Source organism: Anolis sagrei, chromosome 4, assembly GCF_037176765.1.
Source record: "Anolis sagrei isolate rAnoSag1 chromosome 4, rAnoSag1.mat, whole genome shotgun sequence".
Taxonomy (NCBI): domain Eukaryota; kingdom Metazoa; phylum Chordata; class Lepidosauria; order Squamata; family Dactyloidae; genus Anolis; species Anolis sagrei.
Genome location: NC_090024.1, coordinates 228096854 through 228168942, shown reverse-complemented (window position 1 = coordinate 228168942; position 72089 = coordinate 228096854). Strand labels below are relative to the sequence as shown.

Below are 72089 nucleotides of genomic sequence, written 5' to 3'. Positions count from 1 at the left end.
TTATTATATTAAGTCATTCAAAGTGATCATAATGTGCTCCTGAAAACTGGAAAGAACTCAGAAAACGTGACTCCATCTTTACAACACCCCCAAACAACACAATTGTCTTGTTAGAGAAATAGTATTTTGGGGGCTTTCCCCGCAAAGTAGATGGTTGTTTTTCCTTCAACAGAGGGTTTCGTATTACGAATGCATGATATGGCACAGGTTGGGTGTTTATGTTTCATTAATGAAACATCATAGTGGATTTTTTTTTAAAAAAATCGCCCGCTGTTAATTAATCGCCTTTTCCACTGAGGATGTGATGTCTAATCCTGTAAACACATTCTCAAGCTACTTACTTCAGAAATAGTACATACGGTGTATTGGGTCTACTCTATAATAATACGGTCTCCTAGTTTTCAGTACTGGATTGTTAGTGTTCAGTAATGCAATATGACTGAGATTTGTTCTAAATTCTTGTTTCTATTTGGGAAATATAAATTGCACTTGAGAATGTAAATTCCCCAAGAATACATCAAGTCTTTTTACTTAAATATGTGGAGCCCCTGGTGGTGCAATGCATTAAATCCTTGTGCCAGTAGGACTGCTGACCAACAGGTTGGCGGTTCGAATCCAGGGAGCGTGGGTTGAGCTCCCTCTGTCAGCTCCAGCTCCCCATGCAGAGACATGAGAGAAGCCTCCCACAGGATGGTAAAACATCAAACATCTGGGTGTCCCCTGGGCAGCATCCTTGCAGATAGCCTATTCTCACACACCAGAAGCAACTTGCAGTTTCTCAAGTCACCCCTGACATGAAAAAAACAAAACCTTAAATATTGTATCAAGTGTGGCATCCAGTCCTGATGGTGCACACCTGCTCCCAAACCTCCATTTGATTGTATTCCCAAATCATTCTCCAAAACATATTTAATTAGGTGTGGGAGGCCACACATGGAAAAGAGAGTCAGCAGCGAGCCATACAGCAGGGTTTACTTTCTTTTATGTACATACAGTAGAAATGTATTGCATATGTTCACAGACTATTCTTGATCCCTGATGTTTGGATTTATTGCTGAAGGCTATGACGACAGTAACAAAAATCTGGGCTTCTTTTTTGTCTTGGATAGGATTTACAATACAAATATCGCAAATTTAAATAAGTGAAAATATAAGTGGGAAAATGGATGACCAATGTGATCTGAATATTATGCTGTTAAGTACTACGATGCACAAAAGGGTCTTAGGAAAAAATAGTGAAACTGAAGACTGATAAATCTATCTATGGTTATCCGTGAAAAGTTGGCATGTACAAGAGTGCAATTCATACAAGCACTGTAGGAACTTGAGATTATGTGTGGTGTCAAAGGCTTTCATGGCCGGACTTACTTGGTTGCTGTGAGTTTTCCAGGCTGTATGGCTATGTTCCAGAAGCATTCTCTCCTGATGTTTCACCCACATCCATGGCAGGTATTCTTAGAGGTTGTGAGGTCTGTTGGAAACTAGGCAAGTAGGGTTTATATATCTGTGAAATGTTCTGGGTGGGAGAGAGAACACTTGTCTGTTTGAGGCAAGTGTGAATAAACCCCCACATGCCTAGTTTCCACAGATATATAAACCCGACTTGCTTAGTTTCCAACAAACTTCACAACCTCTGAGGATGTCTGCCATAGATGTGGGTGAAAGGTCAGGAGAGAATGCTTCTAGAACATGGCCATACAGCCCGGAAAACTCACAGCAACTCAGATTATGTGGTTTGCACATAAGAAAATGATGTAAATAATGTAAGTGTTCAGCATAATAGTTCATGGGTGTGATCACTGCTGGAAGTAAATATTGTGAATCGAAGCATAAATATAACAGTTTTACAGAAGGGCCGTAACAGTTATGAAACAATGTTCTTTTCAGGTTTTTTTTAAATTGAATAAGTAGCCATTAGAGATGGAAGTACAGAAAGTGTCAGAGGGAACATTAACTGTATTTGCTGGATATTTTTTAAAAACATGTAGCAAAAGAAGTCTCATTTAATAGCAAATTAAATTGTTCCATTCAGTATTTGTCTTTTAGCTAAATAGGCCACAATTGTGTTCTCTTCAGCATCTTTGGATCATTAAGTGGTTGCCTTGTCTGGATTCTCAGTCTACTTCCTGGTATGTTTCCTCACTTTTAAATAATGGTTTAATTTGCCACAATTGCCTACGAAACTCTGGACATAATCTCATGAAAGATTCTGTTCCAGACGACAATACAGTGTTTAGCGTTCGTAAGGACATTATGTGCTTTGCAAGATCCTCAAATGGCTTTTAGAAACCATCTAGACATGTGTCGTCGCTACAACATTGTAACATGCCTAAACTCTGTGTTTCTGCAAGGTGGTTCTACATTTAAAGTGTTTTAATAAGTTTAAAGCAAAATGCCTCTTCAATGCAAGTGATTTTTTACAACCGCAGTTTCTCAACAAAATGTCATTTTTTGTAGTTTTAATATCTTTTTCTAATGCTAACATTGTACAAGTATTTTTAAACAGTTCAGATTTTTCTAAAGTTGTTCTAATTCTCTCTGTTTTTTTTGTTTTTGTTTATGTTGACCTTAATGGGTAGGTCATTAATTTTTTTCAGCACTGAACCATTTTTAAGTGTACATAGAAATGTTTGTGAAGAATTGTATATAGTTTGCTGTTTGGACATTAAAACAATCCAGTTTGGGCTACCATGTTAGTTTTAAATTGATAGGTACCCCATTGTTACACCTACTAGCCTACTAGATATTATGAACTCTCTTGTGTCCTTAGAAAGCTGGAGTAGTTTTCATGAAGGTATTGTTTGGTTACTATCACATATGCATGAGGAAATCAATTTTACCAAAATGGCAGATCAAAATTTTCATTAAAAATTTGCACCTTTTCCTATATCCAAAATTTACCCCCTTTATCTGGTGGCACAATGGGTTAAACCCTTGTGCTGGCAGGACTGAAGACTGACAGGTTGGGAGGTTCGAATCTGGGGAGAGTGCTGATGAGCTCCCTCTGTCAGCTCCAGCTCCCCATGCGGGGACATGAGAGAAGCCTCCCACAAGGATGGTAGAACATCAAAATATCTAGGTGTCCCCCGACAACGTCCTTGCAGATGGCCAATTTTCTCACACCAGAAGCAACTTGCAGTTTCTCAAGTAGCTCCTGACATAAAACATTTTAAAAATGTGTTTTTTGTTAAAAGGTTTTAAAAATATGTTTATTATAGTTGCATGCACTAGTGGAGAAGATAATCCTGGGTAATTTGACTCAGTCTTTCTTCTTCTTCTTCCCTTGCTTTCCCCACCTTGCACTCCTTTCTCCTGTCTTTTTGTGTTTCCACATTCAAATTATATTTGCAATGGGTCTAAATAGCAAGAAAAGCACTGGCACAGAGACAATTCATTTCACAAAGGCTTGTCTATAGATTCTTCATAAATACCACTGAAATGATGGAAATGTATTCTGCAGCTACCTTATAGCTCCTTCACTAAAACAAAGAGACAAAATTAGGCAAAGGAGTCAAAATAAATATTTTTTTAATCCTTTAAATTAAGGGAAAGAAATGTAAAACATTTTGAGCAAAAGTTGGTATGCACTCTTCCCACAAATACACACACAGAGACACACACAGAAATGCAACAATTTCACTTTAAAATGTTTGGTTGAGACAAACATTAGTGCTGCAATACTGAAATAGTGGGCCTTAAATAGGTTAGTTGCTTTTGCGTAGAAATGCTCGTGTCTGATGCACATGATTATAAATTTGGCATCTCCTGGAATTTGTCCAAGTGGCAGTTGTATGCCTGTAAAGTAAGGTGTTTAGGGACACTCTGGAAGTGCTACTGATTTTGTCAGAAAAATAGTCTATGTAACTTTCTGTTCATATTTATCTCAATAAATCCCATGATTGTTTTATCAAATGTTGTTTTCTTTTGTTGACTGAGCGTACACAAAACTTTTGAGCATAGTATTTATTCCACTCATTCGCTGGCATGTAAACAGCACAGTATCGACCAATGTTTCATGTATCCCAGCAACATATTGGACAAAGAAGAGGAGATCGGATAGAAAGGCTGTTCTTCCACTCAGGTGTCACACCCTCTCTCTCTGCTTATCAGAAATCTGTGTTAGTGGGCTTTCTTTGATGGATCCTGCAAGGAGTTGTGATCTCTCAACCAACATTTAGAAGCTTTGCAAAGTTGTGTCCTAGCTGTAATGCAATATGACATCACACTGGCTGTGTTCTGATGCTTCTGTTAGTCATGTATTGTTCCTGCGTCGTGACATCATTACTGTGATCTCTCTGATGGTAGCAGTCTGAGGAATGGTCTTGTTTAGAAGATGAAGCACAAGAAGAAGAAGAAAAAGGAGCAACTTAGTGAAGCTTCCCAATCCAGGGTAGGGTTAAGTTCCCGCCTTACTATCCTCTCTCGGCAATCAGGGGAGGCAGCAACTCCACAGGCCCGTTTATTCAGTGTCAGGCTGTGTGTGTTGGAGGCTGAAGAGATCTTTACGGTGCCTGAATGTTACCGTGACTTAACCATAAAGAATCTGAAGAGCCGACTAGAGCTCTTGGTTGGGATCCCAGTGAATTTCATGCGACTCCACTATCTGGATGAAGGTGAGGTCCTTTTGAAATAAGGCAAAGTGAAAAAAAATCACGTAATACCAGGTGATTCTGAAAAAGGATCGGTTTGAAAAAAAGGCGACCCTTCTTTGGATGATAGCTGTTAATGGTCAACCTCAGCATTTTATTTTTCTGAATTTATTAATTGTCTTTCTTCTATACAATAGTCACAGCTTATTGACAGCTTATTGTGCCAGCTTCAAGACAAGTTCCAATTATATGCAATACAGAAGCACAGTATATTAATAAATGCTGCAAAAAATTGCTCTCTTATATTTATCTGGGGATGACAGCGCCTAAACACCTAAAGGCACCAGATCTTGGAAAGTAACAATTGGATGGGAGACTGCTTAAAAATACCAGGTGCTGTAGGCTGTTTCTCAGAGGAAGGAACTCATAAAACCACATCTTAAGTATTCCTTGCCTTGGGGTTGCCAAAATCAATAAATGACTTGAAGGCATAGACACAAACAATATGTGAATCCTAAGTTGGTTTTCTCCAGCAAAGGATCACCGCCTTGTCGGGGCGCTGGAGCTTGAGCACCTCAATGATGTCATGAGCGAAACCGTGAAGGGCCACCCAAGATGGGACGGTCGTGGCAGAGAGGTCAGACCAAGTGTGATCCCTGGGGAAGGCAATGGCAAACCACTCCAGTATCCTTGCCAAGAAAACCAAATGGACCAGTACAACCAGAGATATGTCGGTATGCCATTGGAAGATGGGACTCCCAGGTCGGAAGATGGCCAAAATGCTACTGGGGAGGAGCAGAGGATAAGTTCAACTAGCCCCAGATGTGATGACGCAGCTAGCTCAAAGCCGAAAGGAAGGCTAGCGGCCGACTGTACTGGAGGCGAACGACGAATCCGATGCTCTAAAGATCAACACACCATAGGAACCTGGAATGTAAGATCTATGAGCCAGGGCAAATTGGATGTTGTTATTGGTGAGATGTCAAGACTAAAGATAGACATTCTGGGGGTCAGCGAACTGAAATGGACTGGAATGGGCCACTTCACATCAGACGACCACCAGATCTACTACTGTGGACAAGAGGAACATCGAAGAAATGGAGTAGCCTTCATAATTAATAAGAAATTCGCTAAAGCAGTGCTTGGATACAACCCAAAAAATGACAGAATGATCTCAATTCGAGTGCAAGGAAAGCCTTTCAACATTACAGTGATCCAAATATACGCCCCAACCACAGCTGCTGAAGAAGCAGAAGTAGATCAGTTCTATGAGGATCTGCAGGACCTACTGGATAATACACCAAAAAGAGACATTATTTTCATTACAGGAGACTGGAATGCCAAGGTGGGAAGTCAAATGACAACAGGGATCACAGGCAAGCATGGTCTGGGAGAACAAAATGAAGCGGGACGCAGGCTGATAGAATTTTGCCAGGAAAACTCGCTGTGTATAACGAATACTCTCTTCCAACAACCTAAAAGACGGCTTTACACATGGACTTCACCAGATGGTCAGCACCGAAATCAGATTGACTACATCCTTTGCAGCCAAAGGTGGCGGACATCCATCCAGTCGGTGAAAACAAGACCGGGGGCTGACTGTAGCTCAGATCACGAACTTCTTATTGCTCAATTTAAAATAAAACTAAAAATATCAGGGAAAATACACAGACCAGTCAGATATGATCTCACTAACATTCCGAGCGAATATACAGTGGAAGTGAAGAACAGATTTGAAGGACTAGATTTAGTAAACAGAGTCCCAGAAGAACTATGGACAGAAGTCCGCAACATTGTTCAGGAGGCGGCAACAAAGTACGTTCCAAAGAAAAAGAAAACCAAGAAGGCAAAATGGTTGTCTGCTGAGACACTGGAAGTAGCCCAAGAAAGGAGGAAAGCAAAAGGAAACAGTGAAAAGGGGAGATATGCCCAGTTAAATGCGCAATTCCAGAGGTTAGCCAGAAGAGATAAGGAACTATTTTTAAATAAGCAATGCATGGAAGTGGAAGAAGACAACAGAATAGGAAGGACAAGAGACCTCTTCCAGAAAATTAGAAACATTGGAGGTAAATTTCAGGCAAAAATTGGTATGATAAGAAACAAAGATGGCAGGGACCTAACAGAAGCTGAAGAGATCAAGAGAAGGTGGCGAGACTATACAGAAGATCTGTATAGGAAGGATAATAATATTGAGGATAGTTTTGACGGTGTGGTGAATGAATTAGAACCAGACATCCTGAGGAGTGAGGTTGAATGGGCCTTAAGAAGCATTGCTAACAACAAGGCAGCAGGAGACGACGGGATCCCAGCTGAACTGTTTAAAATCTTAAAAGATGATGCTGTCAAGGTGATGCATGCTATTTGCCAGCAAATATGGAAAACACAAGAATGGCCATCAGACTGGAAAAAATCAACTTATATCCCCATACCAAAAAAGGGAAATGCAAAAGACTGCTCAAACTTCCGTACAGTGGCCCTTATTTCTCATGCCAGTAAGGTAATGCTCAAGATCCTGCAAGGAAGACTCCAGCAATACATGGAGCGAGAGTTGCCAGATGTTCAAGCTGGGTTTAGAAAAGGCAGAGGAACGAGAGACCAAATTGCCAATATCCGCTGGATAATGGAGAAAGGCAGGGAGTTTCAGAAAAACATCTACTTCTGCTTCATTGACTATTCTAAAGCCTTTGACTGTGTGGATCATAATAAATTGTGGCAAGTTCTTGGTGGGATGGGCATCCCAAGCCACCTTGTCTCTCTCCTGAGGAATCTGTACAAGGACCAAGTAGCAACAGTAAGAACTGACCACGGAACAACAGACTGGTTCAAGATTGGGAAAGGCATACGGCAAGGCTGCATACTCTCACCCAACCTTTTTAACTTGTATGCAGAACACATCATGCGATGTGCGGGGTTGGATGAATGCAAAGCTGGGGTGAAAATTGCTGGAAGAAACATTAACAACCTCAGATATGCAGATGACACCACTCTGATGGCCGAAAGCGAAGAGGAGCTGAGGAGCCTTCTAATCAAGGTGAAAGAAGAAAGCGCAAAAGCCGGGTTGCAGCTAAACGTCAAAAAAACCAAGATTATGGCAACAAGAATGATTGACAACTGGAAAATAGAGGGAGAAACCGTGGAGGCCGTGACAGACTTTGTATTTCTAGGTGCAAAGATTACTGCAGATGCAGACTGTGGCCAGGAAATCAGAAGACGCTCACTTCTTGGGAGGAGAGCAATGTCCAGTCTCGATAAAATAGTAAAGAGTAGAGACATCAGACTGGCAACAAAGATCCGCCTAGTCAAAGCCATGGTATTCCCTGTAGTAACCTACGGATGTGAGAGCTGGACCTTAGGGAAGGCTGAGCGAAGGAAGATCGATGCTTTTGAGCTGTGGTGTTGGAGGAAAGTTCTGAGAGTGCCTTGGACTGCGAGAAGATCCAACCAGTCCATCCTCCAGGAAATAAAGCCCGACTGCTCACTGGAGGGAAAGATACTAGAGACAAAGTTGAAGTACTTTGGCCACATCATGAGGAGACAGGAAAGCCTAGAGAAGACAATTATGCTGGGGAAAGTGGAAGGCAAAAGGAAGAGGGGCCGACCAAGGGCAAGATGGATGGATGGCATCCTTGAAGTGACTGGACTGACCTTGAGGGAGCTGGGGGTGGTAACGGCCGACAGGGAGCTCTGGCGTGGGCTGGTCCATGAGGTCACGAAGAGTCGGAGACGACTGAACGAATGAACAACAACAAAGTTGGTTTTTGAAGTTACTTTAAAATCTTCACATCATACTGAGATTCCTTCAAAGTTCTGGTTATGACCTTTAAAGCCCTAGATGATTCAGGTCCAAGCTATTTGGCCAACCGCATCCCCTTGTATGAACCTACTCAGGCCCTGAGATCTTCAGGAGAGGCCCTTCTCTTGGTCCCACTTCCATCTCAAGTTTGGTTGGTGGGAACAAGAGAGTGGGCCTTCTTGATGGCTGCCCCTCAACTCTGGAACTCCCTGCCCAGCGAAACCAGGGTGGCCCCTCCCTGCTGTCCTTCTGGCGGCAGGCTAAAACCTTTTTATTCAGGCAGGCTTTTAAAGACGAAGGTTCTTAAGATCCAATTGGGGGTGTTGTGGTTTTATGTTCTAATGGATATTAATTGTGGGTTTTTAATATTGTTTATATTTAATTCTGTTTTTAATTTTCAGATATTTGTATATTTGTAAATTGTTATGCTGATGCTTTTATGTTAAACCTCTTTGAGTTCCTTTCGGGGGAGATAAAGCAGGGTAATAATAATAATAATAATAATAATAATAATAATAATAATAATATGATGGATGGACTACAAACAGAAGCAAAACTCTGTGGCCGAAATGACTCATTGGAACTTATGTCACAAGTACCACATGCCAGTAGTAAAGCACTGGTGGGATCATAAACCTGCAAAGGTAGTGGAAAATGAGCATGCAAAAATACTGTGGAACTTTACAATCCAATTGACAAAAAACAACAGGAAAAGTTCAGCCATTATCAAGACCTCAAAATCGAACTGCAAAGGCTCTGGCATAAACCAGTACAGGTGGTCCCGGTGGTCATCGGCAGACTGGGTGCCATGCCAAAAGATCTCTGCTGGCATTTGGAAATGATGAACATTGACAAAATCACAACCTGTCAACTGCAAAAGGCCATCTTACTTGGATCTGCGCACATCATTCGAAAACGCATCACCCAGTCCTAGACGCTTGGGAAGTGTTCAACTTGTGATTCTGTGATACAAAATCCAGTATGTGTATGTGTGTATGTATGTATGTGTGTGTGTGTGTGTATCTTTTTTGCTGTGACATACTGTGTTTTTGTTTCATAATAATAATAATAATAATAATAATAATAATAATAATAATAATGTCTGATTTTAGAGTAAAAATCTTGCAATCTGCCACCCAATTGTATTTCTTTTCCTTAATACACCTGTATTTTGTTTTCTACTATAGTTGATCTTAATGAAGACTCTACATTTAGGAGCAACGATATTATCCCTGGAGCAACTCTGATTTTGCGAATCTGGTCAGAAGATGCTTGGGGGCATTTGGTGTCTGCAGCTGCAATGGGAATGAAAGAAATGGTTGGCCTGATTGCTCTTGTAAACTGTATGGCAAATGTACAGAATATTTTCTTGGCATGTGGGGCTGTGTTTTGTTCTGAACGAACTAACATCTAAGTAAAGGGAGAGAGCAGGGAAATATCTTCTTTCATTCATTTCCAATAATTCCCATTCCTGAGGCAAAGCAACAAATTGTGACCCTAATGCACCCAATTCAAAATACATCATATCTAAAGTTGGGAGAGGCAACTTACCTATTTTTGTAGCCCTAGGAACAACCCTTGCTTCCAAAATGGCAAATTGCATTCTTGAAGCCTCTAGGAAACATTCACATTTAAAACGAGATATTTAAAACCCTTGCATACCTAACTTTAATGAAACAAGTATAGTCTGGTTGATTTTCTGAAGCTGGAAATGATTCAGTCATTTCTAGCTCTGACAAGGGAGGAGTACAGAATCATAAAGTTGGAGAAAACCACATGGTCCATCAATCCAACTTCTTGCCATGCAGAAATACACAATCTCGATTGCTCAAGGGTGGCAAATTTCCCTGAAACCTGTTGGATTTTCCTGCCCCAATCTGTAACAATTTGAGTTGTTTTGGTACATGAAGTAGAACATTTATTTTCATTTATGAGTTCCCCGTTTAACTTTGCTGAAGACTGAGCTGACTATAGAAGTTATACCAGAAAATATATACATGCTAATCTAATAACGTCAGTATCTTTCTGAAAGTATCCACCAACCCTGAACCTGGCTATAGTTCATCAGTATGCATTTTGGAAGGAACATTTGACATTTAAATTAAATCTGCTTGATTTTTTGTATCGCCTTTCCCAAAAAACATATCAGTATTCATGACATAATTAAGTGGGGAGAAAAAGCCAAGAGGCAACTAGAAGATACTGTATTTCACCACGTAATAGTCGCCACCACGTAATAGTTGCACCAGACTTTTTGGGCCCCCCCAAATGCTTCGCTCGTCCGTGCACCCACCTCTTTCCAGGTATGGGATTCACATGGCTGATGAGCAAGTGAACCCCAAAGCTGGAATTTTGAATAGTTGCACCCTTCTGTTTTTTTGCAAAAAAAGGGATGAAAAGTGTGACTATTATGTGGTGATATGCTTTTGCTTTATCATCCTGTTGTTTTATCGAGATTTCCAAAACTCATTGGATTTCCTTGGAGTCTTATTTAAGGCTGAGCTGGAACAGATTGTCTATTTCTACTTCCATTTCTTTAGGTTGGGCAGAGTTTGGGGGGCCTCTTTCCTTTTCTGACATACAGCTTAGAACATCCCACTTTAAATAATAAGTTAACTCATACAATATTTGTTTTTTTTCCATTGCCAGCTTGCAGGCGTAGGGGGTATAAGCACTTCTGAATTTACCACAGCCAATGCAAAGCTGATGGGACCAGAAAAGAGGGCTGAGTGGTTAGCCTACCGAACATTTGTGGCCTTGTTCATCACCGTGCGTAGGGGCCACATGGAAGCTGTGGAATTCCTGCTTGAGCATGGTAATATTCTGCCGTTGGGAGGGGCACTCAATAACTGCAGGTGTCTATCATGATGATGCTCTCTTTTCTGTGGATCTTTGCCTTTGATTGTTCAGAAATATGAAGTAGATTATAGGTATGAAGTATAGGCAGGCTACTCACCCCTATGAAACCCATTGAAATACACAAACACATAGGAACCAAGGTAGATAGCTGATGGGGACTGATAGTATTAGGTGTGTGTGTATGTCTGGTTCACATTACTTGTGCTCTTTCCAACAAAAAAATGAAACAAGATGAGTGTGCCCTATTCATTACGGGCTTTGGGCTCCTTTCCCTCCCAAAGCACATTCTTCTCTTCCAACTTTACATTGCAACCCATCTTGATGGCTGAGGCTATATTGAAGTTCAAAAGCTATTTCCCACAAAATATATGCATGCAATAGAAGGAAGTGGTTACGACTGAGAAAGGGCAACATGGAAAGCTACACCACTTCTACAGGTGAGTAACGAGACTGTCTTTCAGCCCTTGCAGTGCAGGTTTTCTACCTGTGGGGAATGTTTTTCATAGGTAAAGGTAAATGTTTTCCCTTGACATTAAGTCTAGTTGAGTCCAACTCTGGGGGTGGTGCTCATCTTCATTTCTAAGCCAAAGAGCCGGCGTTGTCCGTAGACACCTCCAAGGTCATGTGGCCAGCAGGACTGCATGGAATGCAGTTACCTTCCCACAGAAGTGGTACCTATTATCTACTCACGTTTGCATGTTTTCGAACTGGTAGGTTGGCAGAAGTTGGGGCTAACAGTGGGAGCTCACCCCACTCCCTGGATTCAAACTGCTGATCTTTTGGTCAGCAAGTTTGGTGGCTCAGCGGTTTAACCCACTCTGCCACTGGGGGCTCCCATGGTATTATTTCTCTTAGTCATTACCCCAATTCTCTGAAACAGAGTATGGAAAAGCTATGTTTTGGGATGACAATCACCCAAATCTCTCAGCTAGGCTAATCAACCCCCACCAACACACAATTCTGTGGCTTATCAGGATAAAAACTGGGAATTTAAATTGTACACTTTGGGCAATCTCATTTTAGAATGGAAGGGATGAGTATATTCCAGCCTTTCCTCAATGGAAATATGAGAGACTCTGGAAGTCATAATTCAAAGAAAGAAGACTTTTACGCTCAGGTCTGAAATACTATCTGTCAGTGGAGAACGGCATACTTTCCTTTTCCTGCTTATCCTGCTAAATAGAGACATTCGCCAAATCACAAGTGCATAGTTATCTCTAGATTTCCAGAGGGGGAGTCATATTAGTTTGTTGTGGACATCAAAAGATTCTTTGTGGTTTAACCTGTAGCTATAGCTTGGTTTAAAACAGTGGTTCCCAACCTTTTCAGCAATGGAACTCTCTGCCCCGGAGTGTGGTGGAGGCTCCTTCTTCGGAAGCTTTTAAACAAAGGCTGGATGGCCATCTGTCAGGGGTGATCTGAATGCAATATTCCTGCTTCTTGGTTGGACTGGATGGCCCATGAGGTCTCTTCCAACTCTATGATTCTATGATTAGTACCAAAAGGGTTACAAATCAGTTTTTGGTAAACTTTAGATTTGGTTTGGTTATTTGGGGTGCTGATTCAGAAAATTGCATTGGATAGACCACATCAGCTCTAGTTTCTGATGCAGAACATATGCCATCCAGTAGTCACCATCTGCTCCCTCACAGAAAACCATATTTAATCATCTAGAGCTGCAGACCTTATTTTAGATGTCGCGACCCACAGGTTGGGAACCACTGGTTTAAAAGGATGGCTATAGATGTTGAGCATTTTGAAAATAATGAATAGCTAAACTCAGGATGCTGAAATTCCAAAACTGCCTTGTTTTCTCTTTAGGTGTTGACCTGACACTTAAAACACCGCTGGGGAGAACAGTCCTCCATGTTGCTGTCACCTCTGGCAACATTGCTTGTATAGACCTTCTCATTATCTATGGGGCCAAGGTCACTGAGGAAGACCATGAAGGTTGTACCCCTTTGGACTTAGCTCGCCTGTGGGGTCAGAAGGAATGTGAGCGGAGGCTCTTCCAGTACCAGTGGAAGTCGCGAACTGTGAAAACTCTCAAGCCAAAACTGGACTAGAGTGTGGGGTCATTATTCCATGACTAGGATGCAAAGCCACGACTCCACTGAATGTTGTTCTCAGAAACATGGACTCTTTGGCGGATTAGCTACAAGATTTTACTTTATTCTTGAAAGGAAAAAAAACAAAACAGTCACTTAAGGGATGGCTGTATGAATGAGCTGCCATCATCTTTCTCAAGCATAAGGAAATTGCATGAGTCACAATATGTCTACAAGGCAATCTGTGGAAAAAGATAGAAGGTACATCTACACTGCAGAATTAAGGATGTTTGACACACATTAACTGCCATAGTTCAATGCTATGGAATCCTCAGATTTGTAGTTTGATGAAGGAAAGAAAGATAAATATCTTGCAAAACTAAATATCCCATAGCATCGAGCCATGGCAGTTGATGTGGTGGCAAACTGCTTTAATTCTGTAGTGTAGATGCACTCTAAGTCTGGGAAAGCTTATGCTACAATTTCCTTCCGTTTGTCTCAAAGGTGCCTGAAGATCCCTTTGCATACTGATATTACAGATTGATATAGCTATATATTTAAGTTCTATCACAATGATATATTCACCTAGTTGTTCAGGTCCCATTCTATAATATAATTGGGAATGGGTTGCAGGATCCAGGGCATCTCAAATGTTGAAACTTTAGGGTGCAAACTTCGCTTTAGCACCTGGTGATGTCTTTACATAAAATACATTGAATATTAACCACAGTTGCTCCATTGAAATAAAAACCTACAAAATCTAACAAAAAATCAGAATGTTTCTCTAGTTGAAAATTAGTTTGTGGAGGAAATGGGCTGGGAGGAAATTCTTTTCTTTAGAGCAGCATTTCTCAACCTGGGGGTTGGCACTCCTGCAGGGGGGTTGCAAGGAGGTGTCAGAAAATGTCAAAGGCCCTAAGAAAACACAGTATTTTGTGTTGGTCATGGGGGTTCTGTGTGAGAAGTTTGGCCCAATTCTATCATTGGTGGGGTTCAGAATGCTCTTTGATTGTAGGTGAACTACAAATCCCAGCAACTACAACTCCCAAATGTCAAGGTCTATTTTCTCCAAACTCCAGCAGTGTTCACATTCAGGCATATTGCGTATCCGTGCCAAGCTTGGTCCAGATCCATCATTATTTGAGTACACAGTGCTCTCTGGATGTAGGTGAACTACAACTCCCAAACTCAAGGTCAATGCCCACCAAACCCTTTCAGTATTATCTGTTAGTCATGGGAGTTCTATTTGCCAAGTTTGGTTCAATTCCATCATTGGTGGAGTTCAGAATGCTCTTTGGTTGTAGGTGAACTACAAATCCCAGAAACTACAACTCCCAAATGACAAATTCACTCCCCTTCAACCTCACCAGTATTCAAATTTGGGCATATGGGGTATTTGTGCCAAACTTGGTCCAGTGAATGAAAATACATCCTGCATACCAGATATTTACATTATGATTCATAACAGTAGCAACATTACAGTTATGAAGTAGCAACGAAAATAATTTTATGGTTGGGAGTCACCACAACATGAGGAACTGTATTAAGGAGTTGTGGCATTAGGAAGGTTGAGAACCACTGCTTAAGGGGGGGGGGGGGGAAGAAGCGAGAAATCAAATGATCCTATTCATTTAACTTGAATGGTACTTTTGCTCCATGCCTTCAGAGTGTTGTGCTCTGGTCTCCAGGTGGATACAGCTTTCAACAAAGTCACTGTAACTAATGCCTTTCAGATCATGGCCTGGATGAATTGTTCTTCTTGGTTTTGATTGCCCACTCCTCTTAAAACTGGAACGCTTTCCACCTCCAAATGATCATGAAAGACGTTTGTTTCTGAATGCCTTTTGTTGCTTCAGCAACTGGTGTGTTGTTCTGAAATGATACGGCAGAGGGCACTCAAGGATTACACAACACATAGAAAACTACCAGTGATTTTGTGTGTCTTTGGATACTTCCCGAGGCCAGGAATACTCCAAAGGCTCAATCTAGACAAGTGAGAGTTGGCTCTAGCAAATGACAACTGCACTCAGAGACATGTAGGGTTCTATCTCTGGCTGGTTAGCAGCAGAGGATTCTTCTGTCCAAAGATGAAGAAGGAAGAGATGTTGACTTTAGACGTAGCTACAACCTGTGCAATCTGTCTTTGACCACAGTGATCACATCTTTCAATTCATTGACATGTCCAAATGCACTGTCTTGTGTCTGTCACTGAACATCTCAAATACAGTATGCAAAAAGGCTTCCTGGTCCTTTCTCTGATTTGAACATCCTGTTTTTTAAAAGCCTGCTATTTAATTATGGTACTTTGCAACATGTTCCTAACAGATGCCAGAATTATTATTGAAAGATCTGATGGCTCGCTGAATACTTTTGCATATTGGGGCGAAATATAGACAAAAGCATTTCTGGAAGCAATTGTCTAGACTGCTTTAATCTGTATTGTAAAAGGATGAGGTGGGTTAGAAGAGCAGAAGCAGGTTAAAGATTTGTGGTTCCAGCTAGACACTGTCTGCTAAACTGCCTTAGAGCAGTCATATGTACCTGTCTTATGGAGGAAGAATAAACCCTTCCACCATATGGTCCAAATGATAAGTTACTTTCTACAACCAAGTGTGTACCAAACACTATATAGTAACATCACCATAAAGATGGCAAAGAATATGAAAAATACAAAGTTCCCAGAATCTTGAACTCAGCATAATCACTGGATGTAGGATTCTGGAATTTGTAGTCCAAGTGAATAACACTGTCAAGCTTTGACGAAAGGCTTGCTTCTCTTTGGAGTTTATAGGCAACCATTTAACAATTGACTTTTCCAATTGACAGAAAGAGAGACTCAATGAGAACAAAGATAGTTTTGCATCTTTTGTTTCAAGACAAAGTACAGTCTTTGCCTTGAAACAAAAATACAACTCTCATCAGCCCTAGTCGGGATAGGTAATGGTGATGAATGCTGACAGCTGCAATCTAACCTGTGAAGGACTGCACTACTATCTTTCTATCTGAAGGAGTTGGAAGTGAGTTGGGATGAATTTTAATCTACAACACTATTTTAAAATACTAAATGACATTATCTTCTCTGTAGTTTCTGTCATGTATTGGGGACTTGCTACATTTCCCCCGAACTAACTACAATTAATTAATTGAGACATATGTAGAGGAAAATGTAGGCAAGCAGGCTAGAGAGCCCTATATTAGGTTTAGCAGGGACAGTCACTCTACCTGCTGCTTCTGCCAAATGGGAGATGCAGTTACATTGATTGAAGTTGAGGAAGATGCTGACAACTGTGCAATTGATCAGTCACTGGGCTGCAAGAAGATGCTAGAAGCTCAGTAGCTGGGATAGGATAGGATGTGGGGCAACATAGATATAAAGGTGGAGGCAGTAGTCAAGATGGAAGGGGAGGTTATTAGAGTCTGGAGGATGTGGCATTTGTCCCAGCTTTTGATGACTATTCCTAAAGGAGACAAGGGCAGAGGAACAAGGGAGACTTCTACCCTCATTAGTATAATCTTGGCTAATCCAGAACAGTTTTAAAGACCTTGGGGAACCTTCCCTCTGTGTTAGATGGAGTGTGATTGCTGTACCTATAAGTGCTCTGTGGTCCCTTATTGACCATGGAGGGGCTTGAGAACGGGGGTGTGGGGAGAGAAAATAAACTTACTCGGACTTGCCTTCCTCCAGGCAGCGGATCCTGGGGGAACTTAAAGAGGGTAACTCCCTTTTTCCCATGGAAGGAGCAGAGATGGAAGTTGATGTAGATCCATTTTAATAGGACGACTGACCACTGTAGTTTTATATATAGTGTTTTTAAAGTTGTTTTTGTAATTGTGATATATGATATTTTAATGAGTGTATATGTTTTTTATGGCTGGAAACCGGGCTGAGTCCCTCAGTGAGGTTGAGAAGCTCGATATAGAAAACTGTGAAATAATAATAATAATAATAATAATGGACTGGGAGATACACCACAAACAGGAATACACACCTGACAAGGACTTAACACATACTTGGAGTACCAAGGGAAGAGGTAGACAAGTTACATGTCATTCTCTGCCAATCCTCTGTGTCAGCTACATCCATGTGCTGCCCAGAATCCCCAAAGATTTCAAACATACCAATTATCCTAAGCAGTGAGGCAAGCTGGTTGCTTTTCCATGAATTGCTGCAAAATTGTTGCAGATTTTCATGTATGTTTGTGTGTGTGTCTCAGAGGCAAGAATGGCATTTATTCATTAGTGACTGGTCATCCTAAGATTTTGTTGTCCTAGGACTACTCCATACACCTATTTGGATGTGTAAGAAGGCAACACCATTTGTATTTATGCTTTGATTGGCCTGGATATCATATGTCAGTCCATACATTCAAAGTTGCATGTGAGTATGAGCCTTCTGCAACTTCTGCATTATATCAAGGTCCAGTGGCAGCATCATTGTCATATATTTGTCCTGTGACACATTGTGTTGGATATGTATGGAAACCGGTCCTTGCTGAAAGGTTAAAAAGAAGGAAATTCATTATAGGAACAACACTTGGAGATGATACTGAGAGTAGTAGTCTAGGTATGGAAAGAACAGATTAGGCAAGAGAAAGAGAGGAAATGCCACCTACTCTTAGATATCCAAGGTCCTGAAGTTATTTTGTGGATAATGTTCACACAAAACCTGGAGCAGATCCATCACCATTTACATGGAAGTCATCACCTGCCACAGGTTGTTGGTAACCAGTCCTATTATATTGCTACCGAAGGAGTGGATGAGTATCTTTCTGATTAGCATTCTATGTTTTGTTCAGGGGAGAAAGTGAGGGTGTGTATATGTTGTGTATTTAAATTCCAGTTTCTATTGACTCAAGGTGTAAGTGATAATAAACAAGATACATAAATCAAAAATGAGTTAAGGCCGGTGCAAGGCTGGTATGCTGAGCTGTTTATATTTAAATTCACCTTGACTGACACATACTTTCTAAAGCGACTCAACTATGCTGAGGCTACAGAATAGAATGGTCAGGGCTGGGTTTGAGGGGGGCTATTAAAAACAAACTGTAACAACCAAAGTGATTTGTCAGGCTAGGGTTTGGTAATTGACTTATGGCATCCATGGCAGAGAAAGTAGAGGAATCCAGAAGTTGAAAGCAAGATGAAACCATGCTTTCAGCAGATATCTGTGGTCTATGGATCAGAACACAACTTAATGAGTGGGGGGAGGGGGCTCAATTGATATGAAATGGAGTAAATAGATCTGTTATGAAAACATCCCCAGAACTCAACTATACTGCCAGCAGAACCATATTTGGTAGGCTTGGTTGATTAAAAAAAAGTTCAAAACTTGTTTTGGATGTAGGGGGCGCTGGTGGTTTGATTCTAAAGTCACTTCTGATTTTTTCCGAAAAAGTGAGAACTTTTCGAAACTTCCAAATTGATTTGTTAATGGTGGGTGCGATTGCACAATAACAGCACTGGCTCTGGGAAAACTCCAGGACTTTCTCTCTCCCTCATTTTTACAATCTTGATGAAACTTGATATACTGCTACAACACATTTTCCTCTGTCAGCATACCAAATTTTAACATGTCCAGACAATCCACCAATTTTAAGATTTTTAAATAACAATTTTAGAATAATTTATTAAAATAAAAATAAAAGAGTTACCTCCTTTAATTTTTAAGGAAATGACAAAAAGGTTATCCCCCCAACGTTCAGACACATATATATTGTTGGAAGTCACTGTTTGTACAGCTGAGGCCCAGCAAAGTTGGGAAATGTAGCGTCAAGTCCCCAAAACCCACCCCAGAAAAAAAGGGAGATACCCCAATAAAAATAGCAAAGCTTTAGTGGTGAGCAAAAAAATAAGTTTTTAAAAATGACTTTTACCCTCTCCCTGCCTCCCAAACAACTTTTCCTTAGGTTCTTGTGGGTTTTTTTGGGCTATATGGCCATGTTCTAGAGGCACTTTCTCCTGACGTTTCGCCTGCATCTATGGCAAGCATCCTCAGAGGTAGTGAGGTCTGTTGGAATTAGGAATATGGGTTTATATATCTGTGGAATGACTGGGGTGGGGCAAAGAGCTCTTCTCTGCTGGAGCTAGGTGTGAATGTTTCAACTGACCACCTTGATTAGCATTTGAAGGCCTGGCTGAGCCTGGGGGAATCTTTTCTTGAGAGGTGTTAAGATGTGCCTGGTTGTTTCCTCTCTGCTGTTTTGCTGTTGTAATTTTAGAGGTTTTTTTAAATACTGGTAGCCAGATTTTGTTCATTTTCATGGTTTCCTCCTTTTTGTTGAAATTGTCCACATGCTTGTGGATTTCAATGGCTTCTCTGTGTAGTCTGACATGGTGGTTGTTGGGGTGGTCCAGCATTTCTGTGTTCTCAAATAATATGCTGTGTCCAGGCTGGTTCATCAGGTGCTTTGCTATGGCTGACTTCTCTGGTTGCAGTAGTCTGCAGTGCCTTTCATGTTCCTTGATTCGTGTCTGGGCAATGCTGCGTTTGGTGGTCCCTATGTAGACTTGTCCACAGCTGCATGGTATATGGTAGACTCCTGCAGAGGTGAGAGGATCCCTCTTGTCCTTTGCTGAACGTAGCATTTGTTGGATTTTCTTGGTGGGTCTGTAGATTGTTTGTATGTTGTGTGTCCTCATCAGCTTCCCTATGCGGTCAGTGGTTCCCTTGATGTATGGCAAGAACACTTTTCCTCTGGGTGGATCTTCATCTTTACTCTCGTGGCTTGTTCTTGGTCTTGCAGTTCTTCTGATGTCTGAGGTGGAGTCTCCATTGGCCTGTAGAGCCCAGTTGAGGTGGTTCAGTTCATCTTGGAGGAGGTGGGGTTCGCAGATTCTTTTTGCACGGTCTGCCAAGGCTTTAATGGTGTTTTTTTTTTTTTACTTGGGTGATGGTTGGAGTTTTTATGTAGATATCTATCTGTGTGTGTGGGTTTTCTGTAGACAGTGTGACCCAATTGTTGATCTGGTTTGCGGATGACTAGGACATCTAGAAAAGGCAGTCTTCCTTCAACCCTTTCTTCCACCCCACACCCAACAGCAACAAACAGCAGCAACAATGGTCCATCCTCCCCTCTCCCTTCCTTGGCTGCAATGAGCCTTCCAGCTATGTGCTTAGGTTTTATACAGCAATGGCTGCCGGATACTGAAAACCCCTCCCCACCCCAAAACATAACCCCTGATTGGCTGGGAGGCAAGCATCTTAGGCTTTGCCTCCTAGCAGGCTCAATTGCATTAAAATGCGTCATCATAGTTCCGACTCACTTGCACATCCCTGAAATCAATCACGCAAGGTGAATTGAAACTATAGGGGACTACAGCCTCGTGGAAATGTCGTGGAAGTCCCTTCGGAAGGCAAAAACAGCTGATTTTTCCCTTCGAAATACGCCACATCCAAGCAAACCTATCCAACCCTAATATCTGGCAGCCCTTGTAGTCAGATGCATGTTTTGACTTAAACTACATGAAGATGTCCAGAAGTGAAATGTTGCATGACTTGCGTTTCAAGTCTACATAAGTAGAACCTATCTCATAATCAAAAGGTTTCCTTTAGGTGTCTTCTTTTCTAATGCTTAAGGTAAGTAGAATGACTTTTTGTGTTCTTAATTGCCCAGCACAATTTGTCTGCTCAAGTGTTTAATTAAAAAGTATTTTGAAATGGTCCAAAAAGGTTGGAGGTGAGGCTTTTGTGACTGACACAAAGGCCATCCAATAGATTTCCCCATCATGATTCTGGGAGAGCATATTCTGTGTCTATCTCAAATACAGTATGCTTTCTGGGAAGACCCACTATTAAAATGATTTGCACCCAGATTCAACTTATTTACACCACCCAATTACCTCTGCTAATTGCACCACTTTCTGTTGTGAGTCCTGGGCACCTCTGTAATGTCCACCACTGTAGCATGCAGAGTTAAATTAGATGATATATGTATTTAGCCCTATTTTTCCTTTGTAGTGGTGTTCCCTAAAATGGTAGAAGATATCTGCTTGTCTTGTCACCTGCTTTTCCTCATTGACATATCTTGCATGTAGTGTGTTTGGTTCTGTTTGTGGTCCTTGGAAGGTAAGTTAGGATGTAATTTTCAATCTGATTGCAGAGGCACTGAGGAGTTCCCTTATAGGAGGAGAAATGGGTTAATCATGGGGGATATGGAGCCCCCTTAACACCCCACTTCGAGGATGCATTTTCCTGAAGACCCACTCAAATCATGGTTCCTCCTCCAGGGATGGTCTTGCCTTGCTGGCATTAACATACCCACAGTTCTGTTGTCATCTCTGTTGTCGCACACTTAAGCAAGTACCCTCCAGTAATTTTATTCCTTATTCACATGCACACTTAATGTCCTTAGTCATTAAGCTGAAAAATGTTAACCTTGTCATAGTTAGTGACTAGAAGCAGAAAAGTCCATTTAATTCCCAGGGGAATGAATTCTAATTTTCTGCTTGTCAGACGCTGACATTTTACATATTTTCCTCTGTCTCCCACTCCCCTCACCCTCCACTTTGCTTAGTGCTAAATTTAAATATGTGTCATAAGGAAAGACCTTTTTATTTGCTCCAGAAACCCCAGAGGTTTGGCGGGGAGCCAGCGGGAGATCTTCTTGACCAATAGCTGCGGCTGGAACGGATTTTTATTTGCTGAAGATCAAAGACAGAGGTGAGAATGCAGAGTTGCAGACCGAAGGTCACAGTAAAGGACACATTAGTGTTTAATGTCAAAATAGATTTGCTACCCTTCCCAATCCCTCCCTCCTTTTCAAAAAGAAGGGGGGAAATAACTGATCTGGAAATTTAAAAAATCAACCGTAGAGGCGAATTATGTTAATCAAATAGACTGGCGTCTAATATTTGTCATTAAGATGTAGCACTTTCTGTCTGACTTGCCTTTGGTATATATGCACACACAGACGTAAATGGAAACATGTCTGGAAAAAAATCTGTATTTATCACAAATACCACAGATGGGGTAAAAGAGCATGGCTTGTGACTTAACGGGTATGGGTTTCTTTACAGAGCATGGAAATTGCGTCCTTTGTTTTGAAATGTTTTTTTTTCACTTTGTTTGGAATGTATTTAGTTCTAAAAAATTCAGTTCAGCCCATCCAGAAGGACCTGCTGCCTGAATCATTGGCTGAATTAATGTACAAAATCATCTTCTCTTAGAATCATAGAGTTGGAAGAGAGCAAATGGGTCATCTGTTAGTGCCAGCTATCTGGAGAAGTCAAGCAACTGATAGAAAGACTTCTCTGATGACAGGGTTACTAGAAGTCACAAGTATCTGAAGTTTCATTTGTAAGTGCACTTTGGCTTCTCATCCAAATCTCACACAAATTAGCTAAGAGAAATGTATAGGAATGGTACAAAGAAGCGATTTTCTTCCTTAAGTTAAATTGCAATGACCCCCACAGCGATGGAGCTAATCTCAGATAATCTTCTTTCCTGCTGCAGTTTCTCTGCAGTTAATTTAAGATGCCTCTACTAAAAATCACCTTGTTCCCTTGTTGCTAGTAGCCAATTTTATTATATTTTCTACTGTGTTAGATGAGTTGTTGTTACCTATGCTTTGTGCTCCTTTAAATCTTTGTTGCTATGTGTCTTCAAGTCGTTTCTGAGTTACAGTGACTCTAAGGCAACCCTATCAAGAGGTGTTTTTGGGCAAGATTTGTTCCTCTGCTTCCTCTGAGATTGAGAGAGAGTTACTTACCTGAAGTAACCTAGAGGGTTTCCATGGCTGAGTGAGGATCTCAACCCTGATCTCTAGAGCTTCAGTCCATCACACTACACAATACTTCACAATAATATATTGTTGCTGGGATTCCGATCAAATTTTGAGCATTGTTTGACCAGTGTTTCTCAACCTTCTTAATGCCTCGGCCCCTTAATACAATTCCTCATGTTGTGGTGACCACTAACCATAAAATTATTTTTGTTGCTACTTCATAACTGTAATCTAGCTACTGTTATTAGTCGTAATTTACCTATCTGATATGCAGGATGTATTTTCATTCACTGGACCAAATTTGGCACAAATACCTGATATGCCCAAATTTGAATACAGCTGGGGTTTGGGTGGGGGATTTATTTTGTCATTTGGTTGTAGTTGCTGGGATTTATAGTTAACCTACAATCAAAGAGCATTCTGAACTCCACCAGCAATGAAAACTTGGCACACAGAACTCCAACGACCAGCAGAAAATACTGGAAGGGTTTGGTGGGCATTGACCTTGGGTTTTTGAGTTGTGGTTCACCTACATCCAGAGAGCACTGTGGACTCAAACAAGATGGATTTGGACCAACCTTGGCACAAATACTCAATACACCCAAATGTGAACACTGGTGAAGTTTGGGGAAAATAGACCTTGGCATTTGGGAGTTGTAGTTACTGGGATTTATAGTTCACCTACAATCAAAGAGCATTCTGAACCCCACCAATGATAGAATTGGGCCAAACTTCCCACACAGAACCCCCATGACAAATGGAAAATACTGTTTTCTGATGGCCTTTGGCAGGAGAAAATGCCTCTAGAACATGGTCATATTGCCCGAAAAACCCTACAACAACCCAGTTTTAAACTTATATATGCAATGCTTTTGACACAAAATAACTGACTAAATAAATAAAAATAAATGCTGCTTTTGCATAAACACCACCAGATCTCTCCTCACTTGAAGGTCCAAGGCAAAATGATGGTCTTAATTTTTAAAGCTGTATGTTTTTAATGCCTTGTGGTAGGGATTAAAGGTAACAAACTGCATTTTATATGGCAGTGTAGATCCAGCTCATGTTGTTTACTATGCTATCATTACATAAAAATGAGACGGTAGCAATTATGAACACGATTTTTGCTGCTATTGCACTCAAAATTTCATAATGGTTTGTCTGATAATATTAAAACTTTTTTTCCCTTATGAAAACAACAAACTCTCAGTAGTTTTTTTTAGAAGACTAGAAGTAATAGATTCATCGTTTGTGTAGCAAAAGCAAATAAATAAATAAATTTGGACCACGGACCAGTTGCCCCATGTTAACTTCAAACCTTGGCATGCTGCAAAGAACCTAAAATGATGTAATCCTGGTGAAACTCCTCCCAGAAAAACCAAACCTCTTGGGAAAACTGAAATATAAGAACACTTATTTTCATATCAAAACGAAACACTTATTTTATTGCTTTAGCAACATGGAATACTTTATATATAACTTAGCACATCACATTTGTACTGCGTGGCATATTTATGACATTTAAAAATATAAAAGCGTACGGTTTCTACAAGGAAAACTGTGAATATAACCTATAATAAAGACAGAGCTGTAAACGGCTGTACTCCATGCTACCTAAGCACCTGTCTTAGTTTGTACCATCTGTGAAGCAGGACAAAAAAAAAAACATGAAAACACAAACTGTAAATTCTATAATAAACAAAAATATTTCATTTGGAAAGTAACAGTCTCATGCGACCACAAAGTTTAAGTTAACACTGAAAATATTGAGCTCATTATCATCATACTCGTTAAATGGCATATTACTTGTGGATAAAATTTGTCAAGCTTTGTGAGACTATGATTAAAAATTCTAGGATTGCACATCTCTGATCAGAATCAATTGCTGAAATACTAACTTCTGACAGATTGTTTACTACTTCCATGGAGATTAGGACAAGGAACAATGGCTTCAAACTACAAGAAAGGAGATTCCATCTGAACATGAGGAATAACTTCCTGACTGTGAGAACTGTTCAGCAGTGGAACTCTCTGCCCTGGAGTGTGGTGGAGGCTCCTTCTTTGGAAGCTTTTTAAACAGAGGCTGGATGGCCATCTGTCAGGGGTGATTTGAATGCAATATTCCTGCTTCTTAGCAGGGGGTTGGACTGGATGGCCCATGAGGTCTCTTCCAACTCTTTGATTCTATGATTTAGAACCTTCATTGTAATTTTTGGGGACTTCAGAAAAATGGAATTCTGCAGGAATTGGCAGCACCAGCTAAGGAGTTTATCACACGAGGAAAGCTAATGGGCATTGAAGCATCCTGGTGCTGGTCTGCCTTTTCCCTGTAATTGATTCTCTCATTGTTGGCAGGCAAGACCAATCAATAGCAGCCAATCCCTCAAGGTTCCTGGCACATACCTTTGAAGATGGAACTGTCCCATTTCTCTTCCCCTTGCTATTTAATAGCTTTTTTAAAAACTAAGTTTTACTATTTTTTTTTACTGTGGACAGATTCAGGCATGGCCCCTGTGTCAATAAGAGTAGGATCAAATGATGCCATGATTCCTTTTAAGTGAGATGGAAGAAGGAACATGTCATCTAGTTTACTTGATTCACTCAAAAGAGGGATGCAGAGTAGAGTGGAAGGTGTTTGAAGGAGGGAAAGAGGAAGCTAGTCAATAAAGAGATCCCATTCTTTTGCCACACATTGAGTCTTTTCAATTAAGCAAAAAACCAATGAAGTTTTCAAAGTTGTGCCGAGTTGGACAAGGTTAGCAGAACATTTGCACCCTGCACTTTTCCTCTTGCCTGAAACCAGACCCTCCAAAACTGGCTTATTTCCATCCATAGTTGTCTTGTGTGCACCATTGTCTCTCTCTTGGATATTGTTATCAAAATTTAAACCCACAAATTATGAATAATCTGTGGCTCCATTGGAAACCAGCCTGCACTGGATTTTTCCTTCACTGCTAGCAACCTATCAGAATTTTCCCTTGGAATGTTCTAGAATGTTTCTCACAGCATCTTAGGACCTTGGGAAATGGCTTCATAATTATCATTAACCTCTCCCAATATCCTGGAGCCATGATAGTGCAATGAGTTAAACCCTTGTGCCAGCTGAACTGCTAGGCTGAAGGTTGACCGTGCAAATCCATGAGATGGGGTGAGCTTCCATCTGTCAGCTCCAGCTTCCCATGCAGGAACATGAGAGAAGCGCCCATAGGATGGTAACACATCCGGGCTTCCCCTGGGCAATGTCTGCAGATGTCAAATTCTTTCACACCAGAAGTGATTTGCAGTTTCTCAAGTTGCTTCTGACATAATAAAAGAAATACCCTGGAAAAATACCAGGATACTTAAGGGTTTTCTCATGAAGAGACACAAAGTTTTCCCACCTTTAACTGATTTTATCTAAAACATTATGGGTATGTTGTCTTAATATCTATAGCACCTATCAGAACCTCCTCTGTGAATTCTCAATTGCATCTTAAAACACCTTTTGTCCATTAGCCGTCCCCTCCTTTGTCTAGTTGGCATTGGACCATCAAGACCCATCAACCACCCATCAAACCGCATTTCACCCAAATACACCCATTTTCTGGGAAAGACTCACAAACAGATAAAAAACTTCAAATCCATGAATGACAGGCTATTAAATTTCCTGCCTCACCTTTGATTGGCTCGGAGGCAGAAGTGGATTCACTTCTAGGTAGCACCTTCCAGGACCAATGAGGAACTGGCATGGCAATTTTCAATTGTTTTGTACTGCTCTACCTTTTTGTCAAATATACTATAAATAAACCCATGCATTAGTATTTGTGGGTATGTCAGTACTTTGGAGTGCTTTCTCTGCTGACTTCCTCTCTGGCTATTGGGAATAAACCTCTGATTTTGCCTTCAACCCATCTGTGTTTCATTCGATCCTTTGGAATCCAGGCATTCCGGAGCTGAAATCACAAAACAAGTTGTCACACAAAAACTGGAAACTGAGGGCCAGACCCTGAGATTGGGCAATCCTATTCAGAATAAGTCAATGCCAGACTACGTCTACACAAAGCATACCAAGAAAACCCTATGATGGGGTCACTGTAAGTCAGAGTTAACTTGAAAGTATATAAGAAAAAACAACAACAAAGAATGGGAGAAGGATGCTTGTTTGGTTTTTGCAGGTAAAGCTTTTGTGTTACTTGCTTCTCGTTATTTATTTAGCTCTCTCCCCAAGCCATCCAGCTTTTAAGGCTGAGAAAGAAATTGCGTTGGTAGTATGTGTCTGTGAGTCTGACTTCTGCCAGCAGTGAGCAACGGAAGGAGATTTGGCTGGCACAGTGAAGTTCATCCTGCTCCCCAGCGAGGAGTTGAAAGCATCCACTGTCTCTCACTTTGGGGAGGGAAGGAGGAGGGTGGGATGGGTATGTGTGTGTCTGCAGACACATAGAAAAGTGGAAGGCATTGTCAGGTTTAGGTCAAGCTGAGGCGTGAGGCTGCCCAGCTCTCTCAGCAGGGTAGGAGAGTTGGTTGTTGCCAGACAGTAGCCTGGAGAAATTACAGTTTGGGGAGGGAGGCGAGAAGCCGGCATGGAAGAGGAGGGAGGGCGCGGAGCTAAAAGGAAGAGGCCATAGAAGTGGGGAGGAAAGTCTGGAAAAAGTATTTATCCAGGGCAAAGATCTTTCAGAGAAGTCGAATTAAATCTTTATCCAGTATTTCTCTAAACACTTTCTGCATAAGAGATTGGGGCCTAGAGACAACTGAAAAAAGAACATGTGAACCTAGGGATGATCTGCTGCGATCACACTGGACTATCTAACCCTTTAGGTCAGGGATAGGTAGATGTTGGACAATAGTTTCTGTCACCCCAGTTGTGATTTATGCTGTTTTAGTCTGATGGGAGTTGCAGTCCAGCAGCATCTGGAGGGCCATATACTACCATATGAACTAGTGTAGTATTGCCCAGTCTACAATACTGGTGCAATGGATTAAACCCTTGTGCTGGCAGGACTGAAGACCGACAGGTCAGAGGTTTAAATCCGGGGAGAGTGTGGATGCGTCAGCTCCAGATCCCAATGTGGGGACATGAGAGAAGACTCCCACAAGGTAAAACATCTGGGCGTCCCCTGGACAACATCCTTGCAGACGGCCAATTCTCTCACACCAGAAGAGACCTGCAATTTCTCAAGTCACTCCTGATAAAAAATTTTTTTTTGGAAAGAACTGGTCAGGGTCTCTGTTCTCTCCTAGGGTTGGTGGATCTCAGAGTGTCCGCTGAAATTTCAGAGAGGTGCTATCCTTTGCTGGGATTCCAGGCAGGGAGGCACATTACAGAATTGGTCGTGCTAGAAGGGGAAAGTTTGATTTTTGCATGTGAAGTTGTTTTTAAAGCCTGGACTCCCCCCCCCCCCCCCCCCAATCTCCAGCCATTTCCAGCTGGTGTCAGGGCTCTCTGGCCTAGCACAAATGTGTCTGAATGCACATGGCACTTCCACACACCATTTTCAGTCCACCAAAAAACAAGGAAGGAAGGAGAATGACTAGGGAGGGAGAGCAGGTGGGTGGTTGAAATTTCCCATAGAGTGTGGTTCATGAGCTTTCTTGTTGCACAAAGTTCCAACTCCTTTGAGTATCCTCTTCTCATGCAGAGAGATACTGTTGACCTGGCAACCCTATTGAACCTAATCTTTTTGTTAAATATGTGCTCTTTCAGCCCAGAAGTAGTACTTACCAGAACTTGGAAAAACATTGGACTACTATTCTGAGGTTTGTAGTCCAGAAAATGATTTTTTCCCCCAAAACTCTGGTCAATTCCAAGGTTGAACTCTGCTGAATTGATCCAAGTTCATTTCTGTCCAGCAGCTTCTTTAGACTGGCCAGCTGGATGCATTTAGAAGATCATAAGCATGATGCTTTTAGCTTATGCTGTCGTGAGCCTCCTTGGTCCTAATCCAGGAGAAAGGTGGCATATAAATGGAATAAATAAGCAGATAGATAGATAAAACAAGAAGAATGCAGTGTAGATGTAAACTTTATGTATTCACATGGATGTTACTGAGTTTCACATTTTGCTCACATCACATTAGAATTCTAAAGTTTAGGTCTGCATTTCCCAGTCATCTGGTTTGTTCCTGCAGAACTCTGAGAAATGTTGTTTAGGGAAGCGAGGACCTCTCTGGTTAAGAATTCCAAAGGCTCAGGTCTAAACATTTCCCAAAAGTCTACAGGAGTGTCTTCTCTCCATTTCTCCATAGTGCCAAAAGGGAGTCCCACACAGTCCATCACATGATGCAGGGCAACTTCCTGTGGGGCTCTATTACGGCAGTGTGGACAAATGGAGTCTAGAGTGCTTTTGTAGGAGTCAAGTGTCAACTAACACCTAATGGCATAAAACAAGGAAATGTGGGGGGAAAGATGGACCTCAAAAGGGAAAGGACATGGGATTGTGAGAAGATACCACTATCCCCCTTTTTTCCCTGCCCGTCTGAAGATGGCCCTAATGTGTTATTGTCCCATAGTTATGTTTGTAGGAACTACAAGAGTGCCATGTTTGAATTGCTTCTAGTTTTTTAAATAGTTGCTGTTTTGTCAAATTTTCTGGCACTTTAGCTACAATATTGTGATATGATCTAATATGGGAGAAGGTCTATGGGGGAGATACCATATGCCACTGCATTGGATGCCACCAACCCTGGTGATCCCACTGTTACTAAGCTTCATTTTGTGGGGGGAAATGACACAGAAGATTTGCCATATTACCACCTACTCACTTTCACATTCCTCCTCCTTCTACATAACAATTGCTAATTTCACTGTCAGTTATGTAGCTCTTGGGGGCTGCTCAAGGATCCCTGGGGATACATATGAAATGTAGGTGCTCCCAACCTCCCCAACGTGCAGAAGCCGACTTGCTTTGAGGATTGGCCTGTTTTTTGTGCAGGATTTTGTCTCTTCCATTTCTCATTGCTTACACCAGAAAATAGAGCCCTCCCTAAGTAGGAACATCCTTCTGATTCCAACTGGGTTCCCCAGATAATCTGAGTGAGGATAGGGAGGAGATTTCTTTGTGTTCTACATTTCTCAACCAGTTACACCACAATCATGCAAGTGAAAAGCTTTATAATCCATTCTGTCTGCTGCATAGAAAACATCTAGTCCTATGTGACCAGCCTAAAGCCTGACTGTCAAAACTAGCTCAGCTTTGTGTGACCCAAATAATTTCCTCCTCTTTCAGAGTTCTGTTTTACAGCTGTAAGCAGAAGTGAATTCTTGCAGTTTCTTTTGTTGCCGAGGAAAAGCTTGCCAGACTTATTTATAATATAGTCTTCATATTTTGAGCTCTCCCCCATTTACAATACTGTTCCTTAGTGAAATGAACTCAAGAACAGAGTTTGAAGCAGATATTGTTATTCACCTATAGAACTGCTTCCAAGAACAATAGTGTGTCAAATTTACAGTACAGTAGAGTTTAATAAAAGCATTGAGGAAGACAAAAAGCAGGTACTGTCAGGGGACTAAAAGAAAAGGAGAAAAATTATATTGAAGACAAATGCAACTTTTGAAAAAGTGGCAGAGGTGGTGTGCACATGTTCCTGTTTGCCAGAAAACTCTGAGAACACCCCTACCCCCTAAATAATTCTGCACATTTCTAGCGTGTCTCTTTTTATGAAACACAAATTACAGTGAAAGCCGGACAAAGAAGAAAGCTGATAGGAAGAAAACTCATTTGAAACGTGGTGAAGATACTATGGACTCTCAAAAAGCCAAATAAATGGGCCCAAGAGCAAATCAAGCCTGAACTCTCCCTAGAAGCTAAAGAGACCTTAAACATATCATGAGAAGATATGATTTATTAGAAACACAATAGTACTAAGTAGGTTAGAAGTCAGTAGGATAAAAGGGAGATAACATTGCAGGTGGATATTTTATATTATTTTATTTATGATATTTCCACGCCACCTTTCTCCACTCTGGGTGGTGGGGAGGGGTGACGACTCAAGGCAGCTTATATTTAGGCAGCTATTCGATGCCTTCAAAAAACGATATGCAATTTAAAACATTTAAATAAAATACATTAAAATACATTAAATACATTAAACATTTAAAACATATAAAACAATACATTCTCTGTTAACCACCTTATCCAAGGTCATAATCTGGGCCGTTCCAATAGTCATTGCACTTAATTCCATATTTATCAATTGCACATGATCTCCAAAGGCTTCTTAAGGAAGGTCAGGATGGAAGGGGCTGATCTAATATCCCTAGAGAGGGAATTCCACAGCCAAGGAGCAACCACTGAGAAGGCCCTGTTTCTCGTCCCCACCATTCGTGCCTGTGAAGAAGGCGGGACCAAGAGCAGTGCCTCCCCAGACGATCTTAAGCTCTGAGATGGTTCATAGAGAGAGATACATTTGGACAGGTAAGCTGGGCCGAAACCATTTAGGGCTTTATAGCAACTTACCCAAGGTCATCCAGTCATCCAGTGGGTTTCCATGACTGAACAAGGATATGAACTTGGTCTCCCAGTGACATAGTCAAACCACTATACCTCTCTGACAAATTGGGACTAGCAGTAAGATTCAGTCAAAGAAATCGTGGAAGCCATGCTCTCTTGTTTTGGTGAGCTCTTTTACATAACTTTTGATAGTGCAGCTTTCTATACCAAGTTATATAAATCCACAGCAACTCTGAGATGAATCCAAGATACATACAGTATATTCATACATCTTCAGACTTCAGACCACAGTACATTTGATTAGATTGAACTTTTGTTCAGCTAGAATGAGATAACTGGGAAGAGCTAGCTTTGTTTGGAGTGGTAATAATAAAACACTTGGGTAAGTCGTACCTGTCCAAGCTGCTTTAAATATACAGAAATAGCTGTCCAAATGCAGTATCCCTGTGATGGACTGTGACTTGTTATTTGGCTCTCAGCTGGTTTTGCTGGTGCTTGTTTTGAGCAGGATGGTTATGGTTGATGAAATTAGGTGAGACTGAATCATGATAAAAATGGAAGTAATGATATTTGGCAGGTCTAGTGAGTGAAGGTGAAAGTGACTCCTGTCTGTTATTGGCTTCACTATCTACACAAGTCAGTAGCTTAGGAACACATCTGGAGCCTCTCTTGCATCTGGAGTCCCATAATGCCTCAGTGGTGAGGAGTACATTTTACCAATTACATCAAATGAGGATGTTTTGACAATGTCTATCTGATTTGGATCTTACAGCTGTCATCTCATACTTTTGTAACCTTGACTCTTGCAACCTGCCATGGGTAGAGATGCCCATTAAATGGATTCAGAAGCTTCGAGTATAGCTTGCCTCAGGGGCTGTTGCAGCATGATGACAGGAGCCCACTTCTACTTTGGCTGTCGGTAGGCACAATTCGAGACGCTTTTTGTTGGCTATGAAATCCTAAGTGGCACAATGGGCACTTACTGTGAAATATTGTCTTCTCTTGTTCTACGGGGAAGAAAGATGAAGAGATAACTTGAATGGCAAAAGAAAGCCAGAAGATCCAAGTTGGGAAAAGTTTTTTGCATTTAGGGGATTATTCTCAGATTCTCCAAGCTTGCTGTAAGTATCCAACACATGCAGATTTTTCCTTAAACCAGGGGTCCTCAAACTTTTTAAACAGAGGGCCAGGTCACAGTCCCTCAAACTGTTGGAGGGCTGGATTATAATTTGAAAAAAACAAAGCAAAACATGCCACTGCGAGACCAGGTTGATATCCTTGTTCAGTCATTGAAACCCACTGAATTCCTATGCACACTGCACATATCTTATTTGTAGTGCAAAAAACACTTAAAAGCAATACAATAATTAAAATGAAGAACAATTTTAACAAATATAAACTTATTAGTATTTCAATGGGAAGTGTGGGCCTGCTTTAGGCTGATGAGATAAGATTGTTGTTGTTGTTGTGTGCTTTCAAGTCATTTCAGACTTAGGTTGACCCTGAGCGAGGGCCGGGTAAATGACCTTGGAGGGCCGTATCTGGCTCCCGGGCCTTAGTTTGAGGACCCTTGCTGCAAATAATTGGCTGAATGTTTTGTCCAATGCACAATGTTTACATTCATTTCTGGGTTGTGGAATCAGATCTGTACATATTATGCTATCACATGTGTGGACATGTATTCTTGGCCAATGCCTGTTCTAATCATTGCTGGAGCATTTGCGGTATGTAACCTTTGTGCTGGATGGCAAGATATATCTCGCCAAATGGAATTGTACACTTTGCTGATGTAATCAGAAAGAAATACACAAACCTGATGTAGGGTCTTGCCCATAGTCCAAAAGTAACATTTCCAAATTCTACCAAGTTTCTCACTTTGCTAAAAACATAGCTCCACAGATATTGACACACATTTCTCAATCCTTATTACTCAATCCTTGTTCCCTCTGCCTCAAAATGTACATCTTTATTAGACTCCTTCCAGATCAAAGTCTGCTCTGACAGAAGGACTGCTCTGACTAGAATGCTATAGTGATATGATGTGTACGCACATGCTTACTTACTTACTTAGGTGATAGAGGATTATTGTCTTCCAGATGTGGTGTCCTGGCGGTGCGTCCGTAGGTAGCCATGGAGCCCTATTCTTGATCTGCATGTTCTCCCGCAGTGAGGACATCGATTTCCAGACAGAAGACAGTCCTGGTCAGGGTTGATGCGCCTTCCTCTTGGCACGTTTCTCTCTTTCGCCCTCCATTCGTGCCTCTTCAAATTCCGCAGCACTGCTGGTCACTGCCAGGCCCGTAGCCAGGATTTTGATTCGGGGGGGGGGGGGGTGTTATTTTCAGGGGGGGGGTCGAGGGGGGGGGCTGAGTTTCAGGGAGGGGCTGAGTCTGAGTGAAAGAGGTTCTAGCCTAGCAAACCTTTTGTATCATTACCCCAATACCCCCATGCATATGGGATATATTGAGTATGGTGATCAGATCATGATATGAATAAACATAACAGTTTAAATAATGCACCAGTAAGGCCTTTTTGCGAACCACCATGAGAATTATGCCCCCCCCCCCGGCTACATGCCTGGTCACTGCTGACCTCCAGTTAGAGTGCTCAAGGGCCAGGGCTTCCCAATTCTTGGTGTCTATGCCACCGTTTTTGAGATTGGCTTTAAGCCCATCATTAAAACTCTTTTCCTGTCCTCCAACATTCCATTTCCTGTTCTTGAGTTCGGAGTAGAGCAACTACTTTGGGAGATGGTGATTGGGCATTTGGACAACATGGCCAGTCCAGCGGAGTTGATGATGGAGGAGCATTGCTTCAGTGCTGGTGGTTTTTGCCCCTTCCAGCACACTGGCATTTGTCTGCCTGTCTTCCCAAGAGATTTGCAGGATTTTTTGGAGGCAGTGCTAATGGAATCGTTCAAGGAGTTGTGCATGCTTTAAAGTCACCTTTTGATTTTTGGCAACCCCATGGATTTTAGAGTTTTCTTAGGCAAGAAATAGAGCTGATTTTGCAATTCCTTTCTCTGAAAGATAGCCTACAGCACCTGGTATTTATTGGCAGCCTCCCACTCCAGTGCTAATCATGACTGACCCTGTTTGGCTCCTACAGTCGGACAGGATTGGTGCTTTTAGGATATTTAGGCCCTTTCTAACAAAGTAAATTATATAATTTACTTTATCAGCTGTTGTGATCCGCATACAGCCAGAAGTTACAATCAAACACCTCCTTTTTGTCTTTTCCTACACCTTTAAGTGTGTTGTTATAGTTAATGCCAGTGGGTCTATGCTACAGTGTAGATTTCTTTGCAGCCTTTGGATGGTATCTCACCTTTGTTGAGTAGTGGTTGTGTTTGTGAGAAATCCACATGCGCTATAACCTGGCAAAATTGAGCAGAAATCATTGTCTTCATATCCAGTACTTTGACTGAACCATAACTTGAGCTAAGAGTATCTGCCTTGGAAGGAGCTTCAGAAACATGAACAGATACTAAATGTTGTATCAAAAGCACAAAGATACTGGCCATTGGGACAATATAATATACATTTTCAAGACATACATTGTTTTCTCACTTTTTCATATGTCCTAGCATCTGGATTTGGAGTAGACTTTATTAATCCTGTGTCCCACTTTTTAGCTGCTTTTTATTTATCTCACTTTTCTCTTTGTCCTCAGCTTACTTCATTTGCTGCAAACTGAATTCAAAAAACAAAAGGATTTTGCTCTCAATTAGCAAGGGGAGAGAAGAGGAGGCGGTGGGCTCTTATCCTCCCCAAAAAGCTCAGATGAAAACAAGCTGCTGCAGTTTCTCCTAGCTTCTTAGTTCTTCCACATTAATCTTTTTGGCAATAATGACCAAATTCTATGATCTAATGCATCCTATGTGGTGGATATCTATGCAGTAAAAAGTAAAGGTTTCCCCTTGACATTAAGTCCAGTCGTGTCTGGCTCTGGGGGGAGGGGGGGTGTTCATCTCCATTTCTAAGCAGAAGTGCCAGTGTTGTGCATAGATGCTTCCTAGGTAATGTGGCTGGCATGACTGCATGGACCACCATTACCTTTCCACTGGAGTAGTCCCTATTGATCTACTCAGCACTCTACATGGAGTTGCCTTTGACAACTGTTCAGAAACTTCAATTAATCTAATGGGCGGCAGCCAGATTACTCACTGGAGCACCATACAGGGTGCATACCACTGGCTGCTGGTTCAGTTCAGAGAACAATTCAAAGTGTTGGTCTTGACCTATAAAGCCCCATACAGTTCCAGCCCTGCTTACTTGTCCAACCGTATCTCCTTTGGAGTCTAAGATCATCCAGGAAGGCCCTGCTCTCAATCCCACCCCCGTTGCAAATGCGCTTGGCAGGGATGAGAGACAGGGCCTTCTTGGTGGTGGCCCCCCACCTGTGGAACACGCTCCCCAGTGAAATTAGGTCAACTACATCCCTTTTTCCTTCAGGAAGAAGCTGAAAACATCGTTATGGAACCAGGCATTCAGGTAGCAGGCTGACAATAATCACAATGTCTTTGAGAATGGACTGTGGACAAGTTTTGGACTGGGTCATTGGTGACAGAATCAGATTTAGATATGGCTATTTAGTTAATGCTATTTTAAATGGATTTTTAACCTAATATTTTTACTTATTATGTAATTGTCGTGTTTTACTGTGTCTTGTATGTGGGGACATCGAATTGTTGCCGGCTGTAAGCCGTGCTGAGTCTCCCTTTGGGGGTTGAGAAGGACGGGGTACAAATGTTTGAAATAAATAATAAATAATAAATAAATACTCACATTTGCATGTTTTTGAACTGCTAGGTTGGCAGAAGCTGGGGCTAACAACGGGAGCTCACCCTGTCTGCGGATTCAAACTGTTGACCTTCCAATCAGCAAGTTCTGCACCTTAGCAGTTTAACCCGCTGCACCACCACGGCCCCTTTATCTATGCAAAGCTCCCAGGAATTTATCCAGGTGAATTTCTGGCAGCAGGTATCTCTAAAGTAAACATTTTCCCCTGGCATTAAGTCCAGTCGTGTCCAACTCTGGGGGTTGATGCTCATCTCCATTTCTAAGCTGAAAAGCCGACATTGTCCATAGACACCTCCAAGGTCATGTGGCCAGCATGACTTCATGGAGCGCCGTTACCTTCCCACCAGAGCAGTACCTATTGATCTACACACATTAGTATGTTTTCGAACTGCTAGGTTGGCAGAAGCTGGGGCGAAGAGCAGGAGCTCACATTGCTCCCCGGATTCGAACCTGTGATCTTTCGGTCAGTAAGTTCAGCAGTTCAGCGTTTTAACCCACTGCGCACCCAGGGGCTCCATATTGTTTATTATTTGTATGTAAAATTACATTTTATTGCAGACTTCAGGGAACGTTGACATGATATATACAAAACATTACAAACAAACAAACAATATAAACAGATGCCTACAAAACTAAAACAGTGATCTTTTCTGTAAGCTCTAAATGTGATCCACGAAAAGGCCTCACACATGGGAGATTGTCTCGGTGTTTGTGCCTAAGGTGTACAGCAGATTTACTTGCCCTGTCACGACCTTGGCAACTGTGTGGCATTTTAAAGCACTGGTGACATTTATGTACCCAGTTGGATTCCAATAAAGAGGTTAATTTTCATAGATGAAATGCCAGGTTTCATACAGTGTGGAATGATTTAATTCCCCGATGTTTCCTGTCTGCAAATCGCTAGCCAGTCCTTTTCATGACTAATTTGTAATTGCATCTGAAAGTTGTTTTTAGGAAAGAAGGAAAGAAAGAAAGAAGAAACAGACTACAACTGAAGCTCTGGTTAGTGACAAAATATATTTAAAAGAATTCGATTGCTCGAAGAGAGACGCTAGAGAGAAAAATAACAACACTGTTTTCAAAAAAACAACAGAACAACCTGAATCAATTTCTGATTCAGGAAATTCTCTGTAAATTTAAATTATATGCAGTATAACCCAAAACATGTACAATTAAGAATTTAGAATTAAGTCTAAGAGAGGAGACATGATGGCCATGTTTAAATAGGGAGGAGGGAACAAGCTTGCTTTCTGCTGCCCTAGAGACTAGGACTAGGATGCAGAACAATGGCTTCAAACTACAGGAAAGCAGATTCCACCTAAACATTAGAAAGAACTTCCAGACTGTGAGAGCTGTTCAGCAGTGGAACTGTGCTGTCGCACCTGGGGCTATAGGTCGTAGTGAAAGATACATGGACATGATATCTCTCTTGCCCTCCTTTAGGAAACTGGAACTCCCAAGGACCAAGACACAACAGATAACTCATTGTTCACAATGAGTTATCTTTCTTAGGCATAAACTTGATGATTCAACAGGGATAAAGAAAATATACGTTACAGTCTCTGAAGTCTTGGGTCCAAGGAGTTTGCAGCTGAGAAGCTTTCCAAGTTCCCTCTTTTCTCAATGGTGGAGCAATCCATAACCCCAGTCCAAATGGCCTATATTTGAAGACACAAACTCTTCCTCTGGTACCAAAGGACTGGTTTGAAGGCGCTTAAGACTCCTCAACGTTGTCCAGGAAGATCTGAGCATGAAGTGTGAGTCTCAAGGGTAAAAACCTGAGAATTGGTGATGAGTGATATCTTTTTCACATCCATCTATAAAGCTGTCTGGTGGTAGAATGAAAAGAAAGCCCTGCTCTCTTCTCCAGGAAAGGGAGGAGCCAACAATTAAACAGGGAAGGCAATTCAACAGATGCAAACAACATTGATAAAAGCAGTAGATAGCCAAATAATTCAACTGTACATTCACATACAAGTGGGGCCTGACGCGCCGTCATAGGAACTCTCTGCCCCGGAGTGTGGTGGCGGCTCCTTCTTTGGAGGCTTTTAAGCAGATGCTGGATGGTCATCTATCGGGGGTGCTTTGATTGCGATTTTCCTGCTTCTTGGCAGGGGGTTGGACTGGATGGCCCATGAGGTCTCTTTCAACTGTATGATTCTAAATGAATTCCATAGGACTTAGTCTGAAACTTCGGTGTCTGAAGAAAAACCACTTGTATCATTTACCACAGGGGTCCTCAAACATTTTAAACAGATTATCTTTTGAAAAAAGCATGAATGAATTCCTATGCACACTGCACAAATCTTATTTGTAGTGCAAAAAAACTTAAAAACAATAAAATAATTAAAATGAAGAACAATTTTAACAAATATAAACGTATTAGTATTTCAATGGGAAGTGTGGGCCTGCTTTTGGCTGATGAGATAGGATTGTTGTGTTGTGTGCTTTCAAGTCATTTCAGACTTAGGTTGACCCTGAGTGAGGGCCGGGTAAATGACCTTGGAGGGCCGTATCCGACCCTCAGGCCTTCGTTTGAGGACCCCTGATTTAACAGTTCAAAATTGTCATACTGTAAGTGAACAAGGGCAGTTTATATGCACACTACTTAAGTCCCTTTTTAGTTGGGGCAAAGGGTGCTATTCCGACACCCTTCCATGCTTGACTGCTGCAGCTTCTTCTTACTAAAGGGAAGGGAAATGGATCCAGGTATTATTATTATGTTATGCCCTCGGTGGCACAGTGGGTTAAACCACTAAGCTGCTGAACTTGCTTACTGAAAGGTTGCAGATTCGAATCCGGAGAGCTCCCACTGGTAGCCCCAGTTTCTGCCAACCTAGCAGTTTGAAAACATGTAAATTTCAGTAGATAAATAGGTACCGCTTCTCCAGGAAGGTAACAGCTAAATTTCCAGCTAAATCAGGAAATCCCAACTGAATGCCCCCCCCGCGAGGGTCTTCCTCCAGGGGCAAACCAAGAATGGGCAACTTGGAAGTCCCTGAATAGACTCAGAAGTGGAGTGGGTAGATCAAAAGACAACCTGGCAAAATGGCACTACCTAAAAGAATCCCAAACCTTGTGTGACTGTGGAGCAGAACAGACAACCCCACATCTGTATGCTTGCCCACTGTGCTCTGCCTCATGTACAGAGGAGGAATTGTTGGAGGCTACAGACAATGTTGTTGCTGTTGCCCGTTTTTGGTCGAAAGATATTTAGCCGCCTGTGCACCTTCTATTTTTATCAGTTTTATACTAATTTATGCAATGCTTTTGATACAAAATAAAGATAAATAAAGCGCTCCATGCAGTCATGCCGGCCACATGACCTTGGAGGTGTCTATGGACAATGCTGACTCTGGCTTATAAATGGAGATGAGCACCAACCCCCAGAGACGGACACAATTGGACTTAATGTCAGGGGAAAACCTTTACCTTTACCTATCATTGTTTCTCAAAACTGAACCATAAACCTAATTTCCCTCAACCCTCATGAATGCTTCCACAAAGGTTTTTCAATCAATGATTAACCTCAGGAACTTGAGTGTCCTTCTGGGGTTTCGCTACCCAACCAATAAATACCAGATAAAGACTGGCTATCAACATGTTCCTTGACTAATGTTGAGCTCTGGGGAAGGATGTGTTCTGTATGCATTCTCATTCATTGAGGAATCTTTCCAAAACCTCTGAATCATTTCCTTGTTATTTGGAAAGTATGTAGAGAAGGTCAGTTGTTTTTGAGTGGAGCACAACAAGGTTTTCAAATAAAGTGTTTGTGGGCAGAGACAGGGAAGTGGTTCACTGTGACTCAGGTCTTAGGAAGTGAGGGAAAGCTGGCCGATGGTCTTCTCCTGCTACCAGATAATGGGCTGCTAATTCAGATCATGTAAAGTGAAGGCAATTACAATTATGTGATAAAGTTGTACACGATACATCTACATGGTTTCAAGTAACACCCTTGTCAGAGGTTAGTTGCTTTCTGTGGCTTGTTGCTACTGCAAGGAAGTTTGCCACTATGATAAAGTTATCTTATAGGAGAACCTCCATGGATGTATCTGCACTGTAGAATTTATGCAGATTGACACCACTTTAACTGCAATGGCTCAATGCTATGGAATCATGGAAGTTGTAGTTTTACAAGGTCTGTAGCCATCTCTGCCGGTGCTGGTACTTTCCAAACTACAACTCCCAGGATTCCATGGCATTGAGTTATGGAAAGTAGAGATGGTGGGAACTGGTACTCTGTGGGAATCATGGAAGTTGTAGTTTTACAAGATCTGTCGCCATCTCTGCTGGTGATGGTACTTACCAAACTACAAATCCCAGGATTCCATGGCATTGAGGTATGGAAAGTAGAGATGGTGGGAACTGGTACTCCGTGGTAATCATGGAAGTTGTAGTTTTACAAGGTCTGTAGCCATCTCTGCTAGTGCTGGTACTTACCAAACTACAAACCCCAGGATTCCATGGCATTGAGCTATGGAAAGTGGGAACTGGTACTCTGTGGGAATCATGGAAGTTGTAGTTTTACAAGGTCTGCAGCTATCTCTGCTGATGCTGGTACTTGGAAAACTACAAATCCCAGGATTCCATGGCATTGAGCTATGGAAAGTAGAGATGGTGAGAACTGGTACTCTGTGGAAATCATGGAAGTTGTAGTTTTACAAGGTCTGTAGCCATCTCTGCTGGTGCTGGTACTTTCCAAACTACAAATCCCTGGATTCCATGGCATTGAGCTATTGAAAGTAGAGATGGTGGGAACTGGTACTCTGTGGGAATCATGGAAGTTGTAGTTTTACAAGGTCTGTAGCCATCTCTGCTGGTGCTGTTACTTACCAAACTGCAAATCCCAGGATTCCATGGCATTGAGCAATGGAAAATAGAGATGGTGGGAACTGGTACTCTGTGGGGAAAACCCCCAATGTCTACTTACGTTGGTAATCCATTTTTCCTCCATTTCTTCTGATCTTATCTCTCTCTTCACCTTTCCACTTATGACATTCCCTATCCACATTTCTCCCCTAAAGATAACAGTGAACCTGGAATAGAAGCTTGATCTAGGAAGGACACAGTGAACCTATTAAGCATTGGCTGGGGCTTCCAAATCTTTTACAATTCACGAGAAGCACTTAGTTAACAAAACAACATAATAAGTAGTTTTATATTAGATACTGCTAGTTTCAATGAAACAGGACTCAGCCATGCTTAACTGTTATATACTTTAATGTACAGTACTGCTGAAATGATGCACAAACATATTTAAGTATCAATTTCCACCTATGTATTAGGACCTGCTGAAAATGTTCTTAGATGAAAAGTAATCAAAGAAAGGGAAAGAAAGACTTAAAGGCATTGGAATTTTTTCTTAAAGTTAGTCGGTAGGTTCATTTGGCCATCGGAGGTCCTTGTAAAAGGCACCTTTACTGCTTCTGATCTGATAATAGCGTTCAAGCTCCAGTCCTGGTACAGTCGACCTCCATCCGATATATCCTTGAGTGGTTTGAGGGACAGGTGGAGATGGATGGATCTGAAATCAAGGAGTACGTCTTTTGTTTACACATGTAGACATTTCTATCCCAGTTTTGTATGATATAAGCCAAAGTCAAGGCAGCTTACTAAAAAGACTCCCAAACAAAATTAAAAACAGTACAAAAAAAAAGAAGAAGTGAAAATAGTACCATAAATAACAGCAGCAGCTAAAATGTATAATTACAGGCTAGGATGAAAAAACATGGCAAATAGTGTTAAGCAAGGTAAGTTCCTGTTTTTTGTTCACTCTAGAGCAGGCATGGCCAACTGCGGAAGACGAGGGGGCCCAGCTACGCTGCCATATAATGCAGTTACACTGCCATATAATGCATATAATACAATTTGAAACTGCATTATCCAGCTACACTGCCATATAATGCAGTTTATATGAGTCTATATTCAAACTGCATTATATTGTAGTGTTCAAACTTCAATATATTGTAGTGCATTATATAGTAGTGTATTATATTGTAGTGTAGATGGGTCCAGGGTCACACATGGAAGTATGAAAGGCCATGAACCGCTCTGGAAAAATAAAAATAAAAATGGGACGTGCTTCTGGGATTTCCTAAGCTCTAGAGAATATTTGATGGCAAACATTCGTTTTAATCTCTGGAGGATCCAGGAGGTTCCAAGGGGACTCCAAACATTTATTTATTTATTTATTTATTTAGACCATTTCTACCCTACCCATCTCACCCCCGAGGGGGCACGCAGGGTGGCTAACACAGGCAACAATTCAATGCCAACAGTATCAAAACAACAATATAAAACAGCAATATAAAATCCATTACTTAACAATTAAACAGTGATATTAATTAAAATTACATAACCACATAGAACCACATAGAACATGGTGGAAAATAGCCTCTACACTCTACAATGTTGCTTATACTTCACTTATGCTGAACTATGAAGATTACTATGCAGTTCCAACAACAGAAAGTAACTGATTAGAAGTTGTGTTTTTATAAGTTTTTTGGGCTGTATGGCCATTTTCCAGAAGAATTCTCTCCTGATGTTTCCTAAGCTCTAGAGAACATTTGATGACAAACATTTGATGGAGGTCATCCTCAGAGGTTGTAAGGTCTGTTGGAAATTAGGAAAATTGGGTTTATATATCTGTGGAATGTCGAGGGTGGGATTAAGAACTCTTGTCTGTTGGAGGTAGGTGTGGATGTTTCATTTGTCCACCTTGATCAATATTTAATGGCCTAGTAATTTCAAGTAAGAAGCCACAGCTTGAAACTGCTAGGCCATTAAATGCTAATCAAGGTGGTCAACTGAAACATTCTCACCTACCTCCAACAGGCAAGAGTTCTAATCTCACCCTGGACAGTTCACACACATATATAAACACCACTTGCCTAGTTTCCTCACAACCTCTGAGGATGCCTATCATAGATGCAAGAGAAATGTCAGGAGAGAATGCTTCTGGAACATGGCCATACAGTCCAAAAAATTACAAAAACCCAGTGATTCCAGCCATGAAAGCATTCGACAATACATTGATTAGAAATCTCTTCTGTCAAACAGGTTTTATTTCTATAGGAAAGGAACGATGATGTTCAAGGACAAATATATGAAAGATTAGGGACCAAGATGTCTTTTGCATGAATAATCATTAATCTCTTTCAAACTTACTAAAAATGACATGTGTTAATCAGTAACCAATCTATCTGGACAATAGGGAAACCCCAAAATTGAAGCTGCCTCTTGTTTGCCTTGGCTGCTGGGCTACTTTGGCTAAATCACTGAAAACACACTGAAAGTGCTCTCTATATATTACTTTAACATCTGGGGACTTATCCAGTGGAGAAATACGCACTGGGAAAGCAATGTTTCTGTTCTGTTCTGCTGCCAGAGCCCTTTTGCTTTGTTCCCCAGCCAAGCCTGGAAAATATTTGTAGTATCTAGGTGGAGTACTTTCTTTGAAATTATTCCCTCTTCTTTCTTGTCTTTTCCCTTTCTTCTTCTTCGGGGAGTTAAGTGCCACCCACAGAGATGAACAATGGAGACAATTGAGTTCGAGTTCTTCTGCCTCCACGCAGCAGCACTATACACTGGCAGCGGAAATGGGGTTAAAATTCCTTGTCTGACTCATGCAGAGGAATGGATGTATGAGTTTTCCTCTTCATGACACAGAAGAGAAACCATAAAACCAGGATGCCAGTGAAAAAAATGCAAAAATATTACATAGCTATTGCTACACTTTTCCAGTAAGAAAAGAAGATTTCTGAGATGAGTGCGTTCATGTTTCTAGATCTCAGAAAATGAGGGTTCTCAGATCCCAGATTCTTAACCCTATTCTCTGGTCCTTGCGGTGTTAGAAAAATTGGAATACCCTCAAAGTGAGATCTTTCCCTTGAAAATACGCACTGTATACTTGCTCCATTGCCTCACCTTTGAAACATGAATTGTAGGCTGTTTTCTGTTCAAGTTTTGATAACTTTTCTTAAGGGGCTACAAATCCCACATGTTCTTAAAAGCAGTGATTGCAAAGATGTTAAAGACAGCTCTGGAAAAACTGTCATTTTTCCAGTTCAGTTTGCAATTTGGGATACAGTTGGCCCCTTGTATCCATGGATGTATTCATGGATTTATACCTCCACACCCTGAGAATATTCACAAACATTCACAATTCCCAAAAGCATGCTTTGATTTTTTTATTTTATATAGGAGCGTCCATACGGGGTCTTTGAACCAAATCTAAGTGGTTACCAAAGGTCCACAGTACTTAATTTCCAACCATAAATATACTTTCTAATTTGTTAGATTTGGCTATTATTAGTTGAATTATGTGCTCTGAGCAAGTAGTTTGTGCAGTTGATGCTGCATGCCTGTGACATTACAATGGGGAATCCCTAGGTGATGGCTTTTGGTTATGGATCTCAGAGCCTTTGAGCTTCTGACCTGGGACGGATCCAGACAGGCCTTAATCCCAGGAGAACCACATTTAAAAATGCAGATTTTCCACCCCGGAAGGTGTGCACTTTCTGAGGAGGGTGTCCAGATGTTCTCCCGGGACTAAACCGAGAGAACGTCTGGAGGCCCTATCCCCCTCTCTTGAAGCCCCCCAGATCCCTTAGAAAAGTAATGAAAACTTACTCGGCCCCCATTACAGGCTTTGGCCAGCTCTCCTGGCGCGTAGAAATGATGCGCCGGGGGGGGGGGGGAGGAGTGGTTTTCCTCCCAGCTGGCAGAGCTGGCCGAACGCTATAATGGAGGTCGGGTAAGTTTTCATTACTTTGAAAGGGGGAAGGAGGTGGGTATTCCCACAGTTTGTTGGGCTTATTTAGCCCAGTAAACTGTGAGAATACTGTCTGGACTGCAGTATCATGAAGTCCAGAACCAGAAATAGTGGGTTTATCCCGTGCCTTCCAAGAAGGTGTGGAATAAACCTACTATCTAATTAATTCGCTACAAACAGGGTTTTTCTGGTTTGCAGCGAATTGATTTGGGATTGTCCAAAACATTGCTGAGCAGCTCCTCCTTTATTGTGGATGTTACCGCAATAAAGATACTGTCTGGATGGGCCCCTGGCAATTCTAGCACTCCTTGAAGTATCAGGTCAGCATCACACATGGTCCCCAAGGTTAATAAGGCTGAGGATCCTTCCCTACATTCTTCAGTGGTCACCCCTGCCTTTAGAAGACATTCTACTTGAACTTCTTCACTATAGAGGAGGGTGTCGTCTTCACTAGAAAATGGTAAGTATGGCTCTTTGAGAACCTGAAGCCTAATGCTGCTTAGTATAATATCCCTATGGATAGATGGGAAAATCAATATTTTAAGATCTCTTAGGAAAGCTACATTTCTCTGCTCCAGAAACATTATTTGGAATTCTGATCTGTCCTTCCTTTCCGGCACCTGCAGAGAGGAGATAACCTGATGATATATAATTTTTACACCCTAGAGCAGGATAATGCTATTGTAAGTCCTAAGGTTACGCAATGAACCTTTCACTGATGGATGCTTTCTCCTTTTCAAGGAGCCTTTAAATGTTGCTCTCAAGATTTTGATCTGTATTTAAAGAACTATCATGACAAAGCAACTCATGAAAAATCTTTAGGTGGATAGATTTGGATATGTTTAAAAATTGTCCTGTCACTTGAAACTACAATGCCACTGTCTGACCTTAATGTACTTTTCCACTGGTGTCACAGGTCGGATTTGTAAGTGTTCTGGAAGTGGAATCTTAGGCTTAGGTGGTTGTTTCTCTTCATCTTTTAGCAACTAAAAATAGGAGAACATAATAAAATAAATTGGCACTTCAGGCTGAACCATGCATTGTGATAACACTGTAATAGCTCATATCTATCTAGATACCATACTGTTCCCATCATGGCAGTACTTGACAACCTTGTACTTGACATCTGATACAAAGCTATTTATTGTATTGCTGTGGATGCTTTTGAAATTCACCTTTCATATAGATAATTAATTCTCATTTTAAAGCTAATAGCTGACTCTGAAGGATAGATAGGCAGTCACAACTTTGGCACATTATACATACCTATTTAAAGCACTCCCTGATTTTAGTGGGACCTACTCCCAGATTCAGTGAGCATAACTTTGAAGCCAATAATGTCTTTATTTTCCAAAATGCATTTGAAATTAAGTACCTAAAATACAGCTGTCTTACATGGAGTGGAAACATGCTTTGAACAAATACTAATGGAACAAAAGTATTGATATGAATGGAGCAAAAATATTTCTGACTTTCAGGACTTTAGACAGAAGCCATATCCAAACTCTACCTGACAATGTGGAAACTGAGTTGGAAAACTTCTGCTCTGCAGTCCTTCTTTCTGCATAAATCTGAAATCTTGCAACTGTTACCATGCAAGTTTTTTTTAAAAAACCCTGTTATATTCACCATTTTATACCAGGAATGATTGTATCAACAGATAATTAATTTATTGTCGAAGGCTTTCATGGCCGGAATCACAGGGTTGTTGTAGGTTTTTCGGGCTATATCGTCATGTTCTAGAAGCATTCTCTCCTGATGTTTCACCTGCACCCTCAGAAGTTGTGAGGTCATATTATTTGAGAACACAGAAATGCTGGACCACTCTAACAACTACCATGTCAGGCTACACAGAGGAATAATTGAAACCCACAAACATGTGGACTATTTCAACAGAAAGGAAGAAACTTTGAAAATGAACAAAATCTATTGTCGAAGGCTTTCATGGCTGGAATCACTAGGTTCTTGTGGGTTTTTTCGGGCTATAGAGCCATGTTCTAGAGGCATTTCTCCTGACGTTTCGCCTGCATCTATGGCAAGCATCCTCAGAGGTGTGAACAAAATCTGGCTATCAGTTTTAAAATACTCTAAAATTATAACAGTAAATAAAGAACAACACTCAAACACAGGGGAACTCCAGACAAGACAAAATCAGGGACAGCTAATCATCTCTCAACAAAGGATTCCCCCAGACAGTAACAAGAAACACCTAAAAACTGTCAGGCCATCAAATGCTAATCAAGGTGGCCAATTGAAACATTCACACCTACCTTGGGCCCCAAGGAGATTCCATCTGAACATGAAGAAGAACTTCCTGACTGTGAGAGCCGTTCAGCAGTGGAACTCTCTGCCCCGGAGTGTGGTGGAGGCTCCTTCTTTGGAAGCTTTTAAACAGAGGCTGGATGGCCATCTGTCAGGGGTGATTTGAATGCAATATACCTGCTTCTTGGCAGGGGGTTGGAGTGGATGGCCCATGAGGTCTCTTCCAACTATTTGATTCTATGATTCTACCTCCAACAGACAAGAGTTCTTTCTCCCACCCTGGACATTCCACAGATATATAAACCCAATTTTCCTAATATCCAACAGACATCACAACCTCTGAGGATGCCTACCATAGATGCAGGTGAAATGTCAGGAGAGAATGCTTCTAGAACATGGCTATATAGCCTGAAAAACCTATAATGAACATAGGAATGTTAATGAACATAGGAATGGAACAATGGATGACGAATCTGGATCATGTTTCTGATGACGAGACGACAGTGAATGGTTATTGCAGTAGTTGTTTATTAATTGTGTAATATGTTAGGTTGTTAACTGTTTTTACAATGTAGCATCGAATTATTGCTGTTCTTATTTGTTGTGAACCGCTGTGAGTCACCTTCGAGCTGAGAACAGCGGTATATAAGTAAAGTAAAGTAAAGTAAAGTAAAGTAAAGTAAAGTAAAGTAAATAAATAAATATAACAACCCAAATAATTAATTGTTCCAGGTACAGTTTAGAGTTAAAAGGTGTTTGTGTTTGTTTGTGTGATTGTATGTTTGTATGAGATAATATAATTGTATTTCTTGTTACCGTAGTTCTTGACATCTGCCACTGATTCAGCTCAGGCCATATATATGAGATCAATTTTCTCAATGTATATAAACGGGAATTAGAACTTATTTTACCTTTTCAATTGGTGTTAACAGAAAACCCCACCGTGATGGCCATCTCCTTGCAGCTTCACGTTCTATTTCAATGTGATCCTTCCTGATAGATACAGAAAAATACAAACATTTAATATGTTTTTTAAACAAGCAGACAAAGTTGTTAGGATTGCTTAAGGAGTTCCACAACTCTTTTGGTTAATGATCTCAGTTATACTTTTTTGGACATATTCAGGGTTGCACACAACAGTTTCAGTCTGTACATGTACATATAGAATTATAGAATCATCTCCAATAAAGGAAAATTCACCATCTTCTAAGGAAATCTGATAAACCTTACTATAATTCAGAAATTCCTAATATTTCATTGGAATCTAATCTAATAATAATAATAATAATAATAATAACAATAATAATAATACATTATTTATATTCTGCCCTTTCACCCTGAAGGGGACTCAGGGCGGATCACAGTACACAAACGGCAAACATTCAATGCCATTTTTTAGACAGGACAAAGACAAACAGAAAGGAGGTATATTGTGTTGTGTTGACATCCAGTTCAACATCCAGGTTGTCAATGCCTTTGGAAGTTGCCAGCCACAGAGAGGCACTGTCACTCCATCCTCTATGTCGAAGAGCCATCAGGATGTCCTCCTTCCTTTTGGTCACCAGCATTCTTTGACTCTTTTCTTACGGTGTCGTAAAATACCTCTCCTGCATTAGCGGTACCTAATTTCTCTAATCACAGCTGTAGGCTGTTTTTGAACTGCTTAGGTAAACAGTGAGCAGGGCTGACAGTCGGGTGCTCACACCGACCTGGGGCTTCGAATTTGTAACCTTTTGGTTGATAGATCTTATCATTGCTGGTGATTGCTGCGCTAAAGCAAGTCCATTCAAGGATAGGTTTGGATCCTATCCTTGTAAGAAGAAGAAATAATTTTGTTATATCACGCACATAACAACTCCACACCAACTCTCTTACCCTTTCACTATTGTGCTGGGTTTCAAGACCTTTTTTAATTTCTTGAATGCCAACTCTGAACATATTTTGAAATGAAACAGACTTAATGCTTTTAATTTTCTTCTGACCCCCTTCTTTATCACTTTAGTGCTCTCCATGCGTAAAAATGTGTATGAGTTTTAGTTAAAATGTTGTGTATCTGATTAAGTGGACTTTAGTCAACTAAACGGATGCCATAATAAACGTGTTAAACTTTTGAGGTGCCTCAACATGTCTTGTTCTTTTCTCTGGAACAACCTAACATAGCAATTCTTCTGGAAATTGTAAAGGTGTGCATTTCAGACCGTAAAAATGGAAAATTTGCAGATCTTTATAGAGAAGACTTCCAAGAAAAAAAACAACCCTGTCATGCAAGAAGAAAATTAACATAGGATTAAGCCATTTCATCTTAGCAATGGAGAAGAAACTTGAATAAAGTGTATCCTAGATTCAATTTGCAGATCCTCAGGGTATAAAAGAACCAGATAGCCAGTTCTGGAAAAAAGATCTTTTGCTTGAGAACTACTCCAAGTGCACAGTGGGCAAAATGAACTTGTCCTAACTCGTCCTTTGTAGATTCTAGCTTCATCCTTGTCAAACTTTTTATCCTTACAGAACAGTGGTTCCCAACCTTTTTTCCCCACCAGGGACCACTTGACCAGGGATACTTTGACCAGGGACCACTCTCCAAAATTACTACTAAAAGGGCTACGAATCAGTTTTTGGTCAACTCTTGATTTGGTTTGGTTATTTGGGGTGCTGATTCATAAAATTGCATTGGATAGACCACATCAGCTGTAGTTTCTGATACAGAACATATACCATCCAGTAGTCACCATCTGCTCACCCACAGAAAACCACATTTAATAATCTAGAACCGTGGACCTTATTTTAGAGCCTGTGGCCCACCAATGGGTCGTGGCTGTGAAGCACTGTCTTCTCTTCTCCTCTGCTTCAGTTTAACCTGTTTATAGGCCTTCCCAATAGTGTAGATAACTTTGTATTGGTTTTTGGGTAGAGCTTAACATACCCCCACAGACCAGTCTTAGTTGGTCTATTCCATTTCCCTGTTTAAAGCTTTAGCTGGCCTCCTCCTCTTTCTACAATCACTAGAGGCTTGGGACATTATCTAGAAATCCTAGGCAGAAGAAATCCAAACAGGCATTCCTAGCACCTGCTGCATTCAACAGTATTTGTATACCAGCTGTCCAAAGGACAACAGAAGCTTATAGACAGCCTTAGCTTTATCAGAGAGAAGATTAAGACAGTTTATAAGCAACAAGTTGTAATCTATTGCTTTGCACCAGAGGCAGAAGATTCCAGAAAGATGACTACAACCAGCAAAATCTCCTTTTGTAATGTATTGTTTTAACTTACCTTATGATAGTCCCGGGTGGAGTTAACCTTTTATTCATCTTGTTTCAGTAAACTCATTTGGTTATCCTTTCACCTTGCCTAAAGTGCCTCTGTCTGCTAAGGGTCTTAATCTTAACAGAAGGTATCAGATAGCCCCCGAGTAAAGCTGGGAAATATAGTTTTCCCAAAGGCTCAGGCGTGCCATCACAGTGGCCCACAGGTTGGGAACCACTGGTATAGTTTTCTTATCAGATGATTCCAAGCTACCTTGAAGCTATTTTTTTTAAATCTGTCTAATCTGTCTTTCTGAAAAACTGTTTCCAGTTTCCATCATACTACAGCATGCTCAAAAGGGTGAGTCCAGAATGGGACCATGTAGATCAGGGGAGTCCGAGGTGCGGGATGATGCAAACAAAAGAAGCCTGAATTATCAGTAATTGGTACCGAGGAACAGGAATGTTTGTTTGTTTGAAATTATTCATAACTTGATCTTCTTCCATAATGAAAAGATCAAAAGGTGACCTACTGAGATCAAATCATATTCACCCTCCATCCAATACTGCCACTGGCTCTCCTTTGCTGTCCTGTACAGTCTCTCCAGACATTCCCATGAAGAAAAATAAAATACAGTTTTATTATTTATTTATTTATTTGGGGTTCTTGTACCCCGCCCTTCTCACCCCGAAGGGGACCCAGGGCGGCTTACAGCTGCAAGGCGCACTTAGACGCCTGCTACACAAACAATCATCACAAAAAATATAACAATACAAATTCCCACAATTCAACATTATCCAATAAAATCAGTAAAATGATAAAATCAGTAAAAACAATACAAACCTGGAACTTCCTCCTACCCATCAGTGTACAATTAACTCAAAGATCTGTTTTGGTTCCATTTCGACAATCCTGCCGATCTCACACATCTGATTGTCTTATTTGGTTGTCATTGTCTAATTGCCTGGTTGCCCAAAGGCCTGGTTCCACAGCCATGTCTTCACCCTCCTCCTGAAGGAGAGGAGGGTTGGTGCTGTTCTGATTTCCCCCAGGAGTGAATTCCACAGGTGGGGGGCCACCACTGAGAAGGCTCTGCTTCTCGTCCCCACCAGCCTCACTTGTGAGAGTGGTGGGGTCGAGAGCAGGGCCTCCCCAGATGATCTCAAACTCCGAGGTGGGACGTAGAGGGAGATACGTTCGGACAGATACACTGGACCAGAACCGTATAGGGTTTTGTAGGTTAAGACCAGCACCTTGAATTGTGCTCGGAATTGAACCGGCAGCCAGTGGAGCTGGCACAACAGGGGGGTGGTATGCTCCCTGTATGTCGCTCCGGTGAGCAATCTGGCTGCCGCACGCTGGACTAGTTGGAGTTTCCGAACAGTCTTCAAGGGCAACCCCACGTAGAGCGCGTTGCAGTAGTCTATCCGGGATGTAACAAGAGCGTGGACCACCGTGGCCAGATCAGACTTCCCAAGGTACGGGCGCAACTGGTGCACAAGTTTTAATTGCGCAAAAGCTCTCCCGGCCAACCCCTATCTCTGGTACGTACATGCTCATCTCCATCCATCAGAATGATGCATTTTGCTAGCAGAAAGAATAATGAACATGTTGCTTTATTCCACAGAGTGAGTCCTTTTCAAGGACTAAGAAACAAAACCTTTCCAACCCCAGAGCAGTCTTCCACTTATTTACTCTAAAGTAATTACATTAAGCCAATGTTTTGGAATAGGTAGCGATTTGTGAATTGTAACCTTGCCTTCTTAAGTTGTTAGCAGCCTGACCCACAATCCAGTTAGGATGAATTACTTGGAATGAAACTGGTGACGTTAATGTACTTTGATTTCACTGAGCTATGGAGTGTGCCGCTGAAGTAGCTTAGGCAGCAGTTTTGACTGTATTGTCATGAAATAATTCTGATTATCAATGGAATGTAACACCTTGCTTCCCTATTTCTTGGTCTACTTTAGGAGAGATTAAAAAAACCTGCCTTTCACACTTGGAGGAGTGCAAATGACACTGGATAAATGGAAGATGATTTTTTAATGGTTACTGGCTGTCATAAAAATCAAGAATGGGCAGATAGACTCCAGATAGACTGCAGCTCCCATCAGATCTATCTGCCAAAAGTGGAGGATGAAGGGAACTGCAATCCAGCTACATCTGAGCAGCTGCAAAATTGCCCTTGCTTGGAATGAAACTGTCACAGAAACACTCTCATTTTGGAGATGGGGTCAGAGGCAAGGAGAATAACAATCCCTTACTTGGTTTTATCTTTGTTTTAATCTCTGCTTTGGGTTTATATTTTATAGAAATATATTTTAATATGTAGCTTTTATAGAAATACATTTTAATATGTGTCTTTGTTGTATTTTTACAATGTTTATGTATGTTAATGATTCTATAACACGATTCCAAGCCATGAGGAAAGGCGGTCAAGAAAGAAAATTATTATTATTATTATTATTATTATTATTAAAGGTAAAGGTTTTCCCTTGACATTAAGTCTTGTCATGTCCAGCTATGGGGGGTGGTGCTCAATTCAATTTCTAAGCACCGGGATTGTGGCACAGCTGGCTGTGCATTAAGCTGCATTAAGATCACTCTGACCAAAAAGGTCATGAGTTTGAAGCCAGCCCGGGTTGGGTTTCCAACCAATTGTGTGTAGCCTGTTGTCGACCTTTGCAACCCGAATGACAGTTGCATCTGTCAAGTAGGAAAATAAGGTACCACCTTAAAGTGTGAGGAGGCTAAATTAACTGATTTATGAGGCCATGAAGAAGACTCCAGCAAAGCATTCCAGCGGGGAAGCATGCGGGGAATGCAGAAGTGCTTCATCAGCGTCGCAGATGGACGATGAAAGCAACAGCTCCCCTGGCGGCCAGAAAAAGTTAAATAGCCTCTGTGTATATGTCTGTATATGTTTGTATATGTTTGTCTGTATATGTTTGTCTGTATATGTTTGTATGTCAAAAATTGGCATTGAATGTTTGCATGTGTACATTGTAATCCGCCCTGAGTCCCCTGCGGGGTGAGAAGGGCGGAATATAAAAGCTGTAAATAAATAATAAATAAATAAACTGAAGAACCGGCATTTGTCCATAGATGCCTCCAAGGTAATTTAGCTGGGATGACTGCATGGAGTGCCATTACCTTCCCCCTGAAGTCTTACCTATTGATCTACTCACATTTGCATGTTTTTGAACTTCTAGGTTGGCAGAAGATGGGGCTAACAGTGGGAGCTCACCCTGCTCCCCAGATTTGAACTGCTGACTTTTTGGTGAGCAAGTTCAGCAGATCAGCAGTTTGATACACACCAATATTAGTACACAACAATCCAATCACTATGCTGGCTTTTGTATTGGATCACACATCTGACACTTCCCAAGTGTCTAGGACTGTGTGATGTATTGATGAATAATGTGTGCAGATCCAAGTAGGGTGGCCTTTGCAGCTGACAGATGGGAATTTTGTCAGTGCCCATTGTTTTTAAGTGCAGGCCAAGGTCTTTAGGCAGTGCTCCCAGTGTGTTGTTGTTGTTGTTGTTGTTATTATTATTAATATTATTATTATTATTTGTTCAGTACAAAAAGATGGCTTCTCCTATGAGAAAAAATAAATTAGAATAAGATGTATCTTTCATGCTGTGAAAGGCCATTTTTTCTTTTTACTGCATTTTAAATGTGCTTTAATTGCTTTTACGTTCAATTTGGACTTTAATTATTATGAACATTTGCGTGATTGTTTTCGCTATATTTTGTTTTAACTTATTTGGTGACCTGCTCTAAGTTCCCTATTAGCAGGAGGGAATATATATTAGTTAAATATCTTAACTGATTTCTGTAGCTCTGATCCAGCATCCATTTAATGCAGTGTTCCCCAACCTTTGGCCCTCCCAGTGTTTGGGACTTAAGCTCCCAGAATGCCTGACAATTGGCTGCAATTCTTCAACTTTCCTGACTGGTACCGTTGGGAGGCCATATGGTTCTGAGCTAAGTCCTAAAACAGGCATGGGCAAACTTTGGCCCTCCAGGTGTTTTGGACTTCAACTCCCACAATTCCTAACAGCCTCAGGCCCTTTCCTTTTCCCCTTCAGCCGCTGTCCAGCTTGGTCCATCTGATTAGAAAATGGGAAGAGAGAAGAAGGGAGGGAATAAGACATTTACCAGATTTGATCTTCAGCCACAAAGTTGAACTTGTTCTTCTGGGACATCCCAGGCACTGATCCGGGGCTAGCACTCCTTGGCAGGCAGGGAGAGGATGGGCACTACCTGAAGCTGGGCTGCAGCCGGACACCTGGCAGCTACTGCTTGGGTCCAGCTCTGGGCCAGACTTCCCTCTTTGTGCTGTGGCCTGGCGTTGCTAGGCGATGGCAGAGGAATGCAATGCAAGGGAAGGGGAGGCCCGGCCTGTTGCCAAGGCCAGGCAGGGCATGAAAGTCTGCAGGTGGGTGGGTGCCATGCCTCAGTGACCCTCCCTGTACAAAACAACAGGACCTTGTGATACCTTAAAGCAGAACTTGGAAAGGGGACTTCTAAGGAATCCCAACTCTCACAATCCCCACCCAGGCTACAAGGCCATGGGGACTGAAGGATTCTGTGAGCTGTGGTGCAATTACTGCTTTGAAGACTTAGACATAAACCATTCTAGGTAAAGGTTTTCCCCTGACATTAAGTCCAGTCGTTTCTGACTCTGGGGGTTGGTGCTCATCTCCATTTCTAAGCCAAAGAGCTGGCGTTGTCCGTAGACTGCATGGAGTGTTGTTACCTTCCAGCAGAAGCAGTACCTATTGATCTACTCATATTTGCATGTTTTTAAACTGCTAGGTTGGCAGAAGCTGGGGCTAACAGCAAGAGCTCACCTTGCTTCCCGAATTCAAACCACCAACCTTTTGGTCAACAAGCTCAGCAGCTCAGTGGTCTAACCACTGTACCACCAAGGAGGCCCTAAAATTGCCCTAAAAGAGCAATACAAAAGCTAATAAACAATAACAGTGTTGTAAAAACAGAATTAAAATACATCAAATACATTAAAATGCTCTTTAAAACTCAAATCCCTCCAATCCTCTTTCTCTTCCTCCTCTTCTTCACTCTCCTCTTTCTCCTCCTCTATGTATCCCTCCTCCTTCTTCTCTTCTCCTTCCTCCTCCTCTTTTTCACCTTTCTCTTCTTCATCATTTTCTTCTTTCTCTTCTACATATTCTTTCTCCTCTTGTTTTCATCTTCCTTTCCCCTTCCCTCCCCGCTTCTTCTGTTTTTGATATCTATCTGGAAACCACAGAGACCGTCACACCTTAAAGACTAAACAAGTGCATGTTTTTGTTTAGACTCACAGTTGTTTTTGCAGTGTGGTTAACCCCTTTGGGAATGGTCCCCCTGGAAACCAGATTTCTTCTCCCACACAAGCACCACAAGGCACAAAACACTGTTTAGAAATGCTGTGTGGAGCCACATCTCAGTGCAATGGCATACACTGTGTGGGAATTCACTCATTCCCATCCTCCAAGAGTCTACAGATGAAAATAATTTGTCTAGTTCTAACACCGTGGATAACAACCTGAGACAATCTCACTTCCATGCCGACACATTTGCTGAAGGCTGCAAGATTCTGTTGGTAAAAGGTAACAATAGAAGAAGAAGGGGAAAAATAGCAATTCTTTAAAGGAGATTATGAACTGGTCATAAGATGTATTTTTGACAATTTTGTAGGGCTGTCAGGGTGAAAACAGTGCCTATAATGGTTGTCTAGAACAGAAAATTTCAACAAGTGTTGCTTGTCACGCTCAAATCTCTTTTACACAGCTATTAAAAGTAGAGAAACCCTCCCCAGTTTTCATACTCTACTAATAAAAGCAAATGATAAGAAGTTTGTACAATACGAAATTTTGCTCTGCATTTGCACACATGTTGATTATACTTCCTCTTTTCTGACATCCCAGAGATTTAGATTCTAGGGACAATCTACTCACATTGCAATTTTTGAATTGCTAGGTAATCAGAAGCTAGGGGTGACAGCAGGAGCTCACCCTGACCCGCAGCTTTGAACTGCCAACCTTCCAGTTGGCAAGGTTTTCTGTAGCTGGCAGTTTAACCCACTGTGCTAATTATTTTATGTTAGAGGATCATCTAAAATAGCCCCAGATCTGGGGAATTTGTAGCACAAATTCATTCTACATACTCTATTCCCTTTCTTTTTTTGTGTCTACAAGTCATTCCTAACTTAAGATAATCCTTAAGATAAGCTTATCACAGGGTTTTCTTAATGGGGTTGCCATTGCCTTTCTCGGAAGCTGAAAGAGTGTGACTTCCCTAAGACCACAGACTGGGTTTCCACGGCTGAGTCGGGATTCAAAGAGCCCTAGTCTACCCCAACCCCACTCTTCCCATAATACAGGGTTAGTCAAAATGCATAGGCCAATAAGCCATTCAATTGAATGGCTTATTGGCCTATGCATTTTGACTAACCCTGTATGATGGACTAGAGAACAACATTTCTACTCAGGGATGGCTTTGAGCAGATGCAGTTTGTCATTTTAATGTGCAGGATTGCACTTATAATTCATTTGTGTGTTTGTGGAGATGGAAAATGGAAGAGAGCCATTTTCAAACTGAATGTACCTTGAGCTAATTTTTAATCACGTTGCAGAATGCAGACTTTTTAAAAACTGGGTCATGTGTGAAGATGCCCATATTCTCTGAATTTTTTAAAACCTTGGATACCGTTCAGAATCTTTGCATTATTATTTTATATTTTATATCTGTAAAAGGAAAAAATATTGAGGCATTGCTAAAGTGCTGTAGTCATTGGGTTTGGTCGTAGGAGAACTCAGACTCAAATCCTTTGCTTAACAATGAAAATAGGTGGGTAGCCATATACACAAAGACTTTTTTCTTAGCCCAGTCTGACTAAAATAAAGATTGTATTTCTAAAATTCATCAAAGAAGAGCAGTGTTCAATTGTGATACATAGCTAACAACCTGGGTGGCAGGGGTGATGGGTTGTGTGTTATTCGCTTCTTTTAGCTGATTTAGGAAAGAAAGGCTGAACATACTTCCTGGCTATATTTGAGAGTCTGAGAAAATATTTACAGCTTGCAAAAAGTTCACTGTGTTCTAGTATATTAATATTTTTGGCCTTCTGTCAACTTTCCAGTACATTTTTCCTTCTTCTTGCAGTGACTTTATAAAACATTTCAGCAACAAACAATGCCAACTGTCTCTTTCACTTAAATTGTCCCTATCTCCCCGTTCCTATGAAAAGTAGCTTAGTGCTATGAACATTGCTAAGAATGCTTTTTACATCATGGGCAATATTTATATCCAGTGTATTATATTAAAATAATGCAATGAATTGAAGCGTTAAACCCAACATACTGGTTCAAATGGATTGGCTACATATAAAATGGCATTATTTCTTGGCCATTATTTCATACTTTTGAAGATAAATACATACTTGTAATTCTTATTTCCACAAACTGCTTCCTGCAATAAACAAATACATTCCCGAGATTCCTATAAAGCTATATTTGGGAACAGGTTCATGCATATGGTGTTGGCATGACATTGCCATCTGTACAGTGCAATCCATAAACATGTTAAATCAAGTAAAACCTACTAATTTCAATGGAGTCTACTTCAGTAATATATCAGATTTTGGAGACTTTTTTTGTAGATTTTGGAATGTGTTGTATTTTACTCTTTGATGGAGTTTAATCTTGGAAATATATGTGTGGAAATGCATCATATTGTTCTCAATCTGAAAACAAACTTCTGCTCTTCTATTGAGCGGCTTTGTTTATGCCAATTGCCTAAATCAGTGGTTCTCAACCTGGGGTCCTCAGATGTTTCTAGCCTACAACTCCCAGAAATCCCGGCCAGTTTACCAACTGTTAGGATTTCTGGGAGTTGAAGGCCAAAAACATTCTGGGGACCCCAGGTTGAGAACCACTGGCCTAAATGATCATAGCTGAATCTAGGAAGCAAATTTCTGCCATGAACTTTCTCACCTGTGATTTTGATCCCTCCACCTTTTTTTTTTTTGCTTGAGCAGATTGAGGTCTTTAATGTTTCTGAGTTGACATTAAAGTGGGATGAAATTTGGTATATCCATTTGAAAGCAATTCTGTTTGTCAAGCCCAAATAAAAACATAAGCCACATTATTTCCAAAGACAACTCAGTTGCATTTTATGGCGACATCAGGATTGGATCCTGTACAAGTGAAAAAGATCTACAAGTCAGTGGTGTGATGCAGCAGCCAATGCAATTCTGGACAGCAGGTTTGGAGAATTAGTAGTATCAGTCTATTCTATTTTGATCTTAGACCTACTATGTCCACTTCTGGGCATCACAGTTCATGAAGAATATTGACAAGCTGGAACATGTCAAGAGGTGAGTAATTAAGATAATAAAATGTCTGGAAACTGAGCTCTATGAGGAACTAATTTAGGGGATTGTGCATATTTTGCTTGCAGAAGAGAAAATTGAGAATTGACATTATAGTCATCTTAAAATATCTAGCCACCTCATTACATTGAGGGGGAAAGCATAGGTGTCTGTCCCTTTAAGAGTCAAGAATTGCCCCTCTTACACTGTCAGGAGTCCTATTTTGAGTTCTGCCTCCCCATCACATGTGGAAACTTAAGATCTGGCAATACATTCATCTTCCATTCATCACAATGGTCAGTATTACTTTTTTTTGTTTTTAATCAGGAGAAACAACAATATGCAAAAACCAAGAGATCCCTTGCCCTGCCCAAAGCCCCTTACGTTAAAGGAGACTGACACCAGTTTAAAACCACTTATTTCCATGGGATTCTATTGTTCTGCCCCAACCCCCATAGGATACAAGAGAGAACAATCCAGGTTAAAACCATTTCTTTCCATGGGATCATATTGTTCTGCATCAAACCCCATAGGATACAACAGACTGCTGACAGTTGGGCAATGAAACAGGATGGGAAGTCTTTGATGGTTCCCATTGCACCTGTTTTTCAGTTGCAAAGATGGGACTAAAGTGCAAGAAGTGGTAGGAGCTCTGAATATGATTTCTGGTCCGTGTTCAGAGTTCCCTCCTTTCAGGACATTTCTGCCTCTTTTCAACCCTGGAACATGTGATGAGCTCTGTGCCTCTCCATGCTTGAAAACAGGTTGAATTGTCCTACGAGGGGGACATTTCTCAATGTTATAAGGTCAGATTGCCCGAGCGCCCTCCTTTCAGGACACTTCTGTCTCTTTTCAACCATGGAGGGCTATGCATGACAGCCAGAAGTAGTTTAACTCATGTGATGAGCTCAGTGCCTCTCCATGCTTGAAAAAAGGCCGAAGTGTCCTATGGCTAGGAGATTTCTCAATGTGATAAGGTGGCTATCATGTAGAATCCATGCGAATAAGCAAGCTTGTTTCCTGCTTCTTCAGAGACTAGAACATGAAATAATGGCTTCAAATGACAAGAAAACTAAGTTCCATCTAAATACAGTACAGTCTTGCTTATCCAACATAAATGGGCTGGCAGAACGCTGGATAAGTGAAAATGTTCGATAATAAGGAAGGATTAAGGAAAAGCCTATTAAATGTCAAATTACATTATGATTTTACAAATTAAGCACCAAAACATTATATTTTACAACAAATTGACAGAAAAAGCAGTTCAATACACAGTAACGTTATGTAGTAATTACTGTATTTACAAATTTAGCACCCAAACATTGTAATGTATTGATCCGGGCAGGAGGCAGACTGTGTTGGATAATACAGAACGTTGGATGAGCGAAGGTTGAATAAGCGAGACTCTACTGTATTAGTAAGGACATCTTGATTAAAAGAGATTTTTTTACTACTTTGAAGATTGGTAGGCTCTCATTCTTTGGAGGTCTTGAAACAGAAATTGGATAGTTATCTCTTATGAGCAATTGTGTATTTGAACATGGCAGGGGGTTGGACTACATTAGTGATAGCAAAAGTGATAGTATGCATGCCATAGGTTCACCACCACTTGGACTAGATGGTCCTTGCGGTTCCTTCAAACTTTATGATTCTGTGAACTGAATCAGTTGATATGCCACACACAGAAGACCCATAACTGTATTTCATTCAAAATCAGAGCTCAGATTTGTTTTGAAGATGGAAACGGATAATGTAGGCATTAATTACATATTAGTGAACGGGGGTTTGGGTGTCCAAGTGTTATCCCAAGGTTGCAAATTTCTTTGAGCACCACACATGATGTTGACATCGAGGTTATGTCTTCAGTAGCATAATCTCGATGCATACACTTTACAAAGTCATGGGATAGAATTGGAAAAGTTTCAAGAATCAAGTTTCATATTAGAGTGTGAAATTTGATAGAGTTTTGTTATGACTAGGTTCTTATGTGTGAGCAATAGTATTAGGCTAATATTGTGCAGGCCAGTTCTTGCCTTAGTCACTCTTAAAGAAAATATAATGAAATAAATGGTGCCTAAATTAATAGTGACTCACTAGTTTCAACATGTACCAGTATGACTAAGGCTAGATCCAAGCCTCTGGATTTAAATTTCTTTCAATCTTGGTCACAAAGTTCTAGAAGGAGTACGATGTAATATGGCATTTTAGTAAGGGTCATTTCAGTAACCTAAGTAATAGGAGTAATTTTATTAATCTTCAAGTAGCATTAGGCACATCTAAAAAAAATGAAAATAGATGTGCCTTTCACTTTTTCAAAGACAAAACCATTATATAGATCCTCGCCAGCCCAGATAAAAAGTGCTGTGTGTAGGAAGAGTGGATTAATTCTTCATTCACTATGCTGATTTTGAACTGAAAATGGACCCTTCTGGCTAATTTCCCCCCAAAATGTGATGTGTTTACTTGCATTTGAGAGGTAGACTAGGTTAGGAAATTGCACTTCATCATTGAACAGAAATCCAAACCTGTATAGTGGGCACTTGATATCTTCTTGAATTTGGTTCCAGGGCCTGCTTACTTCACTAGATACCAATATATACAGTGGCATAGAAAAGTAGCATCCTTTATATTAAATGGCAAAATCAAAGTTTGCTTTTTGGAATTATTAATATATTTGAATATTTATTTATTTATTGATTTGCTTACTTTGTTTTATACCTGGCCCTCTCTGCCTCATTGTGGGACTAACAGTTGGTAACAATTCAGTGCCATTCAAACTTAGGACAATACAAAGTCAAATTACATGTAACACTAACAACACAAAACATTTAGATGAAGGGTTAGAAGGCATTATCATCAAGTTTGCAGACAACACCAAATTGGGAGGGATAGCCAACACTGCAGAAGACAAAGCAGTATTCAAAATGATCTTAACAGATTAGAGAGATGATTGGCCAAAAGTAACAAAAGGAAGTTCGACAGGGACAAATGCAAGATACTCCACTAAGGCAGAATAAAATGAAATGCAAAGATACAGAAAGGGGGACAATGCCTGGCTTGACAGCAGTACATGTGAAAAAGATCTTGGAGTCCTAGTGGACAACAAGTTAAACATGAGCAAACAATGTCATGCGGTGGCAAAAAAAAAAAAAAAGAAAAGCCAATGGGATTTTGGCCTGCATAAATAGGAGTATAGTGTCTAGATCCAAGGGAGTCATGCTACCCCTCTATTCTGCCTTGGTCAGACAACACCTGGAATATTGTGTCGAATTCTGGACACCACAATTTAAGGGAGATGTTGTCAAACTGGAATGTGTTCAGAGGGTGACTAAAATGAGCAGGGGTCTGGAGAACAAGCCATATGAGGAGTGGCTTAAAGAGTTGGGCAGAAGAAAAGGCTGAGAGGAGACATGATGAGGGTCATGTATCAAGATGTGAGGGGAAGTCATAGGGAGGAGGGAGAAAGCTTGTTTTCTGCTGCTCTGGAGACTAGGATGCTGAGCAATGGCTTCAAATTACAGGAAAGAAGATTCTACCTGAACATTAGGTAACTGTGAGAGGTGTTCAGCAGTGGAACTTTCTGCTTCAGAGTGTGATGGAGGCTCCTTCTTTGGAGGCTTTTAAACAGAGGCTGGGTGGCCATCTGTCTGAGGTGTTTTGAATGTGATTTTCCTGCTTTTTGGCAGAGGGTTGGACTGGATGGCCCATGAAGTCTCTTCCAACTCTCTAATTCTATGATTTCTAACAACTCATATAAAAAAGTACTTAACAACACAGTATTAAATCCAGTTATATTAAAAACCGGCTATATTAAAACCCACATTATCTCATTGCCATATGTTTTCAAACAATGGATGGTTGAATCCATGGATGTGGAATTCGTGAATATGGAGGGCCCACATGCATAAACCGAATACCACTACCATCAAACAAATACACAATTTCATGTTCACACTCAGCGCCATGGACCAATAAGTCGATCACACCTGGATATCTCATGTAATGGAGTTTCTGTTGGAAGAAATCAAATTAAATGCACATTTTAAATGTGCTCAGGAAGAAAAAGCACAAATAATGTAAGACAAATGTTTTGTAAGCAAAGAAAGCCAAAAGAGAAAATTTCTGGAAACATTTGTGCCATTTAAGGCTAAATGCTCTAATATACATTAACTGTTCCTTTGGATATAAAGTATAATTTATTTGTAGCAGAAAAATATGATAATTTTGCACAGCTAAATAAGCAATAAAGTTGTTATTCTGCTGTTCCAAAATACTTCAAGCCACTCACAAATGCAGAGGAATATTCGAAACTGCCTGATTAGACTTCTACATGCAGCTGAGGTTCCAATCATATTTACAAAAGGTTATTCATTGTCCTATTTAATTAACTCCTGCTGCTCATGCACTCTTTTTTGTCTCCTTAATATACCTTGCAACACTGTATGGTAGAGGGAAAAATCTTTTAATGAAGGTAGGCAAAATCAGAGTTTCAATGCCAGCTCATGGGAAGTGAAATATTTTAATTCCTTTTGATAGGGAATAAAACTTGGTATTGTGCTGAGAAGACAGGTATTAAAATATGGAGTGAAGTAATTCTTTCCATCTTTAGACCAGAATTTATATGTTGAGAATGTAAAATTCATATTAATTGGGAGGCTAAATAGACCGCCAAGGGTAGAGAGAATGAGGATCTGTATCTACTAGTACTTTTGGAGTAATCTGCAGTAAATTGGCAAGGACTTGTGATTTTTCTTATTTAAAAAGCACAGTGATGAAGTGATTCCACCCCAATCATAAAAGCAGGATGAGAATAATCTCTCTCTCTCTCTTTCGTTCTAGCCAGTGTAGCCAATAATCAAGAATGTGGCGACGTATAGTTCAATAACACAACAGTTCTTACTTTTGAAATGGCCAGTTATTGTGTGGGCGAACTATCAAACCCTTAAGCTGTCTTGCTTGGTACAGACAGTCCTGATTAATCCTCAATCATCCCACCATTTCAGCTGATTTTAAAATGTTCCAATTTCTCTCTTAGAATCATAGAGTTGGAAGAGACCTCATGGGCCATCCAGTCCAAACCCCTGCCAAGAAGCAGGAAAATCGCATTCAAAACACCCCCGACAGATGGCCATCCAGCCTCTGCTTAAAAGCTTCCAAAGAAGGAGCCTCCACCACACTCTGGGGCAGAGAGTTCCACTGCTGAACAGCTCTCACAGTCAGGAAGTTCCTTCCTAATGTTCAGATGGAATCTCCTTTCTTGTAGTTTGAAGCCATTGTTCCGCGTTCTAGTCTCCAGGGCAGCAGAAAACAAGCCTACTCCCTCCTCTCTATGATTTCTTCTCACATATTTATACATGGTTTGAACTGAACTTAATAGGCAAGAGAAAGTGAGTAGGGGTCAGAACAGGCCTGTAGCGAGGGGGTGGTTTTAGGGGTTCAAACCCCTCCCGAAATGTTTCAGATTTTTTTAAAAAAACCTGTTTTACTCATGAATTTTAACTGGTTAACCAAATCCCCATGCTAAGTCTATGAGATGCAAAAAATTAAGGGTCCCTCCAGAACTGTAAGCACTATCTCAAACAAATATTGACAATTTATTCACACTGTCATTACTTACAGCAATAGCCGATGTAGTGAAGCAACCAAGTTGGGGGCCAGACTTGGTGGAGGTGGTTGACAGGGGTGGAGCTGCAGGCTATTGAAGGTTGCTCTGCTGTGCTCTTTGCTTCAGCGTGAGCTAGGAGGCAGGTTTCAACCCCACCCACCCCCAAAATTTTCAACCCTCCCCGAAGTTTTCACCCCCCCCCCAAAAAATTTTCAACCCTCCCCGAAATTTTTTTCTGGCTACGGCCCTGGGTCAGAATGCTGCTCTTCCCAGTATGCTTGAATAAAGACAATCTGCTGTATCCTCTCCCAGCTTGTACGTTCATCCTCATTAACCACTTTTGTCATCTTGGCCACAGTCTCATACCGCTTGGGGACACATGTCCCAAGTTTCACCTGTGAAAAGTTGGAAGGTATGAACTATGAGTTTCATGTATTTCTCTTACTCAAACTGATGGATTCAGAATATTTTTTATTCTAGGTATATGTCTCTTATAGCAGGTGCTAGCTGATGGATCTCAGAACAGCAGTGAAAGAAGGAAAGAAGAAAAAAGCTGAAGACTGCTCACTATATTTATTCATTTACAGTATTTATATTCTGCCCTTCTCACCCTGAAGGGGACTCAAGGCAGATCACAATGCACACACACAGAGCAAACATTCAATGTCGTTTCTAGACACATAAGACAGACAGACAGACAAATGCATTTTGGCATATTCCAACTTTGGTGCATGGAGGTTATGCTCAATTCCGGCCACAGGGGGTGCTGTCGTTTTATCCATGATGATACCAAGCCCTTTTGATCGTAGTATTTCCTCCTTGTTCTTTGCTCACCGGCATTTTTATGGTGTCCTAAAATACCTCCACACTTTAAGCATGACTAATTTCTCTACTCACAGCTCAGCTGTTTTCAAACTGCTTTGGTGGACAGTAAGCTGCGCTTAACAGTCGGGTGCTCAATCTGACTCGGGTTTCAAACTTGCCATCTTCCAGTCAGCACTGATCTATTGGTGCTGTGCCACAGCCTGGTCCTTATATGGTCCCAGGATCACCCTGGAGTCAGTAAACCAGCTTTTTGCTTTCAAGACCAAATTGGAAACTAGGACACCAAGAAATCGTATGCAGGTGAATGACTGGGCTAACAGATCAGGGGTAGATTGTTCTTTTTCTTTTCTCCACCCAAGGATTGTGCAGGGAAAGGGCGATGGTGATGGTGTCAGTCTGGACAGGGAATTATTGGACTGAATTGGACCTGATTCTGCTGTTTAGATACTCTGGAGGTTCCAGCATGCTCAGGATACTCTGGGGCCTCCTGCAAACTCTGAATACTCTGAAGGTTCCAGCAAATTCTGGAGTGTTCTCTGATTTTGACTAAAGTTTTAAGCAAATAAACCTGGGATACCCACCAGAAGCTATTGTGCATCAGTGATCCATTTATGGCCCATGCAGACAAGCCCTAAGTGGCCATACAGTGATAGAAAATCCTTCAAGGCCACCTTAGAAATATAGCCAACAGCTGTAGCCGTGATGGAACTATCTTTCTCTCCACTTCCAGCACACAACAGATGTCTGCATGCTTTTATGGGTTTATTTACAAGGATGCACTAAACAATGTCCACGCCTTCTGAATTTCAAAGTGAAGCATCAAATCTGTTTCAAAGCGATGCATCAAGTCCTCTTGTCTCTTCTGTGACAAGAGGATTTTGAAGGGGCAGAAGTGCCATTGTTTTTAAAAGGACATTTATTTCATAGTAAGAGGTGTTTAGAACTGTCCTTTCAGAAAATAACAGAGGAAATGAAAGATTTAGAAATGACAAATAGTCTGTTCTCTAAATTTCTATAGCATGGCTAGGATGTGAAGGCTGGGCGTATAATTGATCAAAGTGGATGCACTTCACATAGCATCCCTTATATTAAATGGCAAAATCGAGGTTGGCTTTTTGGAATTATTAATCTTTTTGAATGTTTATTTATTTATTTATTTATTTACTTTGTTTTATACCCCACCCTCTCTCCCTCATTGAGGGACTCAAAGCAGCTAGCAGTTGGCAACAACAGAGAACTCACAAATTAGGCACATGTTTTACTTTTCAGTGAAAATCAGAAAGCAAAGCACATCAAATCCAAAAAAGATAGTTGAGGACAACTCCATGCTATGACAGAAATTTTTCACCACTTGGAGGAGCATGCTTTCTAAAAATGTGCTGAATGTATCATCTGGTTTGATCTAATAGTAGGTACAAATAAGTCACCTCTCGTCTCTAAAACAGGATAGGAAATTAGACCATCAGTATTTCATGCACTGAAACTCCCAATAATCCTTGTAAGTCTAACCAGTCGTGAGAAAATACAGGGATTGCAATCCAATGACATACGGAGGGCCACAGTTGTTCTCCCTAAGTTACACATATGATATTTAAGCAATATTGGCAATGGGGATCTCAGAAGGACTTAATGTACCTGTTATATGTTCAGAGCTAGCATTTACAGTATATAGTATATAAGGTAGAACATGTATCTCTGTGAGTCCTCGGTGTTGCAGCAGGTTAAACTGCTGAGCTGCTGAACTTGCTGACCAAAAGGTCAGCAGTTCAAATCCAGGGAGTGGGATGAGCTCCTGCTGTTAGGTCCAGCTTCTGTCAACCTAGCAGTTGAAAACATGTAAATGTGAGTAAAGAAGGAATTAATTTAATTTATTTATTTACAGAATTTATATTTTGCCCTTCTCACCCCAAAGGGGACTCAGGGTGGCTCACAGAACACATATATATGGCAACATTCAATGCCGTTAGATAGGTACGACAAACAACAGTGAAAGGTACTATATCGGCATTTTTCCCCCTAACTTCGGCATCCTGTAGGTTGTGCTCAATTCTGACCACACGGGGGTGCCTTCAAGGTCATGGGGCTGGTGCTCCATGCAGTCATGCCAGCCCCATGACCTTGAAGGCAGCTATGGATAATGCTGGCTCTTCGGCTTAGAAACAGAGATAAGCACCACCCCTCAGAGTCAGTCTTGACTAGACTTAATGTCGAAGTGAAACTTTTATATGTTTCTGCTAGTAATTTTAGCAACTCATCTCCAGGTAGGCAATAGCAATGTATAAATTTCATAGGGATACACACATTTCCCATTTCTCTGTTGTAATAATCCAACATATTCATTTAGACATATGATTAAATTGTGTGCTCCTTTCCATATTCCTGCAACTATTTCCAGTCACATCTTACCAAAACATGGAAGTAATTAGTTACAAATAACAAGTAATTGTCATCACTTCTTTTCCCTAGCAACATAGTGAAAATATCATAATTTATATAGCACCTTTCTCTCAATTATGGGAATTAAGAGAGCTAATTAATATATTTGAAAACTATATAGAAAAAAATTAGAAAAACTTTGGTAGAGGTATATATGTAAAGGTTATTTAAAAAGCAAATAAACCATTTATACAGTTAAAATATTAAGGATTAAAAGCATTAAAATTAATTAAGAGACTATGCAAGCCATAAAACAATATTGTTGTTGTTTATTCGTTCAGTCGCTTCTGACTCTTTGTGACCTCATGGACCAGCCCACTCCAATATACAATATACAATACAATGTACAATAAACAATTTACAATATAGCACTTAATTAAAAGCCCATCCTATTCAGTTTCTAAAAGCAGCACAAGAATGTTTTCAGTTGCCAACAAAAAGAGAGCAATGAGGGATAGGTTTGCTAATGTTGCAATGTCACTGTGGCTGCTCTAAAGTTATTTTTATAGTTGTGCTTTCTGGTCTGTTACTAATTACTTTAAAACTTTCCAAGCTTTTTGCATGTGAAACAGCCTTGTACAGGCAAACCATTGGTCCATCTAGACCAGGCATAGGCAAACTTGGGCCCTCCAGGTGCTTTGAACTTCAACTCCCATCATTCCTAACAGGCTTAGGGCCATGTTAGGAATAATGGGAGTAGAAGTCAAAAATGCCAAAGTTTGCCCATGACTGATCCAGACCAGTGACTCCCAACCTTTGATCTTGGGGGGGGGGGGGGGGGCGGGAAGCCTTCACTTCCAGAATTTCTGAATCTTGGCAAAGCTTCCTGGAACATCTGGAAGCTGAAGTCCAAATAACCCTGTGCACCAAAAATTTGAGAAGCCCTGATGTAGACCATCACTGCTTGTGGGCCAGGGGTGTTTTTCTCTGCCGTGACCTACTGATCCCTCCTTTGACACAGGTCTTTGCTACTTTCCATCATGTGTACTTGAACTGACATTCTTTACAAATGGTCCAAAATTCATCCTAAGTTCAAGTAAGGGAAACCACAGATATAGGTTTCATGATTACAGAGGTTTTACTCTACATTGACAAGCTGGAATGTGTCCAGAGGAGGGCAACTAAAATGATCAAGGGTCTAGAGAACAAGCCCTATGAGGAGCGACTTAAAGAACTGGGCCTGAAGAAGAAAAGGCTGAGAGGAGACATGATAGCCATGTATAAATATGTGAGAGGGAGGAGGGAGCAAACTTGTTTTCTGCTGCCCTGGAGACAAGGACACGGAACAATGGCTTCAAACTACAAGAAAGGAGATTCCATCTGAACATTAGGTAGAACTTCCTGACTGCGAGAGCTGTTCAGCAGTGGAACTCTCTGCCCTGGAGTGTGGTGGAGGCTCCTTCTTTGGAAGCTTTTAAACAGAGGCTGGATGGCGATCTGTTGGGGGTGCTTTGAATGCGATTTTCCTGCTTCTTGGCAGGGGATTGGACTGGATGGCCCATGAGATCTCTTCCAACTCTATGATTCTATGATTCTCTGTCTCCTGAAAAGTTAGCCAATGAATTCATGCTAGAGATCTGAATAGGAGAGATGCATGGGGGAAGCTACACTAGACAAGATGCTTGTCAATAAAGTCTAGTGCGGAAGCCTGAAATGTGGTGACTGTTGATCCATGCGAGATGCCACTGATCCCATATGAATTTGAGGCATATGCAGGACCTGAAGAGAGAGATCCATGCATGTGGATAATCAGTTACACAAAAATGCCGGCATTTACCAATGCATGTCTGGAAACCATACATCAACAAATCCTACTGCCATTCACAATGTTTATTTGTGATTCATGAGTGAATATCAGGACTAGGAAATATAAATTTATACCATCTTTGCAATTCTAATCTCCCTATTTTTTAGTGCAACTGCTATCCTGTAAATAGGCCATTGAGGCAAGCTTACCAAGTTTTGAAAGAAAGATGCATGATCACGGCATCTTCCAGTTAGGTGCCTTTACTTAGCATTTAGGAGCATTCCCCCCACCATCACATGCTTCAACACCTCAGCAAAACATCATGAATTAAAGATGATTTTGGAAAACTTAACTTCAGATTTGCTGGCTTCAATGGGTTCAAGTCAAATTCTTAATGCCATTCCAAAGTAGTTTTTCGTGTCTCATGCAGCATGCATTTCAAATCAGGAGAGAGGTACTTTCCCCCCTTCTTTTTGATGAAAAACAGGAGGGCTAAGACATTTTAATGGCTTTCATACTTTACTTTCCAAATATATTATTGCAGCACAATAGTTTCTTTTCTTGAGAATCACTTAAATGATTCAAAATGGATTGGGGAAGAAAGTCTAGTTTTAATTTTATGCGTGGAACATTAATGAGCAGTGCCCCTTAGAGGCTTGCTGTCAGTTTAACATATTCACAATAATCTCAACACAGATGTTATTCCATCTACATTCTTTTAGAGGAAAGGGAGCAACATTTTTTTTCCTACGGAAATGTCATTAAAATATATTATTGTTGAAATTTTAGTTTGACTCCAGTATACTATCTAATTATTTCTTGCAAGAACAAAGTAGCCCATTTTTCGTACTAATCTTAGTCCTTTTGAATTTAACAAATTGTATTTTATTAGTTTCATGTTAGTTTATTTTATCATGGCGTCTGTCCTGCTAGTAATATAGATAGGTCCAACATACATTCTGCCCTCTCTATCTACAGGTTTTGCATCCATGCCAACCTCAAAAACTGTGGCATAGACACCGAGAACTGGGAAGCCCTGGCCTTTGAGTGTGCTAACTGGACGTCAGCTGTGACCAGCAGTGCTGCAGAATTTGAAGAGGTACGAATGGAGTACGAAAGGGGAAAATGTGCCAAGAGGAAAACGTGTGAAGCCAACCCTGACCGGGACCACCTTCCACTTGGAAATGGATGTCCTCACTGTGGGAGAACATATGAATCAAGAATAGGGCTCCACAGTCACCTACGAACCCGCTGCCAAGGCACTGCATTTGGAGGACCAGCATCCTTGAGCTATGAGGGATTGCCTATCCATGGATTCAATTCATGACAGCTCAAAATGTTCAGGGAAAAAAAACCCCAAAATAAACCTTGATTTTGTCATGTGTACACAATACATTAATATGTAGGCATACTATACTATAGCCTACCAACATCCACAGATCTTTAAGGCTCTCTTCTGTACATTTGGATTTTTCACCATTTTATATTTCACCATGTTACTGCACTATTGTGTATAATGGGATTTGAGTATCAATAGATCTTGATGTCCATGGGAGGACCAAACCCTAAATAGATACCGAGGGCTCACTCTGTATGCCTTACTTTAGTTCTTGTTGAAATTGATGTTCTCTTCCTCTCTATAAAGCTCCCTGCAAAGGCTCACAGTTTCACAGCAATACCACCATCTCCATGGCAATTCAAGGGTTGGTAGAAAGCAGAGCATTGGGGAAACATCTGGGTATGTTTTCAGAGCCAGATGCAGAAACACAACATCATCTGCAGACACTGATAGAAGAGGAGATATCATCTGCAGACACTGTGGAAGCGGAGCTATCACAGTGGAATGATTACAATCTATGCCCATCGTGGAATAAGCTCCGTATACCCTCAAAGATCTTACCTGTCTTAGCCTTGTTACCTGTAATGCTATATGTGATCACTTGGTGATTGTGTGCCATGATTTCATCTCTTCCTCTTGCATACAACAAAATGACTATTTATACAAGTAAGAGGCAGTAAGAGTTGCAATTCTTATATCTTCAGGCTCATCTACACAGGCATTAAAACCAAGCCTCGCCCTTAGTCAGCTTTTGGTTGTCTTCATGATGTCCCTCCACTTCTGATTAGTATTACATTTTAACCCAGCTTTACCCTACTTCAGTACAAGTCAGGGAATGCTCTGGAGTTTGCTTCAAACTGTGTGAAGTATACTACAACTTCAGGGCAGTGTGGACAACTGGATCAGGTACAATTAGAATCAGCCTGCTGTCTACATATTACAATGCCACCATCACCTTTTTTCTGATCTCACCATTACACATAAAGGAAGACAGATCATATGTGAATTCCTGACTGTTGTTGGCACCCCATGCTGGCATCAGCAGAGGTATACACATGATAAGGAAGGACATCATATGGACATCGCTTATATCAGCATGGGGAGTTTGTAGTTGTCAGGAGCTCACACAATGCTTTGTGGCCAACTGGGAGTGCCAATGATGACATGAAAGGTGAAGTGATTTTTTTTTTATCGTGTAAGAAGTGACTTGAGAAACTGCAAGTTGCTTCTGGT

General features: G+C 40.9%; 3 protein-coding genes across 4 annotated transcripts in view; 2 read left to right on the top strand and 1 right to left on the bottom strand.

The window, feature by feature from the left end:
• The window catches only part of LOC132773100 (serine/threonine-protein phosphatase 4 regulatory subunit 1-like), a 56199-nt gene extending 52287 nt beyond the window's left edge, over window positions 1-3912 (top strand). For both annotated transcript variants that reach the window (XM_060772048.2, XM_060772049.2), the window contains one exon: window positions 1-3912. This exon is cut by the window's left edge and continues 793 nt beyond it. The gene's annotated coding sequence lies outside the window, so the exon portion shown is untranslated.
• Window positions 3913-4012: 100 nt separating this feature from the next.
• Window positions 4013-13944, top strand: ANKRD60 (ankyrin repeat domain 60). The gene is made up of 4 exons (XM_060771485.2): window positions 4013-4613; window positions 9570-9700; window positions 11032-11197; window positions 13063-13944. The coding sequence occupies exons 1-4, from the start codon at window positions 4334-4336 to the stop codon at window positions 13305-13307; spliced, it is 822 nt and encodes a 273-aa protein (XP_060627468.2). The 5' UTR covers window positions 4013-4333; the 3' UTR covers window positions 13308-13944.
• A 27537-nt stretch (window positions 13945-41481) lies between these two features.
• Window positions 41482-54817, bottom strand: CIMIP1 (ciliary microtubule inner protein 1). The gene is made up of 4 exons (XM_060771486.2): window positions 54689-54817; window positions 48191-48272; window positions 45905-46003; window positions 41482-41765 (listed from the first exon to the last, which is right to left on the bottom strand). Exons 1-4 carry the CDS (start codon window positions 54733-54735, stop codon window positions 41610-41612), a joined length of 384 nt encoding a protein of 127 aa, XP_060627469.2. The 5' UTR covers window positions 54736-54817; the 3' UTR covers window positions 41482-41609.
• Between the last annotated feature and the right edge of the window lie 17272 nt (window positions 54818-72089).

Coding starts and splice junctions, on each gene's coding strand:
- CIMIP1 (XM_060771486.2), bottom strand. CDS start 54,735: ATGTCCCAGAAGAACAAGTTCAACTTTGTGGCTGAAGATCAAATCTG. Junction 48,273..54,688: donor GTGGCTGAAGATCAAATCTG/GTAAATGTCTTA, acceptor TGTATCTATCAG/GAAGGATCACATTGAAATAG. Junction 41,766..45,904: donor CAGTGGAAAAGTACATTAAG/GTCAGACAGTGG, acceptor CCTTGATTTCAG/ATCCATCCATCTCCACCTGT.
- ANKRD60 (XM_060771485.2), top strand. CDS start 4,334: ATGAAGCACAAGAAGAAGAAGAAAAAGGAGCAACTTAGTGAAGCTTCC. Junction 4,614..9,569: donor ACTCCACTATCTGGATGAAG/GTGAGGTCCTTT, acceptor TTTCTACTATAG/TTGATCTTAATGAAGACTCT. Junction 9,701..11,031: donor CAATGGGAATGAAAGAAATG/GTTGGCCTGATT, acceptor TTCCATTGCCAG/CTTGCAGGCGTAGGGGGTAT.